This window comes from Rattus norvegicus, chromosome 14 (assembly GCF_036323735.1).
Source record: "Rattus norvegicus strain BN/NHsdMcwi chromosome 14, GRCr8, whole genome shotgun sequence".
NCBI lineage: Eukaryota > Metazoa > Chordata > Mammalia > Rodentia > Muridae > Rattus > Rattus norvegicus.
Window position 1 is genome coordinate 32567032 of NC_086032.1, and position 71765 is coordinate 32638796.

The following is a 71765-nucleotide window of genomic DNA, read 5'->3' on the forward strand; positions in this document are numbered from 1 at the left end:
GCCACCATGTGGTTGCTAGGAATTGAACTCAGGGCCTCTGGAAGAGCAGACAGTGCTCTTAACCACTGAGCCATCTCTCCAGTTCCAGAACATTTAAAAAAAAAAGACTGTTAGAAGTCTTTTTTTAAAAAAAGATTTGTTAGGAAGACTGGTAATTTGAAGATTACATAGAAAAGGAAGATCTTTCTTTCTTGATTAGCATCTCAGAGATGCCCCTCCCCCCATTAACTTCCTTTTGGCCCACAATCTTTCTAGGAAAATGGATCATTTACTGGGGATGTAGTGATGTGGACAAGAATGTTCCCCGTAGGCTCAGATATTTGAATACTTCGTCCTCAGCTGGTGGAGCTTCTGTGCGGGGGGGTTGGAAGTACAGCCTTGCTGGAGGAAGCAAGTTAGAGGCTTTGACGTCATAAACCCTCATCTACTACCCCGTTCTCTCTCTGCATTGTGCTGTGTCTGACACTGTGAGCGCTCAGATTCCTGCGGCCGCCATGCCTGTCCACCAGGATAGATTCTTAACCCTCTGGAGAGGTAAGCTCAAATGAACTCTTTTCTGTAGGTTTCCTTGCTTGTGGTGTTTTACAGCAAAGAAAAGCTTGCAGGGAGGTAAGAGGCAGCCTGAGGCATTGACTCAATGCCCCTGGCCTTATCCTTGGATGAGATCATGAGATGGGTCACCTGTTAGAAACTATGAGCCTAAAGGTCTTGGATACTTAACATCTGTTCTTAAAAAACTATTATTCAGCAACTTAGAACTGTGAAATATTGCAAAGCTACTACACCTTCTAAACTCCTTCCTCCATTCTATGAGAATAATGCATTTTCTATTCAGTTATTTTGAGCAGTAAACAGATAAAGCAAGAAAAATACCCAGCACACAAAGAGTTCTCCTAAATAAACTTGTTTTGTTATTAATTTAAAATGCAGCCTCTTGACTTTCATTGACACGTCTAGTAAAAAAACAAAATATGCTGAATGGAGCTGGAGGGATGGCTCAGCTGTGAAGAATACGTCTTCCTGCACAGGCCCTGGAGCCAGTTCCCAGCACCTACTTGGTGGCTAATAACCATCTGTAACCCCATCGAGGAGATCTGACTCTGAAAACACCAGGCAAACATTGAATGCAAACTACTCACACACATTAAATAAATAAATCTTAAGAAAATGATTCAGGGAAAAAAAGAAAATTGCACTTGATCTAGAAAACTGATGTAACTATTTTTTTTTCCTTTTGCACAGATCTAAGAAGGGAGGGAGAAGACTCTCTTAACATCAAGAATAATTTTTTCCTTTGCCCCCAAGACTGCTAATAGTGCTTGCTACCTTCCTGTTTGTCTCAAGGGATGAAAGATGAGGTTCAGCTTTCAGAGCGTGTCTGCTCAAAGGTTGGGTACTCACATTTTTTGGCCTCCTTCTCTGGTGAAATACAGACTTTCGATTAAATTCCCTGTATCTTTTATATATTCGATTAAAGTAAAAAATATTTTATTTTACGTATTTGTGTGTATGTGAGTGCCAGTGAGCATGTGTGTGTGTTTCCATAGAAACCAAGGCAACAGATTCTCTGGAGTTGTAGGAACAGGCCGTGAGTTACCCAGTGTGGATGCCGGGAACCAAACTGGGGTCCTGTAGAAACGCAGCAAGAACCCTTACTGCGGAAGCATCTCTCGAACTCTATGTTAAAATTTCGATTTATCTTTTTTTTTAAGTTCCACATTAACTATAGGAGAGGGCCTGGTGATGAGTACACTGCCCTAGTACCAAGATTCTTCCTCTACAGGTAGCGAGGGATGAGAACCACTTCATCTGTTTCACGTGAAGGATGGGAAGTCATTCAAACATTCATCACACTGTAAAGTATTATGAGTAGACTCGAACTCTAATGGAACACGCAAAGCCAGTCTGACTTCCAGGTAACTGAGCCTTCTTTTTCTCAAACATTAAAAAAAGAAATGTTGTAAGTTAAAGCAGTAAACCGTACACAGAGTAAAATAATCTTGGGAACAGAAAGAAATTCGATAGTGAAAAGGAAATGGCCCTCGAGCGCTTGCAAAGTACGATAGTTATGAGTGTGCTCAGTTTATAAACAGCCCACCTTGCCAGGGAGGTAGTCACGTGCCCTGCTAAACAGAAACTTGGGGAAACACTTAAACGAAGCAAGCATGAGGAAGTGCCATGCAAACTTGTGATTAATGGTGACAGTGACCAAAACCACAGCAGCCACTAGAAAAGGGTAGCATGCCACATTTTAGTTGTGAGAGTGAAGTTGTTGTTGTTGTTTTTTAAAAAAAAAAAAACACGTAAGATGCAAAGATTCCTTCTTTCCCATCTACCTTTGCAGCCAGCACTTCCTGGAATTTATAAAAGCGTGATCTTTCTGGGAACTGCTCATGACACTTCCTACTGCTCATCTATGACTGTGCCAAACAGAGAATGCTACTGAACGAGTGTGTGTGTGTGTGTGTGTGTATGAGTGTGTGTGTGAGTGTGTGTGAGTGTATGTGAGTGTGTGTGAGTGTGTGTGTCTGTGTGTGTGAGTGTGTCTGTGAGTTTGTGTGTGAGTGTGTGTGTGTCTGTGTGTGTGAGTGTCTGTGAGTGTGTGTGTGAGTGTGTGTGTGTGTGTGTGTGTGTGTGTGTGTGTGTGTGTACACGAGCGCGCGCCCACTCATGCTCGGTGGAGGTCCATTTTCGATGGAGGTAGATCATCTGCCAGAGGTATAGTTGAGTATCATTTCTCAAGAGCTTCAGCTGGGAGACAGTGCCTCTCACTGGCCTGAGGGTCACCAGCTGATTGATCTCGTCTTGGACTGGTGGACCTCAGGGATCCTCATATCTCTCCTTCCCCAGCATCAGGATAACATGGCTGGCACCACATCTGGCTTTTTAAATGCGAGTTTGGAAGCTCGAACTCAGCTCTCTATGCTTGCACAGCAACTTCACAAGCTGAACCATCCCTGTCTCCTTCCCTCTGCTTCCCCTCCCCCTTTCCTTTCCTTCTTCCTTTTCAAAGCAAATCTCGTCTTTAAAAATAAACCCAACAAAATGCAGAGTATTTCTCAGTGTGTGTGGGAGGGAGTATAGGAGACAGATTTCACGGAGATCCTGTTGAATTTGGGGACCATAGCCATCAAAGATGCACCATTTCCTCTAGGAGTTCTAAATGGGGCTATTACCATGGGCCTGCAGGTTCTGGTTTGTATTAGAGGAGACACTGTCTTCTTAAGTCAAACGTGGAAGGGGAAGTTTTCAGCATTGTAAATAAGGCTTCAAGAGAAGCCTTGTTTGGCCACTGGGATGGAGAAAACTCTACCTTCTCCAAGACAGAATCCATCTTCCCTCCCTTTACCCAAATCTGACAGCCCTCCCTGGTTCTTTTTCTGAGGTTTGTTTTAGTTTGTTTTACTCTACCCAAGAGAAGTTTCCTTAAGTGGTCTACCCTGTTCACAAATAAATACCTCTTAGATAAGAGTACACCTACACAGTGGAACGCGGATAAGAAGAACCAGGCAGAACCTTCAGAATGTTGTCCATGTACACCGTAAAGGGAAAGAAGACGCCAAACAACTTTTAAATGGAGTTTTCATTCCTGAGAAGAGGAGCCCAGTATACACACCGAAACGTGCATAGACTGTGCATGTCCCCACTAAAAGGAAAATGCCCACACAAAACATTCCCATATTTTTTCAAGCTTAATTTCACCTTATAGGTGTATATGTGTAAATGTGTTGAAACATTTTTATAGTGAACCTGGATTTTGAAAAGCCTCCTGGGCTCGACAGCTGCGTCTGGCACCACACTTCAGGCTCAGGCAGGTTCGTGATGAAGGAGAATCACTGTTTATCTCCCTTCTTTAAAAAAGAAAAGCATCGTGTTTCATTAATGGCGCACATCGGTGTAGTTTCGGTTGGATGTAAAGACAATAATCTTATCCCTTTGTCCGGCTGAAAGACTGTCCTTTAAACTATCATTATAAATGCCAGGAGTAAAAGTTGTTACAAGGTATTTATTGTCATTTCCTAGGCGTGGAAGGAATGGAAAGAAAGCCACACAGTTGAAAAAAACTGTTCACGCAGGGACCGCTTTCGCTTCTGCTCCCACAGTTGACACCCCTGAAAATGCTCCCTTCTCTCCCCCCAAGCCTATCTTGGCTGAAAGGTCAGCTTTGGAAAGGAACCTGGCCAAAGTTTCTGTAGGGAACCATGGCCATGGAGCTGGGTAGACGAAAGCACTCTAGCAGCCACTGGAGGAGGATAGGCGCTCTTCTCTGTGCAGCTGCCCTGGAGCCCTGATCACCCTCAGCAACCTGGATCTCCTGCTGCAGTTATCTGGACAAAGCCAGGCAGGAGTTCACAACCGAAATGTCTTCTAGGGCTAGGCAGGTAACTTCAAAAGATCTAAAGTTGCCAGATGGACGAGAAAACAGTAGGGGCATTGGCAACCTGGATAAGAGCCTATCTTTTAATTAAAGCGTTCAAAGGGGGCGGGGGGCAGGGGCGGGGGGCGGGGGAGTTAAAACTATGGCTGCACTGGCCAGAGCACCATTAAACAAAACTTCCAAGTACTGACCAACTCACTGAAAGTTGGTGCCCCAGATACATCTAGGTCCAGGGTTCCTATCTTCATGCTCCAACCTGCAAGCGGAGGTTTGGTCCCTTGGGGCTCTCAGCTGCAGCAGGGAAGAGAGTTCTGCACTTGGAGGCACCTAATGAGGGCGCAGCCGGTCTTGCGTTTCTGGTGATGCTTCCCGGGTTGCTGGGGGGCAGCAAGTGTCTCAGAGCCCCTTATTGGCTACATTTTACTTCCACCAGAATCCGAGCTGCGTCCAGATTTGCTCTCGGATGGGACTTGCAGCCCGGCACAGTTCCGGGGTAGTGGGGGAGTGGGCGTGGGAAACCGGGAAACCCAAACCTGGTATCCAGCGAGGGGCGTGGCCGGACGCAGGGAGTCCCCACCCCTCCCGGTAATGACCCCGCCCCCATTCTCTAGTGTTTAGCCAGCGCTGGCTCTCTGCACTGAGTCCTCAGGACCCCAAGAGAGTAGGCTGTGTCTCCTTAGATCGCCCGGAACGCTACTCCGCACGACTGAAAGCCCAGATTGTGTCCTGCAGCCGGGATAACCTGGCTGACCCGTGTCCGCCGACACTGCTGCAGCTGCGGCTGGAGCCAGGGCGCCGGTGCCCTGCGCTTTCCCAGGTTTTGCACTGCAGGAGCGCGTACCGCTTCTGTGACTTCTTTGCCGGCCAGGGACCGAGAAAGCATCTGTGCCCAGCGCGAGGTGCAGGATGGAGAGCAGGGCGCTGCTAGCTGTCGCTCTGTGGTTCTGCGTGGAGACCCGAGCCGCCTCTGTGGGTAAGGAGCCCACTCTTTAGAAGTAAGGTGGAGCAGGGTGCGGGCGGAGAGTGGGGATAACAGAGAAGAGGACCTAACTCGGAGAGCTCTAGAGACCCGTCCTTTGGTGTTCTTTCACTTACCAACCGGGAAACTGAGGTTCAAAGACTCTTCCGAAATGACTCAGCCAGGATTCTAATCTCCCCCGGGCTCTGGCTGGAGCGTGTCCTGCGGAGCCCACAACCCCTGGCGCTGGGTAGGCGGGAGTGGGAAGGCGCCCTGCGCCGGGGCAGGAGATGCTCCCACTGGCAGGAACAGGCAGTCAAATGCCGGGAAGCCAGTGCAAGCCGGGCGGCCTGACTGGCATCGAGCACGCAGGCTGTTGCTTGCTGCCCTGAGTGGAGCAGGGAACCAGCCTCCCGCTCCGCTCTGCTTTAGCTCCAGCGGGTAAGCTCACTATGTGCGCTCTTCACAGAGCAACACTTTCCTACCCAACTTTCTTTGGTGCAGAATGCCACTTTGCTGGCAGGAGGAAGCGGCTTCTTCTATGGTAGCTTTTCCAGGTATCTTAAAGTAACTCTCCACTTACTACTCCAAAGTGTTTGGTCCTGGGGTAAACTCTGAGTTTCTGAAAGTTTCAGAAACTCTTTAGTTTGGCACCTAGATATAGGCCATTTTTACTGTTTAAAGATGCCCTGTGTTTCAAGGTTAGGCTCTCACTCGCTCTTGGGCTTTTGTGCAACCCCTTCCCTTCTCTTCCCTCCTTTCCTTCCCCTCTTCTCCTCCTCATCCTCTTCCTCCTCTATTTCTCTCTCATTTTCTTTTTGTAGCCACAGTTTGCAGATTTCCCAGACTCCATCCATTGGAGAATGGAGAGTCAGAAAAAAAAAAAAGTCAATTCTGCAGAAACATTCCTTATATCCGAAGAAAATCGCATGCCTTAAAAGCACTGGCGCTGACGTACAGCGCCAGGATCATCTGTCTACAGTTATTGAATCTTCCTCATAATGACTTGGTTCACCAGGCTAACTCCATCATGGGTGCCCATTTGTTCCTGACAAGGCCTCACTCTCCCGCTTTCTGGGACGAGAAAGGCAGCCTAGAACACGTGCTTGCCCTGGGTCCCATAGCGAAGTGAGTTGCTGTGAAGCCTGGAGTGTTCCTAGTGTAGCAGTTTAACAGTAGCCCGTTGGTTGGTTCCCTGAATTAAACGGAGGTTGCCCTTTTGGAGTGTGTGACTTTCTTAATTGGATTGGACCATAATTGGTGCCATCGGAGTCTAGAGACAGAGCCGCTGTTGTTTTTCCTTCTGGTCTTTGAGTGGGAAGGATAACAGTGCACAAATTAATTAATGTTGGTTATCGGATTTGAACATAAAAGGGCTTTTATTGAGTAGCAGCATATGTACCTCTTACAGTAAGAAGGAGCTTTCTAAAGAACAGAACCCAAACTTGCCATTGAAAATGAATGAGGTTTAATAAGGGGGAGAGGGATCATTAGCCATTGATGTAAATCTCCAGTTATCGATAACCTCGTTGACTAGATTTGATTGCAGACACATCCCTTGGATACTATGGTGCTGTATTTGGTGTCTCGGGAATGGGGCATCTTTTACAGATGAGCAGAGCTAATGCGCCTGCCCTCTAAGAGCATCTATGGCTGTGTGTTATGACAGAGACAGTAGCGCGGCTCTGAGTGGCTGTAGCGTGTTGATCAGCGGTAGAGCGCTCAGGCTCTGCATTCGCTTCCCCACTGAAGAATAAAGGTCACTTACTGTGGTGGTAGAGTGGGCGCAGCTTACTACCACATTTTCCTCACCCATCTGCCTGAATAATGGGTTCACCCCATGAGTGTAGCCAGTGATTGTCTTCAGGTTAATGCTGCTCAGTCATGTTTAAAATCTACTTATCAAACAAATTGTTTTTATCTCCCACTTCTCAAACAAAGTAAGATTCCATCATTCAAAGGCTTGTCTATGAACATTTTAATTGCATGCCTATGTTAGGGACAGTAACTTCTTTGATATGGACAAATATTATGCCGGTTAATTGAATATAATTGCTCAGTTCTGTAGCCGTCTCGGGGTGGGGGGGACCAAGAGCACCTGTGATACAGTCACTTTCGATGCCATTTAAAAACCCCTATTTGTTGGTCTAGGAATAAACACACCATGAGGTTCAGACTCACAGTCCACACACGAGTTATTAACAATGCCAACTAACTTCTGAGATTCATTAAATGCCATTTAATTTCCAGCGTTTGAAAAATGTTAATTAATGAATAAATCCACGGTTATATCAGCAGCATATGTACATCCGGTTAGGTTGGGTGTATTCAGGGTGGAATTGCTGTAGACCGTTATGCACATCTGTGCAGGTGTGCGAGAACCGCTACAGTCAGTGAACGGCCTGCTCTGCTTGTTCTCAGAGGGCCACAGTGTCACGGCACCGGGTGTTTGCCTTGGCTGTTTGCTCATACTGCATTAGTGGCCTCATATTTGTTCCCGCTCACTCATTTGCCCAACACTGTCAATGCCAGCTGAGGCCTGAGGAGTCATCTGTTCTTAGTCAGGGTGGCTTAGAAAGCCTGGAGCCCTGCCTGGTATTAATTAGTTATTCTTTTTCTTTTGAGACAGAGTCTCACTGTGTGGCCCAGGCTAGCCTCGAACTTGCCGTCCTCTTGTCTCATTCATCAGAATGCTGGGCTTCCAGGTGTGTGCCAGCACGGTAGGCAGCTCACGTCTTGAGTGGAGAGTGGAAGATCTTGATGCCCTTTAACGTGGTGGGCAACTTCTGTTTTTCTCATGCTTTTTAGGCAGCCGGTAGCACTTGGCAGGTTAGTTGACTGAAAACTAGTTGTCTCGCTATTTAATGGCCTGCAGTGGTGCATATCTCTCACGATGCCTTTATGCATTTCAGTCGGCCAGGTAACAAGTGTCATATGCCTCCAGCTTTGTATTGATATGACCACAGAGCTTTGGTTAATGAGTTGGGACCCCAGCTATGGCTCATTCAGTTTTGCTCCGAGTTTATTAATATGCATGTAAGCGAGAACTTGGGAGATGTTTCTCTTCTTCCATTTAAATGAGCTGTCTTTGGGAGCCACTACCTTTGCCTTTATAGCTCAGTTCCCAAAGGAAGTCTGGTGCACAGCATGATAAAAGACAATGGGACAGGGTCACAGTGGCTCCTGTCCCTTTTGGGGGTATGGAGATGAGCTGTAGAGAGATCTCTCCGGGGTTTTCATTAATCAGCATTTTAGTCAGATCTGCACATCCTATGCTTTACAAGAAATGTCAGTGGGTCCTTTCCCAAGGGCCTGAGATCATCAGATGGGGGTTCACTGGGTTTCAGGATCCCATATCCTTTTGTAAGACCTTGAAGTTGGCAACACAGGAAAACAGGAACTCCACCCTGGTGCCGTGGATTGCAGAACTGTTGTGTTGGTCTGTGACCATCTGCCCATTCTTCCTGTTATGACAGAGCCTGTGAACTTTTACTGGGAATGGGCAAAGTCAATCCCACTTTTATACAATGAATTGCTGAAGAGGCCTTTTAAAACCTGGAGTGTGCATTGTTTGTGGGAGGGTTTCCTATTGGATCCAACTCTTATCTAATTTGTTTCTAGGTTTGCCTGGCGATTCCCTCCATCCACCCAAGCTCAGCACACAAAAAGACATACTTACAATTTTGGCAAATACAACCCTTCAGATTACTTGCAGGTAAGGATTCCTTTTTGATCCAGATTTCCTGTGTGAAAGGACTCAATGTTTACTGCGGTCACAACAATTTCCATTATTGCAGGAGTAGAATAGTATTGTTACAATTGTTTATAAGTCATGAGACTTCTAAGAACTCATTTAATAACGAAACAATGAGAAAAGTCTCTTCAGACTTTTGTACTGTTTTGCTACTTTCAACATGTACAACCATTTTACACAGATACAACATGCCCTGGCACACACATGCATGCACGTGCAGACAGGTCAGAAACTGACACGCAATAGGCATTCACAACTATTGATAAGTTAGTAAAGCAAAAGAGATATCCTTATGAATAGAGTTAAAATTCTAGCCATGTTCAAGTCACCCAGAATGGCTTCTGGACCCTTTTTAAAGCTGTTTTTTACAAATGAAATTTTGTCTTTATTAGCAATTAAATCTCGAGCCAGTAATATTCCTGACCATTTGTCCTGTTCAGACCAGGACCTTCATAATCTGGCTTGATGTCCCAGGGCCTCTTTCCCACTTGCCATCGAGAAGTCCCTTTGATTCTTACTTTTCCACCAAGAGGCAAGAAAGGAAACCTAGGGGAGGTGTAGCTGGGTGTGTGACTGTTTATGAAGGCCCTGTGTGCAGAATAGCGTGTTTTGTTGGGGATGGTGATGGGTCCAGGCAATGGTGCCATCTGAGAAGAGTGCTTGGTGGCAAGAGGAGCCCTGGCAGCTTGTCGCAGTTGCCTCATATTTGAAAAATACCAAGCAGTCCACAGAACAACTCAGGTCTAGTGTAGATCATTGCATGTGGAGAGAACCTGGCCCCTCGTCTAAGGTCTACAAAAGTCACCAATGCCTAGTCATGGGGCAGGGGGCAGGGGACAAAAACAGAAAGCCATAGCAGGAATCGTTTATCTTTATTAAGTCGTGGCATTTCCAGAGACTTTCATCTACCTGTTCTCAGACACAAAGGTGACTTAAGGCCTGCAAAGGCTTCACCCCGCCTCTGGAGACTGCAGAGACATTCCTCAAGCACTGAACAAAGGACTGTGATATCGTGCAAGTTCTAAGCTCTATGGCTCAGTTGGTCGTGTTGCTTCACTCATTGACTACCTAACTTTTGCTTTGTGGAGAATGGAAACTATAAAAGTAATGTCTATTTGATGTGGCCCTCACAAGGCCCTGTGAGCCTCTTCTCTCTGTGTGCTAACTTCTTACTCCCCCTTGCTTATACCCACATGAGGACTCTGGCTTCCTTGCCGTTCTCCCAATGCTCCAGATGTGCCCCGGTCCCTGTCTGTCTTTCATATTTACTGTTGGAATGCATAGGGCCAGCTTGGTCGCATTCTGCCCTTGTCTTTGCCTCTTTTATATTTTCCTTCACAGTGTGAAATCACCGCCATTTACGCAGCAATCTGTACCTTTTAATTGTATTATCTCCCTCGTCTAGAGTTAAGTTCCAGAAGGGCACTGAATTTTTTCTTTTTCGTGTACACTGGCCAACTACTCTGCCGCTGGGCTTGATATCCTGGATCCCTTAAAAAGGATCCATTTTTTTGTCCTTAATAATGCTTAGCAATCATATATTGCCTAAAATATTCATTGAAAGAATGAATGAGTGAACTAATAGAAAACACACGACCACGTGGGTGATTTCTGTAACAGAGTGTGTGTTCTTTGGTGGCATGTCCTTGCAGAACGTCTGTCATCAGTGTCTATCAACTCGAAGGTGTCTGTTGAGTAGTTTACATGTGTGTGAAAAACCAAATCTTCTGTTCTCTTAATCATAGCCTCGTGGCAAGGGAGTGTTGCATTAATATCTTCCTGGAATACTTTTTCAGGGGACAGAGGGACCTGGATTGGCTTTGGCCCAACACTCCGCGTGACTCTGAGGAAAGGGTGTTGGTGACTGAGTGTGGCGACAGTATCTTCTGCAAGACACTCACAGTTCCCAGAGTGGTTGGAAATGATACTGGAGCCTACAAGTGCTTCTATCGGGACACCGATGTCTCCTCCATCGTTTATGTCTATGTTCAAGGTAAGTGGTGGGCTAGAATGTGCTTCCCACCTCTGCTTCTGATGTCATAAATGTAATTGAGTCAAGAAGAGTTGAGTCCAACAAGAGGCTTGATAGGAAAGCTGTTTTCCCAAAAGGAATAGAAAAGCCTCTCTCCCAGGCTTCCTTGGAGAAGGACTCACCAGCAGTCTGGGTTGGAGCTGCACTTCTCTTCTCTGCCTAGGTCAGCCCTAGTTCCTTTGCTACGGAGCTCTGTGATTCCCTCCTGTGACCCGCCAAGAGCTATAGAGACTCATAAAATGTCTTCTGCTCTTTGAGACTCTGGGATCTTTGAAGATGAGGTTTTCAAAGATTGGAGGTGAATTATAGAGAGGTTTATGTGGTAAGATAGGTTATCTGTAGCAGGGAGGAGGTTTTTGTAGGAATGCATAGGGAAATAGCCAAGGACTCTAGAGTCTGTCTTTTTTTTTCTCCCTCCCCCATAAGATCTTTCCTTTCCAAATTACCACTTTATTTTTAAAAAATTCACATACCCATGTGCAAAGCACAACACTGCACTCAAAAGAACCCCTCTGGACTGCATGTCTTGTCTTTGCTTGTGTGAGCTGAGAGGGCTTGGGATCAACTCCATGGAGATGAAACTTGCAGACATGAACAGTCTTTGTGGACAGAGAAGTATTTTATTTTGAGGTGATAATTTGCTATTTGAGCTTCCTTTGTATACTTCCCCTTTAAAGGCTAAAGATGTAGAATTGGCTCACAGGACACCCTTAGTTTCAAGTCGAAGGAATTTAACTTTTGTCTTACATCAAGAGGTTAGTTTTGTGATATAATCGAGATTTTGTAACTTAGCATCCTATAGTAAAATTAAAATGCAACATGTATTCTGGATTTACGGGACTCATCATCCCCTTTATGTTCTAAAAATTGCACACCACCTTTTCTTGGGAAACACCTCTCTTCACTGCCGAGATGCTTGTAATAGCATGTGCTTCTCAGGAATATATAGGCTGCATTATACATAGAGATTTCTTTGTTATTCTTTTTTTGTGCGTGAGAGTTTGCATGTATAGATGGGTAATGTATGCATGCATGCTATCCATGAAGGTCAGAGGTGGGCACTGCATCCCCTGGACCTGGAGTTACAGATGACCATGAGTCACCATGTGGATGCTGGGCACTGAACCCAGGTCCTCTGCAGGAGAAACCAGTGCTCCTGTCTGCTGGGCCATCTCTCCAGCCCTGAGTTACATTATATTTGACACTGGCATACCATGTTATATTTCTTTCAGAGAAGGATGGATCTATATATGTATTTATTCATCTGTATGTAGCCTTACATCTCAGGGGATCCGAGGCAGGTGAAAATGACTTTGAGTTTTTTCCCCGAAAGCCACTCTTACCAGACAGGAAGGTGCTTCACCAGGGCACCATACTTGCATATCTACACTTCCATTTCAGTAGGGTCAGTGTATAGGAGAACAGAGGCCATATTCAAATATCCCATGATGCTCTTGAGCTTCCCCGTGATTAGGTATTCTTTTTGCTCGGGGTAAGCAGAGTATGAGAGAGAGTTCTGTGCCTCCCCTCCTTACCCTGCAGAGCTGAGAGAGACAAGGCTCAGACCTTGGAGAATGCCTGGCTCCTTTTGATCCGGCAGTCTTGGGAGACGTGGCTCTCTCAGAAGATTGCAAGGATTTCCTGCTCCCAGCCTGTCTGGAAATGCTTCAAGATGAGCTTCTCCTACAATATCTTGTTACTTCCTTCTCCCCGAGTCAGGAAACCTGGAGACATGAGAAAAGTCATTTCGTGGGTTACAATAAATGTTTTATTTTTGGGAGGATGCGTGGTTGTTTGGTATTCTTTTGTTTACTTCCCCTTCAGTGCTACTGAAATAGCTTACAGCATAGCTTTAGTCTTAAGTCAAGTGGTTAATTTAGCTTCCCAAGGCTTGCTTTGAATGAAGCAAGTCAGGTCATATCCATTAACATGTCCGTGGAGGGTGGGCAGGGCAGCAAGCACATGTCACTAGCACGTTTGCTGGTATACTTGGTGACGTTGGATAAATGATAAAATTCTGCTCCTGCCTCAGCTTAGCTTTCTGAGTTTGTGTCATGAAATTTAACAACAGGAAAGAAAGCATTGAATGTAGTATTCCCCATGGATAGGTCTCTAATGTCCCCTCTAACTTCCTCAGTCCTCTGACCCATCTAGCAGTGGAGGGAGCCAGGAAGCTGGCCTTGGCCATGCAAGATAATGATGATGGCATGTGGGGAACGAAGCTAGCTGGATTTCTATGCTTTCCAGCTGGGGAGGAAATCAGGTTTTTGCTGTTGAAAGGAATTAGTTACTCTTCTTCCCTTTGGTTTCATTAACTCTTTCTTCACCTCTGCAAAGGCTTGACCAGATGTGTGGGGGGTAGGAGGTGAGATGTTATCTCTGCCATTTCAAGTCGTGGCTCCAGACCATGTGTTCTGTCTCTAGGGGATGAAGTAAATCCCCAGCCACGTATTAGTACTGTGTGAATGGCGTCTGAAAGATAACAAAATCTCTCTGGCTTTCATCTCAATTGTTGGAATTGCATTTTTCCTAATACTCATTGTTGTGGATATTCATATGGGCTAAATCTTGAACTAAATGTAGTGGCTATGAAACATGACTTTATAAAGACTCTTATCTACAGACCCCACAGACTTACGATAATATAAACATCATTCTTTTGAATGGTTGAATCATCTGATTGTTATTTTCTCTTGGTTTAAAAATCCTAATTTCTTGTTAGTCATTTACATTATTTCCCTAATGAAAAACATGAACTTTTAGCATCATAAAACTCAGAGTTTAAGTATATGGATTTAAATGAAGTTTTTTTATTTTATATAAAAAAAGTCTTGTAAAGCATGGGCTATTAAAATAGATTCTACTTGTTAATACTCCATGTGGAAGAAGTTAAACATTAATTTACCTTGTTGGAGTTTTCATTTACTCTTTTCTGTCTCTGTCTGTGTCTCTCTTTCTCTTTGTCTTTCTGTCCCTCCATCTCTGACTCTCTGTCTCTCTGTCTCTGTCTCTCACCCCCTCTTCTCTGTGTTTCTCTGCCCTTCCTTGGCCACATCTTTAGAGCTGGATATCTATGTGCAGACTAGCCTGTGGCTGTCTTCGTCCATGCAAGTTGTCAACGACAGTCATTCCATTATTCAGTTAGAGTTCACGGACCCAAGGCTACTAATTCTCTTGCTAATAATTCACTGGGAGAATTCCCTTTTCTTCTAGATCACAGGTCACCATTCATCGCCTCTGTCAGTGACGAGCATGGCATCGTGTACATCACTGAGAACAAGAACAAAACTGTGGTGATCCCATGCCGAGGGTCGATTTCAAACCTCAACGTGTCACTTTGTGCTGTGAGTTGCCTCTTTTTCAGTCACCGCATGTGTCCATTGCTGTAACCCTTTTTTGGAGACGAGCTTCCCACTTTCAAAACCATTCCAACAGTGAGTTACAAAGTCCCTTAGGGAGGGCAAACAGCACATTCTTACATTCTTAGAAGTAAGATGGGTCCTTCATTGGTCATCAAATTTGGACAGTGCTGGGTTAAATATTTGTTGTCTCTCTTTTTGCTAATCAGAGGTATCCAGAAAAGAGATTTGTTCCGGATGGAAACAGAATTTCCTGGGACAGCGAGAAAGGCTTTACTATCCCCAGTTACATGATCAGCTATGCCGGCATGGTCTTCTGTGAGGCAAAGATTAATGATGAAACGTATCAGTCTATCATGTACATAGTTCTGGTTGTAGGTAAGTGAATATTTCCTTTCCACCGTACACTAAAGAGTAGCTTTCTACATGAGTATCCTGGAGAGCAAGGTGCAAGGGATACGGGGAAAGGTATTAGCTCAGAGGATGGTTAACTCTTTCCAAATACTCTTCTTTACCAGACAAACTATTGCAACTGGGGTTTCTCCTTTCTTGCCAAGACCAAGAATGAAAAAAGGAGTTCATTTTATAAAAACTGCAATAGTCAGAGTACTGCTTGGCACCAGTTCTTTTAATTGTATCTAGATTTTATTATTCATTGGGTTATTACAACATCTTTGAAATGCTGAAGACAGTGATTTGTAAATCATTATAAACCGCTTTCCTAAAGCCATCAAGAAGCAGTGAGGTCCCCGAGGAAAATGATGTCACACGCTCTGCGCCACTTAAAAGGTGCGTGCCAAGTCCTAGATTTCTTTTCCATCTTACTTTCTGTTTTTATCATTTATGTGCTTCAGGATATAGGATTTATGATGTGGTCCTGAGCCCCCCTCATGAAATTGAGCTATCTGCCGGAGAAAAGCTTGTCTTAAATTGTACAGCAAGAACAGAGCTCAACGTGGGGCTTGATTTCAGCTGGCAATTCCCGTCCTCAAAGGTAACCCTGACAACACAAAGCCAGACCTCTGAATACTTGGATAATAAACCCTAATGAAGTTTTCTTAAGAGATATAGGGTCCTCTCTGGACAGATAAATTATAAAGACTTTAAAACACACAGACACACACATACACACACAACTCACACACACTCACATATACAAACACAAACATACATACTCACACTCATACATACAAACACGCACACTCATACATACAAACATACACATATACTCCTATATACAAAAATACACAGTCACACACACATATAAAAACATACACTCATACCTACAAACACACACACTCCACACACATACACACACACTCATACCTACAAGCACACACACTCACTCACACAAACACACACACACACACTCATACATACAAACATACACACTCATACCTACAAACACACACACATACATACAAACACACACACACTAGTCCACCCACACTTTTATATAGGACTGTGACCGACTGCATAGCATCCATGAAAAGATTGTTATGCTGGGAGACCCAACCCACTCTGCTTCAGTTGGCCTGTGCATGTTGGTCCCCACCAGGGTCTTAACCCTTTGGCATTCCTTCTCCGTTCTCTAAAGCACTTGATCTATTTTTCTCTCCGTGACCTGAGTTAGTTAACATTTCTCTTTAACCAGGTGTATTTGGCTCCACACTCCACACACACACACACACACACACACACACACACACACACACACACACACCTCATTCTCATTAGGTAAAGAAGACTTCAACATCCTCCCTCAGCTCCACATTGTTCAACTTCTACTCATTTCTCCCAAATCCCAATATGCATGTGGTCGATGTGCTGTTTGTCGTCTCTATTTAATAACAGTTGTGTTCACCGGGCGGCAGGGCTTGACTCGCCAGTCCAATCAAGCTATCGGACATTTCCTCGCTATTGGAGCATGTGCTGCCGGGCTGTGCACATTTACTAAACTCGGTTCTTGCTTCTCAGCATCAGCATAAGAAGATTGTAAACCGGGATGTGAAATCCCTTCCTGGGACTGTGGCAAAGATGTTTTTGAGCACCTTGACCATAGACAGTGTGACCAAGAGTGACCAAGGAGAATACACCTGCACAGCGTACAGTGGACTGATGACCAAGAAAAATAAAACATTTGTCCGAGTTCATAGTAAGGAACCATCTTCTTGATAATACACTGGGTCTGGGAGAGGGAGATGCATTTCATCAATTTAGGTTACCTTGTACAAGGTATTTTTGAGTTTCTGTTAATGAGGATACAAGACCTAGAGACCAACAGCATACCTTTAGAGTCAAGAACTTGGGTTCAAAATCTCAACTTTAAAATGGTCCATTGTAAGTGCTCACTAGGTACTATTTGTTGTAGCCATTTCTGAGATTATAGTTATTACTGTAAGTGGAGTGCTAGCAAGTGCCAGGGCATGTTTTTAAAGATTTCAGTTTACCATAAGGAAGATTAAGAAGCTTACTTAAATAAGCATGGGCTTCTCAAATTGGGGAAATCCCAATTCAGTGCTTTCTGCTTTCAATAAATCACCCAGTTTTTCAGGTATACCCTACCATCCATGTATATGTCTCAGTTTAAATAATTTATGTACACTAGAGTTACGCTTTTATAGGATTACCTTGCAGCTAGGCAAGTGATCTATCACCAAGCTATTGTAAGGAAGTGAAGGGAGAGGAGGGGAGAATGATTAGGTTGATAGTTCGAATCCGGGGGAGAGATGGTGGAAGGCTTGGACTAGGGTTGGGGGTGGTTGTCAGAAGAGACAAAGTCTTGGCTATATTCTGAGGTGTAATCAGCAAGACTTACTGGCTGACTCATTGACAGTGAAAAAAAGTAGACATTGAGCTTTTAATACAAGCAATTGAACAGTGGCATCCCTAAATGAAGGGGACTGGATGGGGTTACAGAGAACAATGTAGAATGTGTTTCTTGGGTGATGCCCATTAAACATCCAGGTGGAAATATTTGATATATGTAAACCTGGAACCCAGAGAAGTCAGACAGGGGTTGAAAGTTTGTGTTCAGAACTGATGCTTTAGATATGAGACTAGATGGAAGAGGAGATTTGGAGGGAGTGAGTGTCAGGGCAATCAATACACAGAGTTGGGTAGAGCATGTCACAGGAGCAGAGAATAAGGTATAGCTTCTGGTCCCTGGGCATGGTAGAGAAGGCTGTGTGGAAGATAGAATGCTCAAGACTCATGAGAGAGCTCTAGTGAGGAGACAATGCTGACAACAGCTAGAAGTGAGCTGGAATTTGGCTGCTATAGATGGCATGGGGATTCTCAGAACAGCGGTACATACATGTATCCCAAACTCTACCTTTTCACTTGATTAAAAGTCCAAACCAAAAAGTCATTTACTGTAACTTGGCATTTATGAGAACCATTGCTTTCGTTTTCTTCTAGCAAAACCTTTTATTGCTTTTGGTAGCGGGATGAAATCTTTGGTGGAAGCCACTGTGGGCAGCCAAGTCCGAATCCCTGTGAAGTATCTCAGTTACCCAGCTCCTGATATCAAATGGTAACTACTGGAAATAAAAGCAAAGCATTGATTTGCATGAGATAAAATCCTTCTATCGCACTACCTCCCGGGATTGTCTCCCTTAGGTACAGAAATGGACGACCCATTGAGTCCAATTACACAATGATCGTTGGTGATGAACTCACCATCATGGAAGTGAGTGAAAGAGATGCGGGAAACTACACGGTCATCCTCACCAATCCCATTTCAATGGAGAAACAGAGCCACATGGTCTCTCTGGTTGTGAATGGTGAGTCCATTCGCTGTCTCTTCTGCCCAAAGTTTACTAGGGAAGAGAGAGAGATAGTGCATCTTCACATATCTCCCATCATTTTGTTGTCTTCTGTTATACCATCTGCATCATTAACTGGGCCAATGCATGAGAGAGAGAGAGAGAGAGAGAGAGAGAGAGAGAGAGAGAGAGAGAGAGAGAGAAAGAGAGAGAAGAGATGGAGAGAGGGAGAAGGGAGGGAAGGAGGGAAGGAAGGGAGGGAGAGAGAGAGAAGAGATGGAGAGAGGGAGGGAGGGAGGGAAGGAAGGAGAGAGGGAGGGAGGGAGGGAGAGAGATGACCCAGGGAGGTGGATTTGAAATAAGATGTGGTCTGGCATCCTCTGGATGTGCTGCTTCTTTGATTACTCGTGTGAAGGTTCTGTTGGTGGTCACCTACAAGGTGAGAGGAAATAATACCCCTTAGCCAAATGCCTCTGGGGTCACTCAAAGCTTTGCGAGCTCCTGTTGCTTTTGTCCTCAAAGCTACACATCGAATGAAGATTTGGGAGACCCTCCTTGTGTTTTGTGTGACATTTTAGTCTGAAGATTTAGCTGTTTTGCTGCAGATGCATGGCAGAACTCCACAAAGGAGATTTGTGGAAGCCGGCACCATTGGATAACTTGCTGTCTACAGTCAGAGGACACATTTAGAATCTGTCCAGGAAAGAGCATAAGCTTTTGATTTAAGAGTGATTTAAATTACTTCCCAAACCGAATGTACTAAGTATTTGAGTTTGGGATAGAAAGGTGCCATGGTCAGGTGAGTGGAGCAGGTATCAGGTTGACTTAAAATGTCTTTCTTATAGGACCTCCTTAGAATCCTTATAGGATAATGACTATTGCCTTCTCTGGTAGGAGTGACAAGAGTATCAAGGATTTAACTAGATGATTTGACTAGAGCACTTTTCCTTTCCCAGTAAATAGATTAATGTTTTGCTCCAAACACAGTCGGAGGAATGCTTCTGGTGTAATTCTTCGTGCTTCTTACTAGCACCACACATTAAAATGTCAAGAGATTGTCTCAGAGCAGGAGCATGCTGCCCACACATCTCCATCCTCTGTGTGTCTTCTGAGCATGGCTTCATTTCTTTTTTTCCTTAGGGAGTATTTTTTAAAGATAACAGGTTCTGGGAAGGTTGCTTCGAAGCTGCATGGACAAAGGGGATTCAAGAGGGGGGAGGAAGGCAGAAGCTGATTAAGTATGATGAAAAGAAAAAAACCAGGCAGCAAAGACAGAAAGGCAGACAGGGAGCAACCCCATTGCTCACTTCTCCAGGTCACCACCTTCAGAGTACCCTAGCACATACTGTGCGCAATACATACAAAAGTCAAGTTGAGCTTCTATTCTAAAGCCTTGGTCCAGGATCAGTATTAACTGATGCCTTTGGGCAAATTTTTTAATATTTGCCCCATTTCTTTTCATGTGTAAAGTGAGAGCCATATCCATGATTATGAGGGCTGAAAGTCAATGTGAAGCACCTCAACAAGGCTTGGTGCACAATAAATGTCTTTGCTGAGTTATTCCAACTGCTTTCTCTCTGTAGCCTCTCACCCCATTCTTGCTAGACTAGAGGATGTGGAGAACAATATCTTTCATGTAAGAGTAAGAGAGTGTGGCATGGGAGTGCATAGCTGAAGTCACTCAGCTTATCAGGTTTTAGTGTTATGAGAGAATAAGAATTCAGGTCTTCTGTCTCCAAGTCTAGATGTCCTTTGGGAAAACAAGCAGAGGTCAAATCATATGAGTACACAAGGCAGATCTGGTTGCTGAAATCCCCTCTTTGTTCTCAAAGCAATTGGGAAGTTCACAGGTCGCCTTTTCTATCTCCAGTTCCACCCCAGATCGGTGAGAAAGCCTTGATCTCTCCTATGGATTCCTACCAGTATGGCACCATGCAGACGCTGACATGCACAGTCTATGCCAACCCTCCCCTGCACCACATCCAATGGTACTGGCAGCTAGAAGAAGCATGCTCCTACAGGCCCAGGTGAGTGGGACCATGTGCTCTGTTCACTTGCTATCATGCATCCCTTCCTGCCAAGCTATGCCACGGTTCCACCTAAATCTGCAAGGCTATGTCCAAGGAAGTTACTTTCAATGGTACTTAGACTCACCTCCCACATCCCACTATGTGAGTCAGCTCTTTCTCCTTAGTTATCCCTGATGGATACCTCTCCAAACGGATACCATTTGCTGCGTTTGCTAGTTGCCAATCTTTGGATCTTCTTCTGTCTGTGGACTGGAGAGGACCACCCTGCTCCTCCTTATCTCTGGGAAGGTTCAACTCTCAGAGGAAGTGCTGGTGGATGGGAGGCAATGATAAACGTAGCCCAGGCCTCAAGAGTCTCGGGCCCAGCTTATCAAGGTCTACCACAAGTGCAGACATCCTTAGGGAAAACAACAGCCACCACCTTCAACCTACCACCCCAAGCATTCCACTTCCTGTTGTTGTTTTTGAAATAGCAAACCCTAGTTTCTTCCTCAGCTGCTGACCATTTCCTAAACAAAAGTCACCAGTCATTCCCAGAGAGATGACTTTAAGAAGCCCCAATGGCTTCCAAGTTTCCTTACCTTCCTTTGAACTAAGTGAGCTTGAATTGTCTTGTCGATGCAATTTATGAATGGAGACTTGTTCCCAGAATAGCTGCTTCCCTTCTGTATTCTCGGGCAGCTACCTTGGACCTTTGCACTGTTGTTGGCATCTATTTTTAATTGGCGCCAAGTTCTGCGAAGTGTTAGCCTGTGTTGAGAGTTATCACTAAGAACGTGATAACCATAGGCTGACCTTTTCTGGTGCTACTGAACAAAAGAGAAGTCAAATCATGACATGCTGTGCTTTCTCCCTCTTACAGCCAAACAAACCCATATACTTGTAAAGAATGGAGACACGTGAAGGATTTCCAGGGGGGAAATAAGATCGAAGTCACCAAAAACCAATATGCCCTAATTGAAGGAAAAAACAAAGTGAGCTTGAACTTTGATTTTGAATCTCTCTTTTTCTAATTCTTGAATCTGAGTAGAAGGTGGTACAATAACATGCAAAGGTATATTGGAGGTTAATAATCAAATAGTCTGTATTATGTCATCCATAACAGCCTAGGTATAGAGTCAACCTAGGTAGATAAAGAAAGCATGAGTTTTACACACATACGCACACACACACACACACACACACACTCCTTCAATCTTAAATAGCAACAAATTTATGCCATTTGCAGAAAGTTGAGATCATCACATTAAGCGAAATAAGTTAGACTTAGAAATACAAATATGATTTTCTTTTATATGAGTCAGGATAAAAAAAGATATGAAGGTAGAGAAGACAGACTGATTGGGAGTGAATATAATCTAAGTATATTATATACATGTATAAAATGTCATAATAAATCTTGCTGTTTTGTACAATTAATATCTACTAATTTAAAAGGAGAAGGGAAAAACCCGTAGTACCCATAGCTTACTAGCAGTTTATGGAAGAGAAACAAAGCACATAATGCCACTCAGTGTAAGCACCTGTTGAAAAGTAATTCTGATTCTATACACATAAAAAATGAAAAGTGTGAATTATGTCCATGAGAGTGCATCCTTGAGGATTTCTGAGGCACTTTTGTATCCCGTGTATTACTGCCTGGTTAGAGCTGCTTACCTTTGAGGGTGGGCAGTGTGTACCATGAATGGCAAGGGCAGTCCTTAGCAGCTGTGGAGGGCTGATGGATAGACTGTCTCAGTGTGTATGTGTGTGTATATGTTCAGCCTGTATTGTTCATGACTTTGGTCTTGTATGTTCACAGACTGTAAGTACTCTGGTCATCCAGGCTGCCAACGTGTCCGCATTATACAAATGTGAAGCCATCAACAAAGCAGGACGAGGAGAGAGGGTCATCTCCTTCCATGTGATCAGTGAGTAGACCTCTTTGGAGAGTGGGGTGGGGGGAACCCTCAGGAAGTGGGTGCTAATAAGCTGTGAGGTTGTCTGTTGTCTTTGGGATTTGTGTGAGAGGTGGGCTGTGTAGATAGGACTCAAGGTAACAAGCTAGAGCTGCTCACATAGCCCCTGGGCTTGTGAGAGAGTTAATGTGCCATCCCTGGCCAGAGATGGTTTCCACTTGTGCTTTAAGCCTCAAGATCCATGTTGTGTGTAACTTGTCTTGCTCACCAGTTAGTGGGATTCTTGACTTCCTAGGGTTTATGAAGTTATCTGTGGGTCTGTGATAGAACAGCACCGGGTCTGGGGCTTCTGGGAGTATGGGAATGATGTGAAATCACTGGCCCTCTGCCTTCCAACACTCTGGAGTTTGTTCCTGCAGCCTAGTTTTACGGGTAAACTTGAGGTGATTGTACTGGTTCAGACATTTTGGCCTGAGCTAATTACTTGTAATAAATGTGGTTTTCATGTCATGTATTAATAAGAAGACATTGTTAAAGATTCCGTGTGATGATTAAATGCCCTACTTTGGACTTTTTGCTTTGCTTTGTTTCAACTTGGAAACCATATCCAGAACTCAAAGTAGAATGCAGTAAATACTTGGCGAAAATTAATTTCACATTTTCAAATAATACGGTTTGTGGAATGAATTGTCTAGTCTGGCTCTGTCTTTGCAGTAATGGCTGGGGACTGTAAGAGCAGTCTCAGTTCGTCACAGCAGGAAGAAGACAATGGTGTCATGTCCCAAACTAAATCACAATCTTCTAACTATGGCTTTAAATTCCAGGGGGTCCTGAAATTACTGTCCAGCCTGCTACCCAGCCAACCGAGCAGGAGAGTGTGTCTCTATTGTGCACTGCAGATAGAAACACGTTTGAGAACCTCACGTGGTACAAGCTTGGCTCACAGGCAACATCGGTCCACATGGGCGAATCACTCACACCAGTTTGCAAGAACTTGGACGCTCTTTGGAAACTGAATGGCACCGTGTTTTCTAACAGCACAAACGACATCTTGATTGTGGCATTCCAGAATGCCTCCCTGCAGGACCAAGGCAACTATGTCTGCTCTGCTCAAGACAAGAAGACCAAGAAAAGACATTGCCTAGTCAAGCAGCTCGTCATCCTAGGTATGGAGGGACCCCTGGTTGATGGGGTTGCAATGCCTTAAATGCAGTGTGTTTGAGTGCTGTGTGAATAGTACAGGCCTCTGGGAGCTTTTGTAGTAGGCAGGTGTACTCCTGGAGGCAGAAACAAGCTAACCCTGGTGAGGTGATGATATCACTACCAGTATCTGCAAGGGATTAGCCTGAACCAAAGAACTTCCTGTGGCATCTTTGAGCATCCAATGATTAAAGTTAACACATTTGTCTAACACTATTAGCAAAGAGAGGGCCAGAAGCTCAAAGTGATGACCTAGAAGGAGAGGATGAGACCATAGGAAAATACTGGGTGGTTATACCATTGTGGGGCCTCCAATTCTGGAGGACAGAAAATTCTGTCTCTGCTGTAATTTTAGTCCTAGAACACTCTAGCACACACTAGGTTAAACGGTGTGATGAGGGTCTGAGTTTAAGATCTAGAAGATTCCATGAAGGGTGCCATACTCATTGCCTGTGCTTCTATGGTATCCGATGGGGTCCTTGGTAGGTGAAGTTCAGTGAGATAAGCTTGTGATTAAAAAAATAAAAAACTCTTGCATTCCCATGGGGATGCTCTCCATATCTTGTCTACCTTGTACTTTGGACCAAAGGTAGGCATTCTTCTCCTCTGTCTCTAAGGCGATCTGGTGAGATTAGGGAATGTCTCTTTGTGCTTTTTCCTTTTGTTTCCTCCTTTGTTGTATTCTCTGAGGATCTTGTGATATGCATCTTCTCTGTTTTATAGTGTAAGGAAGGGAAACTTATCTAAACCAACATTTTATATGAATATCATTTTTTAAGAGGTTCAGCTTATCTGAAGGAGTGTCTCAAGATAGACACTAATACAAGATTGTATTAAAAACTTGGGCACAGAAGGAACAATGTTTCTGAGTCAAGTCATTCCCAAGACCCTAGAAGTCACACCACATACAGGACCAGTTTTATTCGGTGAGCATCAGTAGCTGGTCCAGATGAGGGGAGAGTTTAGAGAGAAGATTGAAGGAGGCTCCTGGCTTAGCCCTGACCAGGAAGTTTACCATCACCATCAGTGGATATGCTTCTATAAGGAAGCCTATGTTGTTTTTGAAAATCTGTTCTTGGAAAATGACCAGAGCCAAGTATGTTTGTTTAAACTCTGACAAAGTGCACAGTAGAAATGACCATGCACTGCTAAGCATTAAAGGGGGTTCTTTCAATGTGATTCTTTTGGACACCCATCAATGTTTCCACTGCAGTCGATTTTCAGGACAGTAAAGCTCAGGTTTGCTGTACATGCAAACACATGCCCTTGATTTTTCATAGGCTGTTATTGTTTGGATTGTTTGTGTTTTAGTGGAAACTATACTGTATGTTTAGGCCCATCAGATTCTATTATGTCAACCATTTACTTAGTTATAGGGATGTGGGTAAAATGCTTAAACCCCTGAACTGCAATCACATCCCATAATAATAAGGCTAATGGCTTGGCTCTCATTATATGTGACTGGGAGTAAATATTAGAAATGATATAAAGGTATCCAACATTATGTAAGTCACTCCTTACAAAATTGCGCTGAGGTTTTGCCTTTCCTAAGGGAAAACATGAATTTTCCTCTTAGTGGCTACAACTTTAAGAGAAGGCTTAGGGAAAGCCTTGTGAGATTGGAGGGGAAGGAAACCCTCAAACTTGAAAAAACAATCCCCAAAGAGTCCCAAGTATTGTGTGATTTGCAAGTGGGGTGGCTAATGTGAATATTTAAAGGCTTCAGTGTCTGTCTGAAATGTCCTTTCTTATTTTGTTTGACCAACAGGATTGCTGTTGTCATGTTCTGTATAGCTTTGGCTCACTTTATTAATGGGCTACTTCTTATGAAGTTTACTGTGTTTAATAGTCCCAGGACATGAAAACTGTTCTAACAGTTGAGACCATGGGCTCTACAGTTTTCTCTCTCCATTTTTTTTGTGTGTGTGTGCACAGAGCGCATGGCACCCATGATCACTGGAAATCTGGAGAATCAGACAACAACCATTGGTGAGACCATCGAAGTTGTTTGTCCAACATCTGGAAACCCTACCCCCCTCATTACATGGTTCAAAGACAATGAGACCCTTGTAGAAGATTCAGGTGAGTGAGAACTTGTCTATTTCTTTGGTTGTAGGATTATTTTTTTTCAAGGATGCTACGTAGGACTGCTATGGCTTCTTGGTTTGTTTCAAAGTAGACAGACAGCTGTATTTAGGGGACTGGGAAAACAGCTCAGTGAAATGCTTGCTACACAAGCCCTAGGATGGCATTCTCATCTCTGGAACCCATGTAGAAAGCTAGACTCAGCATCCTTCTGTAATCTCAGTACTAAGGGGCAGGGTAGGGGAGTGGGAAGACAAATGTGTCCTTGGAGCTCATTTGTCAGTCTAGCCAGATCCTCAAGCCCAGATTCAGAGAGAGACCCTTTCTCAAAAGAATAATGAGGAAAGCGATAGTGAAGATACCTCACAGCAGCTAATTTGAGTCCTGTTGAGTTTGCATGGAGATCCCATGGGAGAGCAGTCGGTAGTCAACCCTGGGCACCTCTTTAGAGTTAAGAGAATGGTCTGAGATGAAGAGCCCCAACTATTTTTTTAAATGCCCTGGACAAAGCACAAATCACCCCATCAGAAGTAAAGCAGAGTTTCCTTCTTCCTTTAGGCATTGTACTAAAAGACGGGAACCGGAACCTAACTATCCGAAGGGTGAGGAAGGAAGACGGGGGCCTCTACACCTGCCAGGCCTGCAATGTCCTTGGCTGTGCAAGAGCAGAGACACTCTTCATAATAGAAGGTCGGTGTGATGTCATAGGCTCCTCAGGTGGTTTTGGCAATTAGGTCGTATTGTACATAGCCTCAGCTACTAGGATGCCATATGGGTGACTCATGGGGACGCTCATAGTGGTTATAAGTGTCTCATATCTAAAATTTTAATTTAAGCGTCACGCAAGAATACAAAGGCTGAAGGTAATTTTACATAATATTTTCAGGGCATCTACCTTATTTGACTGGAATCTGTCACATGAAATAAGGGGTGGGTGCTCAGAAAGTTTCAGATCTTATTAGTCGATGAGTTCTGAGCTAGGGTTTCCTCCACTTGTTCTTCATAACCTGTCTTCAATGGGCATGCGTCCTTTTAACCGGAGAGCAAAATCAGCGTGCGCTTCAGGCTGTACCATATTTCCTGTCCACGTAGTTCTTGCTGTGAGAAAGCTGTTATCCACGAGTGATAAATATCCCTCCTGTTCCCGGTCCTCACTTTGTTTGAATGGTTAACTTACTGAACTGACACTTCAATATCTACTTGGGGGAAAATAGATTTGGTGTTGGACATTGCTATTTCATTAGTGGCAAGGGTCAAGTGTTCAGGATTTTCCCCAGAGCAATGACAAGATTCACTCATAAACAACAGTTGATTAATAGGTGATTGCTTTTATGATGTGGGAAACTGGGGGTTATAATTGAAATGTGAAAGGAAACTTCTTTCCCTCTACTGTGTGTGTGTGCGTGTGTGTGTGTGTGTGTGTGTGTGTGTAGGATTGACGTGAAGTCCAGCATTTGCTTTTCAGTCAGTATTCTGTGACAGAACATTTCATCTTAAGAAGAGTGTTCTTGGGTCTTGTTTTGTAACCCAGGAAGGGAACAATGTAACTCTGTTGTGTGAGTGAAGGAGTGGTGTGCGAGGGGATGACTGAGGGTAGTTGGAGAGGTAGGTTTGGCAGAATTCTAACAGCTCAAAGTCTAGATCTTGCTCCATACAATCTGTCAAACTCATGTTGTTGGACACTGCATCAAGGCTTCAAGAGCCACTAGCATGCTCTCAAATCTGTAGGATGGTTAGGACTCCATAAACTACAACTGCAAATGAGGTCGCCAAAGGGCATGGTAGTTCTGTCACTACCAAAGTGTTCATGGCTTAGCGCCAATCCCGGGGAGGATACACCCGCCAGTTCTCTCTGGTACTCTGCCTCTACCCACTAGCCATCTGCATTAGGTTACCATGTCTAAGAGGGCACAGTAATATAGATATTATGGAGACTTACCTGGAGACAGGAGGCAGGGAGAGGGGGGTAGACATGGACTGCTTCTCCCGAAGTCCAGCTCTCAGTTGTTAATATGAGAATATTTATTTTTTGTTTTTTTTTTTTCCCGGAGCTGGGGACCTAACCCAGGGCCTTGCGCTTGCTAGGCAAGTGCTCTACCACTGAGCTAAATCCCCAGACAGTTGAATCTTTGACCTTTCTTCTGTCGCTTGCATGAGTAGGCTTTTAAACCTTTACGTACAGATAGAACCATAACTTCTCGAGAACATCAGCAAAACCAAATCAGATGTGCTCAGAGCTCATCTCCCAACTGGTAACTCTTACTTGGTCAACTAATTAATTGCTTGTCTTCTGACTTCTGGGCCATCCCCCCCCCCCAGCTTGAAGCTCATTTTGACTCACGCTGCACAGTGTGAGTGGAGAGACCGAGACCCCAAGTGATAATTATTGTATCTTAGTCACATGGTGCTAATCATTTGGTGCTGAGCGCTTTCTGCCTGAATCTCTCCACTTGGAATGTGTTCTGGAGAGGAGCCCACAGTCTTAATTGCCTAGCCTTTCCCTTGCTCCTTCCATACATAGTGCCTCTCTCTCGGCTCTCTCTCTCTCTCTCTCTCTCTCTCTCTCTCTCTCTCTCTCTTTCCCTCCCTCCCTCTCTCCCTCCCTCCCCCTCCCCCGTATTCTTCCCTTCCCCATCTTCCTTTCTCCCTCTCTTTCTCCTCTTTCAGGCTTCTGCCACACAGGGATAGGATGGAGTTTTGGGCAGCTCAATTTGGACAGATCCAGTATAACCCTTGAATAGCCCACCAACTTCCTGTGTGTCACAGACAAGTAGCTTAATCTTTCAAATCTTATTTTTTTTTTCATCTGAAAACTGAAGGTTACTGAAAAAGTAAAGAAGGGCAATGTATTTAAAGTGACAGTGCAAAGTAGGTGTGTGGTCCCAAGTAGCTGTCTGGACAGAGAACTGTACTTATCTCCTGTGTAGCTTTCTAAACAATCAATTTTCCCATGCCTCACAAGAGAAGACATTGACCAATAGCACAAAACCAGACTGTAGTACCCACACAAAGAAGTACAGTTTTTTTCCCAAAGAGTTCTCTTACCAAACACATCCTATATGTATCTGTTAAGACACGCATCTGTAGTTCATTGAGAATTTTATCGTTGGTGTTATCATGAGCAGTATGCTTCTGCTGTACTTTAAAAGTGCGGTGAACTCTATCCAGCTTAAGGAGCTTGTAGCTATGGGTCTCTAGGAATCTCGAAAGTGGGTGACCTGAGGCCTGTCTCTCCTCCCTTCATGTCATCCTTCGTCACCTTCTACCACAGGCTATGGGTTTCCAGCTGTTGATCACGCAAACGTGTCTTCCAGGTGCCCAGGAAAAGACCAACTTGGAAGTCATTATTCTCGTCGGCACTGCAGTGATCGCCATGTTCTTCTGGCTACTTCTTGTCATTGTTCTACGGACCGTTAAGCGGGTAACAACATAATTTCCCCTCCTGTCCCTTGTATGTTGGTTTTTGTGATTAATGGAACCTGACTGGGCTTCTTTCAGTGGCTTCTTCCCATTGTTATTGGCTCAATGGGCACATTTTTACCTCAATACAATAACATTCTTGTCCATTTTCTTTGGGCGGACTGTGGGCATTAATTGATGGGAGCCACCAGAGGGGTAAAAGGTTCCGACTGTCCACTGTAATTAAGATTTAGAAACCTTATTCTGAACTCATTTTGGCAACTGATGTGGCACTAAAAGCAGGATTATAATAGGAACGCTCTCAAACTCCATGAGTTTCATTGGAAAATGAGATTATCATGAATGAGGCCCTTATTAACAACAATATGTATACAAAACAACAACCAAACAAGAGGCTGTGTGTGTGACTGGAAGAATTTATGCTTTCCAGGCCAATGAAGGGGAACTGAAGACAGGCTACTTGTCCATTGTCATGGATCCAGATGAACTGCCCTTGGATGAGCGCTGTGAACGCTTGCCTTATGATGCCAGCAAGTGGGAGTTCCCCAGGGACCGGCTGAAACTAGGTGAGTTGTCAACTGGTATTAACTTGATAATTGGTTTTACCGGCCCATCTAACTCTGTGTTAAGACAATGACGGGTCTAGTCTATTTAGATGATGCATTCGGATTCAGAAATATTAATTTTTTCTCTTGACTTTGGGTAATCATCCATTTAGCTTTCTAGTAGTAAGGAGCCTGTGCAACCATCCAAAGCAGGGCATTTTTGGAAAGCAAAAGGAAGAGGCCAGAACAAAGGAGTAAAGTGGCCCGTGGGTCTAAATGGGATACACCATCGTCTTCACCAATTGGAATCTTCATATGCCTTCTGACACTGTGACAATCAAAGTATTTTGTAATTCCACTGTCATTGGTTCTAGGAAAACCTCTTGGCCGTGGTGCCTTTGGCCAAGTGATTGAGGCAGATGCCTTTGGAATCGACAAGACAGCGACTTGCAAAACAGTGGCTGTCAAGATGTTGAAAGGTAAAAAAGAAAATGACATCGTTATGTGTCTCTCTCTGTTTTGCCCTTCGTTAAACATAAGTGGGCTGTCTGCATAGGTAGGCTTTGAGCCGCTGGCTAATATAGCCTTTGCACAAATTGAAAACAGTTTTCTCCTTTGGAGACTTGTGACCTCAAAACAAGGGCTAACTTGCACAACTCTATTTAGTGATCCCAGTTACAGAGGGGGGCGGGCACTATCTGGTTCTAATAACTTATTCCTCGGTGTATTATTATGTGAGCTGATAATAAATGCTTCAGAAATTAGGAGGAGTTTGCTATCAATAAAAGTAGCAGAATGCAAAACCAGCGCGTTCTCTAGAATTAGAATATGCCAACAGACTTCATTTATGAAGATCCTTGGCAAGGTCAGAGTGGCTATGCAAAGAGAAAGGGATGTGGGTGTTCTTTTAGAAATCAGCATTTTTTCATAGTAATGAAGCCATAGTCTTGACATTCTGACAAGGAAAGGCAATGTAAATCTCCTCCACTATGCCTGCTTCTGTAGAGAGAGAATCTGCTGCTCTCACTCTTGGCCAGTAAGTCTTGTGCCTTTCAAAAGCTCTGCAGGAGAGAGAGAGAGGGGGAGAGAGAGAGAGAGAGAGAGAGAGAGAGAGAGAGAGAGAGAGAGAGAGAGAGAGAGAGAATATATTCATGCCACAGTGTGTATGCAGAATTTAGAGGATAGCCTGCAGGAGTCTGTTCTCTCCTTCCACCATGTGGGTCCCAGGGTTTGAACCCAGCTGTTAGGCTTGATGGCACCTTTACCCACCCGGCCAACTCAGTGGTCCCTAGATCTGAGAATATTTAATGTCTGGGATTGCTTTCCTATGAGGAAGCATTGAAATAATCAGGCCTTATACAGCCTACTAAACTGGAAACAGAGTCTTGTAGAGAAAGACTCTGGGTGTGAACCCTTTGCAGATGCTCATAACTTTACAATAGCTTCTCCTTGGAGTCCTTTAAACACCAGTCATTCAGGGTTTGCTTCCAGTAAAGTTTCGATCTCCAATTAGAAATCAGTTTTCCCTTTGACTTTTCAAGACACATGGTTGCCCTCCTACTATTACTGATATAGGGAAACTGGGTCACACACTTAAATGCAGCCATTATTCCTTGGCAATGGGCACACTAAGAGTTCTCATCTGTATTCTGGATTTGTAGAGGGAGCAACACACAGCGAGCACCGAGCCCTCATGTCCGAACTCAAGATCCTCATCCACATTGGCCACCATCTCAATGTGGTGAACCTGCTGGGTGCCTGCACGAAGCCCGGAGGTGAGTAACTGCTCAGGCTCTGCTTGCCTCAGGCTCTGCTATCGTCTGAAGGAAGCAGTGATTTGTAGACTCCGGAAGGTACTGTATCTCATGGAAATCTGGTGAGCACTGTAATCAAATGAGTCTACAGCGCCCTTTGAGTTAAAGAATGGTCTCATCATGGAGATGTGGTTTGCTACTTGTATAGTAAGCGTTAGATTAGAAAAATGAGCATCCCCAAACCTTAAAAGGAGAGACTCTCAAGCCCCACAGCCATCTTGTCTGATTGCTGCTGTTTTGATTACACGTACAGAATTGTCCTTTTTGAAAAGGTTCAATAGGAGGGGGTTGGTGTTGTATGATTTCTACAGCCCTGTTCTAATGAAAGGTTATAGGTAGCCTTCTTCTAGGGCCATTTTGGGCTTGTCAGTAGGCAGAGCACGTAGTGAGGACTTCGTGATTTTCCTTTCTCAACACGCTCCGTCATTTGCAGGGCCTCTCATGGTGATTGTAGAATTCTGCAAGTTTGGAAACCTATCAACTTACTTACGGGGCAAGAGAAATGAATTCGTGCCCTATAAGGTAGGCTGTCTTCTGCCTGTGCTTTGGTCCTGTTGTAAATTAGAGAAAAACTCAGAGTGGTTATGAGTGTGTCTTTCGTTAAAATTCTTTGCATATTTCATAGGTTGTCTTAACTTCCTCTGTTATCTTCTAGGGGCTGTATGCTTCTAATAGTTTATTTATTGGGACTTCTACTATTTTATTTTTAGGACTTTAATCTCTTGACCTGTATGATAGTGCTAGATTTAATTAAGGAAGGGATGGAGCACTGGCTTTGGATTACAGTGTCTCCTCAGCCCCGCAGCCATATTTGGCTCTCTGGAGGGTACATCCCTCTGTAAAGAGGACACAAATGGCTGTGTGTCTGAATATTCCTGGACAAGAAGTAGCCACACTGGATGCTGAAGAAGGTGCTCGGCATTATAGAAGGAACGGTGTTAAAACTTCCTTCCCTGCCCCCACCCAATTCAACTCAGAGACTGTAGACTCCTGGAGTTGCCTTGTTGGTTTTCAATAACTTTAATTGTTTGTAACCTTGCAAAGCACTAGAGACCAATTTTGTATTCGAGGAATTTGCATATTTCCATCTTTTCCAGAGCAAAGGGGCACGCTTCCGCTCTGGGAAAGACTATGTTGGGGAGCTCTCCGTAGACCTGAAGCGGCGCTTGGACAGCATCACCAGCAGTCAGAGCTCTGCCAGCTCAGGTTTTGTGGAGGAGAAATCCCTCAGTGACGTAGAGGAAGAAGAAGGTACCTGCTTCCCTGCTGCCCATGCCTAACACACGATCTTGTAGGAAGCGGTGATGCTGAGCTATTCAGAAATGGGGGAAAGCGTCCTGTGTGAAAGAAATCCACATTCCTATGTAGTTAGTGTCCAGGCAAGCTTAACTAAAGAATGAAGTCCCTAAATAGACAGTGAACTCCATTGGGAGGCAAAGCTGGGTTATCCTGAGGAGCCTAGGTAACTTGAGGGTCTAACCTGTTTCTAGTAAACAAACCAATACTCCGGTCCAATACTGGATCAGAATGTAATGGCAGCAGAGAGAGGTTCAATGTTCTGGAAGGGGAAGAGGGTTTTCCAGTGCTTGGTTAGCCTTGGTTGCCATAAGTGGTTCAGTTCTCTCTACCAGACCTTCTCCAAGATGGGTAAAGACGTACCCCTTGTTTTCTCTACACTCTAGCTGGCTTCTCACAGTGTCCCTTCCAACCCTGCTTCAGACTTGTCCCCCCGGTTGTTGCGTTCCCAGTGATGTTTTAGTGCTACTGATGGGTGGAGCTGGACCTCCGCCCGCATCACCTCCAGTCAGCTCTAGGACACACCCACTGTATGTCTGCTTTATTCAGAAGGAGCAGGCCCAACTGTATTGACAAAGAGATGCCTGGTGCCTGGTGCTCTTGGGAGTGTGACGAAGCACCCCCATTTCTGTTTCCTCTGTCACAAGCCTACTGATAGAACTTAATCTAACATTTTTTAGAAGCTACGTAGGCAGCTGGTGGCTAGGGCTGGGGCTAGAGGGGCATGGGGAAGTTGTTTAGCCCTTATGTCATGGAGTCTATAACCGAGTGGGTCGTATACCCTCTTACTCACAAATGGTAACCCAAGTGAGCTGGAAACCTAAGGAAATGAAAGGGGCTGAGGTATAAATGGCTTGGAATTACAGGCCTGGGCCTTGCCTCCATTTCTTTTTCTGGAAAATAAAAAGGCTTTCACTGTTCCTCAGGAGCCCTCTAACCTTCAGGGAAGGAAGAAGTCTCAGCCTTATTAATACTAATAAGGCTGTTATGACAATTAAGTTTGTGTTTACTCTGGTCTTGTGTCCAGGAAGGAGACAGTAAGCCTTATCTCATCTGGCCTAAGTTAAGAGATAATTTCAAAATATCCAGGAGTGCCTTGGTGTTTATTTGTATCAGTTGACTGTAATAAATACTACCTACCAACTTATGTAAATTCATCTTTCATGTCTGCTGTCACTTGCTCCTCTCCTTGGAGGAAAGCCTCTTGGACAGGCCAAATTTCTCGGGTTACCACAGGTCTAAGTTTGAAAGCAAGAGAAAGAAGTTTCTTTCTGGTCTTTTTAGTTTTCTGTTGTAAACTGTACTTTGAACTTTGGTCTTTGTTCCAGGACAAAGCCTGGAGAGAAAAGATTTGATGACCCTGAATGGTGTTGTTTTATTTTTAGAGCTCTTAATATGAGCTATTGTTTCCCTTCTGGGTTCATGGGAAAGTAGCAAGAGCAGCTTGAGATGGCAGACCTTAAAATGTCCTTTTCCTCTCCCTGCTGTCTGCACTGACTTCACCGCCACTCTACCTTCTGGGTTTAGTTGGCTCCATTTGACTAAAATGGAGATGGCATTATTTTCCTCAAGGAGTCTGATGGAGGCTAATAATTTTGGGTTTAGTGAATGGGCAGGCACTCTGCTTCCTCAAATTGACCCTCAGGTCTCAAATAGATCATTGTAGCTGACTTAGAAGCAGAGCTTCTGAAGGGTGGGAGCACTCACTCATCTCTGACCTCCCGCCTCTTCTCACAGCTTCTGAAGAACTCTACAAGGACTTCCTGACCTTGGAGCATCTCATCTGTTACAGCTTCCAAGTGGCTAAGGGCATGGAGTTCTTGGCATCAAGGAAGGTATGATAGGTCAGGGGGAAGGAAGCCTTTTCTTCAGATCACAAGCTTAGAAGTCAGGGATCCCTTTGTTTGGTTTAGAAAGTCATGTACCACTTTTAGGAGTCTTTAAAGGGTTCCACTGGGGGAGATTCTGTTTCTGATAATAAAAGATGGCTAGGGGTTTCATGAAATTAATTCATATAATGAATACTCATTGACCAACCACTAAGCACTGGGTAGACTTCTAAGAGCCTCATGGTGAACCAAGCAAGACAGCTCTGCTTCTTCATGGTGTTTACAGCTCTGGTGGCCAATGAAACATCCAATACCCAAGTAACAGCTGTGGAAGGTTAAATGGGTAGATGTTGTGGGATAAAGGAAAGCAGGAATGGCTTGCAGAATATATGAAAATGGCGTGTTTGTGTGTGCCCTTGCTAACATGTGTGTACTTCAATGTTAAACAAGGTAGATGAGAAGACTTTACTAAAGATGTGACATTTGAGCAAGAACCGAGGAGAGGGACGGGAGGGGTCTCGTAGATGTCTTGGTGTGAGGGATCTTGGTGTGGTAGATCTTAGTGTAAGGGATCTTGGTGTGGTGGATCTTGGTGTGGTGGATCTATTTTTAATTTGTTTTACATTCATCTCCATCCATCAAAAAGTTACTTGTTATTTGTGTAATTAGAAGGCAGGAAGGCCCTGCTTCAGATGAGGACGATTAAAACAGCTAAAATTAGAAAGTAGGCCAAACAAAGGCTGAGGTGGGACGTGACAAGTGACAAACATTGTTGTAAACACCACCGCAGTGGGAGTAGGTGGGTGGAAGTCCTTGGTGACCTTGGGAAGGTGGGGGCTATGCAGTAGGAAAGGTTCACATATATTTAGGAGAAGCTCTCTGTTGATGAAATGTCTTTGCTGCCGGTTCCTGAGGGAACAGAAGACTTTAATAGTTCTTTTGTTTTCTTTATCATTGTAAAGTCCCTTGCCCCTCTCCTCTCTGAAGTTTAGAGTTTCTCACAAGCTTCCAGAACCTTGGGCTCTTAGGCTCTTGGGTTCTGCTGACTATTTCTTGTATGTTTATTTCCCAAGGAAAAGGGAGACCCAAGACCTACAGGATCTTCCCAAAGAGAAGGGCCTTGAGTCTCTTTCAAAGATTGTTATTTTTGTAAATGCCAAAGCGCATTCCTGAGCCAAGTAGTTCCTTTTGGCGACAGAAAGGGGGAATTGATATTGTGATTGGAGAGGATGGAGTCAGAGTCCTTTCTTTCTCTCATACCCACCATGTGATCTTTTTGAATACTACCTGGTTGTCTGTCTGGATAAGAACGATCCTTGGTAGAAAGCAAGTGCCATCTGGTTTGTGGCCTTTCCAGTTTTACTGACTCACACAAGACAATGCCATCCTGAATATTCTAGTGTGAGGGAGAATGCTGCCCGGACCTGGGGTGCCAGATAGGGCAGAGGCAATGATTACCAGCTTCTGTGGTCACTCCCGTGCTGACCAGGAACTTTTCATGTAGCCTTTTATTTGTGTCTAAAGCACAGTTGGGGATCACATTCCCTCTCAGGTGGCTCTTGGGCACTTGGCTGAGGGCTGTGACCATAGAGACATAGATGCTTAGTGGTTGAACATCAGATCAAGTTAGAGGACAGAAAGGAGAGACCACCAGAGGAACTGAGAATCCAGAGGTTTAGAACTAAGCTCTAGCATGAATCTATTCCACCTGTGTTGGCTACCTTTGCCTGGGTTCGTCTTCACCGTAATATCAAACACTTTGGAAGCAGGATGAGTACCACTGGGTATTGCCTCCAGATCCAGTCCGGCTTCCATACCAAATGGGAGAGAAGGCTAACAAAGCACGCTACACCAATGAGAACCCTTGCTTCTGATTTCTACACACCCACTGAAGACCCGCCTATTCTAGGATCTCCTAAGTATAACCCAGTTTTAGTCACAGAGGGTACAAGCCAAAGGACGTGTGGATGTGATCGGAGACACATTTTTTTAATTGTGTCCATCGTCAGACTTTTAACTCCAGAGCCCGGGACTGTTTATGGAATAAGCAGATGTGTGTATCAATGAAACACACAGGCCCTTTTCCTGACGCGTTGGTATAAAACACAACCCTAGTCATTGCTAATCATTTGGTTCTCCGATGTGGGATTTTTTTTTTAAGCGTGAGGTCACAGCAGATGTGAAAGAGATTAGCTGTGTAGAGACTTAACACACGTACCGTTCTTTTCACAGTGTATCCACAGGGACCTGGCAGCACGAAACATTCTCCTATCGGAGAAGAACGTGGTTAAGATCTGTGACTTTGGCTTGGCCCGGGACATTTATAAAGACCCAGATTACGTCAGAAAAGGAGATGTAGGTATCTAAAGGGAAACTTTGTGTCTATTCAGGTGTGCAATTCCAACTTTGTGGATTTGTGTTCAGAAGCGAGGGGAGTGTTTTTTCTTTAGAAACCTGCTGATTTGTGATGCTTTGCTGTCTCCCATTCAGGCCCGACTCCCTTTGAAGTGGATGGCTCCGGAAACAATTTTTGACAGAGTATACACAATTCAGAGTGACGTGTGGTCTTTTGGTGTTTTGCTCTGGGAAATATTTTCCTTAGGTAAGTCACTTCTCTTTGACCCTCTCCTGGGTGGGGGTTCGGGAGCAAGTACGATGATAGTAACTGATGAGCCTTGGGTATCATTTCCTCTCTGCCTTTTACCTCCTGTCAAGTAGAATTTCTTAGAAGATTTAGGTGGTAAAATCAAGAAAGCTATGTAGGCGATACAGATGTACAGGGATCGAACTTTAAGGCATTTTGTGGGGGATTCTAATCACCCAATGCTCCTTTCCTGTCTCATGCTAGGTGCTTCCCCATATCCTGGGGTCAAGATTGATGAAGAATTTTGTAGGAGATTGAAAGAAGGAACGAGAATGCGGGCTCCTGACTACACCACCCCAGAAATGTAAGACTCCGGAAAACATCTTTCTTTTCTCACAAACTCTTCCCATTAAGGAGCAAAGAGGCCTTCCTTTGTGTGCATCTACGCCATGGCCTACTTTGTTCAGTTTGTCTTCGAAACCTTCTTTAGGTAGCTTAAGCACCATCATGGCATTACATGGAAGCTACCCCAGGGAGGTTTTTATTAAAGGTTGCTGCAGGCACCTGTGTCTCCTGTAGCTTTACATCCCTTCTTAGCATCTTCACTCTTAGCAAATGCTTCTCACTCAAGTGCTTATCTTGACCATTAGCTCTTGGAAGGATGGCAGAGTTATTGAAGCCAGTGTCTTACTTGTCCAGGTACCAAACCATGCTGGATTGCTGGCATGAGGACCCCAACCAGAGACCCGCGTTTTCAGAGTTGGTGGAGCACTTGGGAAATCTCCTGCAAGCAAATGCTCAGCAGGTTTGTAACCCTCTACTCAAGAAGCTTCTACGAAGAGGACTCGGATCTGGGGTCTCTGCTCTAACACTCGACTGCCCAGGTGTTCACACTGCACCATGTTATTCTCTTGGCCACTGAAAACAGAGCCTCTCTCTTCCAGTTCTGAGCGATAAGGCTTCCTAAAAGTCTTGGTTGGTCTTTAGACTGATGCGATCCTAATTCATAGCTTAAGGACAGACGACTCTAGTCCATTCATAAGTTGCAGGAGTCTGTTCTGTCCTCCTACCATGCCGGTCCAGAGGAAAGCACGAAAGTCATCAGGCTTGGCTGAAGATGCTTTTACCCACTGGGTCATCATCTTGCTGTCCCCACCCCCTTATTTTTTTTTATGGTATCTCTTCAGATGTTCTTCTAAAGTTAAAAAAAAATCTTCTGAGCGTGATGGTGCATGTCTGTAATCCCAGCATTCTGGGTTTTTATAATAATCTCAAACATACATACATAATCCCAAACAACCACGAGTTTGAGGCCAACTTGGGCAGCAGGACAAGAATACCTCAAATAAAAACAAAGAAAACAAAACAAAATACCAAACTGAGTTAACTTACAGATTTTCAGAAATGGAAGGAATTTCAAGTAAGTTTCAGTAAATTCTGCAGGAAAAGTCAAAACAAAACAAACATGAAGATTATGCAAAACCATGACATTGGCCCCTCTTAGTGAAATGCCACACTCTCCCGACAGCGCTGTAGCAGAGCTCTGCCCTCTAAAAAGTTAGTCACACTCTGCTAGGTGTACCTTGATGTAGTGAGAGCCAATGGATTCCTCTGTCCTTCTGAACACTTGAGGATCACATCCACTCTCATTAACAAACCTTCCAAACGTTTGCCTGTGTCAGATGGGCTCGTTTTCCTTCTTTCTCTTGAGAAATAGCCTGGGCCTGTATTACCCTTTCCCAGAATTCCTATAATCCTGCTGTGTCTTTGCTCTTCACTGCCTCCTGATCTTCCATTGCCTCGGAATGTAGAGGCGCCACTGGAGGCACCGTGCTTTGAAGGCCTGGCTCCCGTGGAGGTCTTTGTGGGGAACTGATTTCTGGGCTTTGTGTTCTCACATGGCATCCACAGCCATTGCCTGCTTTGTTTTCATGGCAACCATGGCCTCTTGTCCCTTTACTAATCCTGTTTTTTCCCTTAGTCCCTTTATTAACCTTCTTCCACACATCCCTTTCAAGTACTCCTTTGTTCTTGTCAACCCTTTTCCAAGACAGTCTTGAAGTCTTGAGCTCAGATATGAAAGCAGCACACAGAGCCCAGGACACCCCCCTGCCCTTTGTTTTGCATGAAAAGGCCCTTGAAGGACAGCAGCCACAACAATGGTGTGCTGTGTTTATTGTTTCAGGATGGCAAAGACTATATTGTTCTTCCAATGTCAGAGACACTGAGCATGGAAGAGGATTCTGGACTCTCCCTGCCTACCTCACCTGTTTCCTGTATGGAGGAAGAGGAAGTGTGCGACCCCAAATTCCATTATGACAACACAGCAGGAATCAGGTACTGGATGTGGACAGCATCCCCTCCAGGGCAGGGGGTGGGGGGCTTCCAGGCCAGCTCGGGAGGTCGGGGAGGAAGACGTTTGATTAGGCTTCTCCATACTGGAGTTCTGAGGGCAGTCACAGGGCAGTGCTCCCCAAAGGTCTGGAGAGTTGAGCCACTGCGCATCTGTGGCCCATGTTGCTGGCACAGCTCTGCCTTTAAGAATTCTAAGCCTTGTGGGAGCAAATAACTAAAATGCCACAGTTCGTTAATCTCTGAGAAGAAAGAGAGAGAGAGAAAGCTATGTTTCTGAGACATCTGTATTAAAATGGTCCCCATGTACACTTTTATTAAGGTGAATTAAATGGCTTAGGAAAGACTCAGGAAGAAAGAATTCTGTGCAAATATGAAACATGCTGAGGGCTCTCTGGTGTAGATACAGCATGCCACAGGCTGTGTCCTCAAAGGGGCTGGCAACTTCAGCTCAGAAACCTCTGCCCAGCCTGCGTTTCGGCATTGTTTTTACCTAATGGGATGCTTGAGTTTATTTAAGGCAAATGCTGTGCAGTCCAGCCCTGGTCTGTGGGCCAGGCAGCTCTCTATGTTCTCAGTTAATACCTGCACATGAAGAGCACGCCCACATGTGGGGGTTTCCCACAATGCAATCCTTTCCTAAGCCCAAGACAACTTCACTTAGCTTTCGGCCTTGTCCTTCTGCAGCTAGACCTCCTGATAGCACGGGAGCTACTTGTCTCCCTGAGTGTCCCTGAGCTGCAGGAGGAATGGGCAGCTGTCCCGGGGGAGGCGTTGGCCCAGGTACTGCGCTGCCAGGAGGTTAGAGAGGCCTAGGGATGGTTTGCCCTGGGGAATCCTGCATGACAGGATTCATGCACTGCAGAGAGAGAGAGAGAGAGAGAGAGAGAGAGAGAGAGAGAGAGAGAGAGAGAGAGAGAGATACAGACAGACTTAGATGTTAACCAGCAAGCTGCCATCCCTTTATAACAAGAGCAGTCAGTGTTCTTTGAAGAATTTTTCTGTATATTATCAGGGATTTTTGTTTGTTTGTTTTTCATTTTTGCTGTTGTTTTGTCTATATGAGAACTTAGGCAAGATAGAAACTGTATTCTAGGTTGGATACTGAACATAAGTCTTAGCTCAAGCAAAGTAGGGTGACTAAAAGTGTAGACATGAGAATTTGGTAAAACCAGATATGCTGCCTGGATCTTCCTTTTGGCAGTTTAACAAGTCCCAAATTGTCAATTACCCCCAACCCCCACCCCACTCTTGCTACACACACACACACACACACACACACACACACACACACACAATTTCTTTGTGAAGCAAGGCAACCCCACTGGTGTTGTTTGAGAATGGCTGCTTGGAGGATGTACATACTATAACGTATTTCTAAGTGCCTGGCACTTGAAGGCACGTCATGAAGGACAGCTCTCAAGAGAGCTGCTTCCCATCCTGCCCTGAGACGAGTCCACGTCCTTTAATCTCTGATTCAGCTGGTTTTCCCTTCTTCCAAGGCGAGAGGAAGAGTCTGAAGTCGTGAAGTAAAACTCCCAATTTCCTAGTTGAGGTTCACCTGCCTTCGGGCTCGATCGTTGCTCCCACGTGCTGTATTGCCTTTCCTTAGTCAGAGAGCTTCTTGGTGACACACTGTCCTCCTCGTGTCCTGTGACCCAGCAGAGTTCAGAGCATTTGGCTTGCTGGCTTTGCCTATGGCACTCAGCAGGTGATGAAGTCAAGTTTGGGTAATAGAAATGCCAATGTGCAGCTGGCTCTAAAAAGAGACCGCTAACATTTATCCCCAGACATGTGGACAGACATGACACCTTTCTTTAAGCCCAGCCAAGCTTGGCTCAGATTTTCTGCCTGTGAGTTTGGAAGGAGCTCTCCCAGACTAGGTTCTCTCTTAGCTATCCACAAACTGAAAAATAAAACAGACATGGTGGGCTTTTGTTTGCATCTTCCCTAGAGTCCCCTATTTTTCTTACAGAAACGAAGCCCTCCATCACCTTATGGTGGTCTGAATTCAGGGTGGTGCGGGGTGGAGGTGTGAGTACCCTGCACACAGCAGGGTGGGGCTCTCGTGTGGTTCAGCCTCTCTGGGTGGAAATCCACGGAGGCTGTGACACCTCTCAGGGCACACTCTGTCAGTTTTCACGCTTCCAGCCAAGTAGAAAAGCTGGGTATTTCTCGCTTCAATCCCCCCCCCATACTTTTTCAACTCTGCGGAATTATAAATAGAGTTGGACAGGGACATCCCCGTGGGAGACAGCCTCTTGATTTGTTGCCCCTTTAGACTATTTTAAAATATTTGCTCGACGGTTCTGGAGAGGAGAGGCTGAGGAGCGGAGGCAGGGAGGGCCACTCATGTCTAGACTTAGCTCTGTCTTCGTCTTCCCCTGTGGTGGATCATCTCTGGCCCCAAGTGTGCTTCCCTCAAAAAAACCTGTGTTTTACTGGGCTCCTCTCTCTTACAGGGCAGTGTGTGGACCATCTGTGGTTGCTCTGTCATTTCCTCTGGGAGCTTCACCTCCCATTCCAAGTAGTTTATAAGAGATTTCTTTGCAGTTCCCTCCCAGAGCCAGGCTTTGGGACACAATATTTCCCTCATTTTGATTAATTGCGAGTGGTAATTAAATGACCGTGGTGGACTGATGCCTGGGAGAGCCTGCTGGCTATCTGGCTCTCTCTTGATTTGGCCATCATGCTAGACTACTTGAAAGGGGAGTAATCTGTCTTCCCCTTTCATCTACTTCATACTCTGTACTGACTTCACCCACCCCCTCACCCCAGGGTCAGTGCACTAGCAGTGGGAACTTAGTAGGTGCTTAATGAAGATTTGAGCGATATGTCCTTGACTCTGTTCTTTCTTTTCCATCCTGCGACTCCAAGAGAGTCGATGTGGAATGGGATGAGGAAAAACAACCCTGTCGGGGCTTTAGAGCCTTAAGTGTGAATTCTGGTTCTCCCCAGAACTCTCTCAGTGAGCATGGGCTTCTTCATCTCTCCGTGAGAAATGAGAGATCTATCTGGGAGACTGTGGGGAGCACAGGCCAGCAGAGGGGCAAGAAAATACTTGGTCGTTCATGAAGGACCAATTCCAGTTTTAAATCACTGGGCACAGAATTTAAGGATCTGAATCTTCTATGGTAGCTGTGGGAGACCCAGGCCTCCCAACTCCGCCTGACTGTCCCTTCAGATATCTATGGAATCCAGGCTCTGCTCCAAACCTTATGCGAATCCCCGTTCTTTCGTCAGATAGATTCTCTGCTTTCCTGCTAGATAAGTGTGAAGTCTCCCATCAGGCTTCACTGCCTCTGGTCTTCTCCTTCTCTTCACAGCCAACTTTCTAGAAAGCATATCTGATCATGCCAAGTCCCATGCCTCAGACTTCTCAGTGGCCCTCACAAATACAGCCTAAGATTCTCGTTGTATGATCTTGGACAAGTAGGTTGTGGGGAGGTTACTGTGAGAGGCTGGCTGTGTGGCAATGTCTGAAGAGCATTGAGCTCAGTGTCTGGGCTGTGATAGGTTCCTGAAGTTCTTTCCGAATAGGCATGGTACCAACCAGCTTAGACAGCCACTGCTTTTAAGAACCAGACTTATCAGGAAACAGGCTTTGCTTGCTCCCTGTATTGCCTGACCTGTCTTCTTTCCTGTGGGGTCTCCCAAGTCAGGGTATCACCAAGAACCTCATTTTCTCCTCTGTGTGGGGGAGGAAACGACCTCTTAGGGAAGGGAAGAGAGGTTCAGTTTCCATTTTTCAACTCTGACCCAGCATTTATGCACTGTGCCAGCAGACTACTTGTCACAGGACAAGAGTGAAGAATATGTTTATTGTCTTCATGGATGTTTCCTGTAAAGGGGGCTTCTCTTATCTCCCTTTGAGCTGCAGGAGGCTTTGATAGGATCTCTGGACTCTCCCAATGTCAAGTAGCAGGGAAGAACCACCCGAAGGAGGCGGAGATGTGCTGTCTGACAAGTCTCATTCTTTGAAGGTCTTCTGGAATTCAAAAGCAGGGAAGCAAATGCTGGTTGATCAAGTTTTGCACTTCCTAAGAACCGCAAACTTGACGTTTGTCATGCTGTTCACCTTGCCAACGTCCTTGCATGCTGCAGAAGCATTACTATTGCCAATATGCGTTTGAAATGGAGTGGTGGCAGAGGCATGACTCTCATTTGTGTAGTCAGATCTGTGTCCATCTGTGTCCTAGATCTGGAGTTCATGTAGAAGGAAGACGCAGACTTGAGATCACTGTCCAGCACAGTGTCCCTTAGGGATACTGAAGGTCTTTCCCTTGCCCAGGCTGCCGTGTGAGTATTGTGTAGAAAGAACACCTCTCTTTGGAGATGGCTATAAAAAGGCAAACCACGATGCAGTACATCAAGAGATCACTGGAGGAATCCCATCCAGTCAGGGCCCATCAGAAGGCTGTTGAGTCAGCTGCCCTTGTCCTTGGTTCAGCACTGAGCCTCAGAAGCAGGATTCCAAGGCACAGGGTCCCCTTTACCCTTCTCAGTTTTATTATACTTTTAAATGGACTTTCACAGGAAATTAAGCCTTCCATGCATGCTAGCAAAAAAAAAAAAATTCATTTTGAATTCTGTTTTTCTTTCACCAGAGATGTTTTGAAGGTTGCTATTAGACTTGCGGTTGAAAGATAATGAACTTAGATATCACTCGAGGCATCCGCAGCCAAATGTACCACCACCCAAATACAAATAAATATTTGTTCTCTTGCAGTCATTATCTGCAGAACAGCAAGCGAAAAAGCCGGCCAGTGAGTGTAAAAACATTTGAAGATATCCCTTTGGAGGAACCAGAAGTAAAAGTGATTCCAGATGTAAGTACATCTTTTATAAATAGTCGTAGAAATAATAACTTGGGGTGAAATACTAGCTAGATAAATATTAACCTAAGCATCTGAGTCTTGGAGCCTCACTAAGGCAGTCCTTGAGCCTGTGTGCCATGGTGGGTGACGGATCTTTAGTTTTGCCATATGAAAGGCACCTGGACCAAGGTTCAAGATAGCCCAACTTCAATAAATGTAAATGCCTCTGTGCAGAGACAAGGAGACCCCCGCTCCCCAGCCTTTCCTTTCTCCTTAGCCCAAGTCTACTTCCTAGAAGCATTTGCTTCCCTTGTGGCTTGCACTGTTTCTGGCTGCCACACCCTCTCCCTCCTCGGTAGGACATTGAATCCTATTGTCAGCTAGGGACAAGCTATTGGGAAAAGGGTTTAAAGTAGCTGGTCACGTGCACACTCACCGTGTCATCTCACTGTCTCCTAAAAAGGACAGCCAGACAGACAGTGGGATGGTCCTTGCCTCAGAAGAGCTGAAAACTCTGGAAGACAGGAACAAATTATCTCCATCTTTTGGGTAAGACTCAGCCAATGAAGAAAGACTATTTCAATGGGTATTTTTGGGAGGACCTAATAAAGCAGTTTTCCCTTTCGGTGCCTTTGAAGGCTGATGACATTAATATCTCAAGTGAGCAATTTGATAAAGAAGTGAAGTAAACCAAACAATAAAATTGGTGAGTCTGAAAAAAAAAATACTGAAGCAAGTTTAAGAGTATTTGGCCAATTTCTAATAACTAAATTGGCGAAGGCTTTGGGACTTCTGAGCAGACTGATCCGGGCCAGCAGAGTGACTGGTGGTTTCTACGGTCCTGGCCAAACAGCAAAGATCTCACCAGGTACCAGGATCCTGAAAGTGAAGACTGCAGACTCTGAAGGACCGTCAAGCCTGCACTTAAATGGCTTTATCTGTAGTTAACAAAGACCATATGTAAATAGATACACATTCATTTATTTACATATATTTAAATATGATTCTTTGAGTCACTGCCCTTTCAGTTGTGGGAAAACTATTAAATTTTCTCCTGAGTCATTCTGCCTTATGGCTTAACAGGATATATGTAGTGGCTTTGAATACATGTACCTGACTTACATATTAAAAATCATTATAAAAATCTATATTTATAAGAATAATGGGATAACAGTAATTATTTATTTGCCAGCAGGTTCACTGTAGGTAGGAAAACGAAAGATTTGATGTACACATTACCAAGCTACTGTATGACATGGGGATCCCCTGGGACTTTTGAGTGATGCGTGTACAACAATAACAACAGCAACAGTAAAGTCTGCTGTTCTCTTTAAGGCCCAGGGAGAAGGCAAGGGTACCAACCACATGCTTCCTTCATTGACTCCAACAACACCTAGTCAGAGGTACTAGGTGGCCAGCATCATGCCATTGTTTAAGACACAAACCAGTTTTAGTGTGGGAATTGAAGAGTGGGATTGGGAGGGGGAAATATATTTCTGGTTCTTACTTTAAACCATATCTGAACACAGAGTAGATTAAACTCTCTCTGTGGCTTTTACTATGAATAATGAGAATTAGACCCCATCGAGGGCAAAGCCAGACGGACCTTTCGGTCCACACAGCCCATGTTGTTTGTTAGTTTTGACTTGATGACTCTGTCATTGGAAACATTCCCCAGTTGCTGCTGAGTGACTGGACCCCCAATTTGTCCAGAGAATATGGTTTTGATGATGAAAAAGCAGTTTTTGACATGTCTGGCCAGACTGCACACTCTACTAGCTTTTATTTTTCCCTTGATGAATTTATTAACATTTCTCATAACCATGTAGCCCCCTAAATGACCGGACAGGAAAAACTCAATTGATCTTTTGGACCATCCTGATATCCTGTAATATCATGAAAGAGACCCTGTGGCCCTTATCACTGTATACAAATTCGCCAATCATCCAGGCTGTAAACCTATTCCATTGGTTGGGGTTCTGCATACTTCAGGAGAATGGCTTTTATCTCACCTCAGGCTTGAAAGACTTGGACCCAAATTAGAGGACTTATCTGCAGCTACAAGCTCATGCTAGTACCTGAGAGTAGACCTTGTCTGAAGAAACCTGCTAGGCTGGTTAGGGAATGAGAGATAGGGGCTAGTGTCTCTGGAGGGGATTCCACCTCCTTGAGCTGAGGACTTGGTGGGTGTGAAAAGGCAATGCACTGGCTTCCCTTTTCCACTCACTTGCTTACCATTTCTTCCACAGTGGGATGATGCCCAGTAAAAGCAGGGAGTCTGTGGCCTCGGAAGGCTCCAACCAGACCAGCGGCTACCAGTCTGGGTATCACTCAGACGACACAGATACCACCGTGTACTCCAGCGACGAGGCAGGACTTTTAAAGCTGGTGGATGTTGCAGGGCACGTTGACTCTGGGACCACACTGCGCTCATCTCCTGTTTAAAAGGAAGTGGCCCTGTCCCGTCCCCGCCCCCAACTCCTGGAAATAACTCGAGAGGTGCTGCTTAGATTTTCAAGTGTTGTTCTTTCCACCACTCGGAAGTAGCCGCATTTGATTTTCATTTCAGAAGAGGGACCTCAGACGGCAAGAAGCTTGTCCTCAGGGCATTTCCAGAAAAATGCCCATGACCCAAGAATGTGTTGACTATACTCTCTTTTCCATTGGTTTAAAAATCCTATATATTGTGCCCTGCTGCGGGTCTCACTACCAGTTAAAACAAAAGACGTTCAAACAGCGGCTCTATCCTCCAAGAAGTAGCCATACCCAGGCAATGGAGCCCTCTGTGAAACTGGATAAAATGGGCGATGTTAGTGCTTTGTGTGTTGGGATGGGTGAGATGTCCCAGGGCTGAGTCTACCTAAAAGGCTTTGTGGAGGATGTGGGCTATGAGCCAAGTGTTAAGTGTGAGATGTGGACTGGTAGGAAGGAAGGAGCAAGCTCGCTCAGAGAGCGGTTGGAGCCTGCAGATGCATTGTGCTGGCTGTGGTGGAGGTGAGCATGTGGCCTGTCAGGAAACGCCAAGGCGGCTGTCGGGGTTTGGTTTTGGAAGGTTGCGTGCTCTTCACGGTTGGGCTACAGGCGAGTTCCCTGTGCTGTTTCCTACTCCTAATGAGAGTTCCTTCCGGACTCTTACGTGTCTCCTGGCCTAGCCCCAGGAAGGAAATGACGCAGCTTGCTCCTCATCTCCCAGGCTGTGCCTTAACTCAGAATACTAAAAGAGAGGGACTTTGGCCGAGGCTCCGCTCCTTGTCATGCTGAAGAACTGTGAGAACACAACAGAAACTCAGGGTTTCTGCTGGGTGGATACCCACTTGTCTGCCCTGGTGGCAGTGTCTGAGGGTTTTGTCAAGTGGCGACGGTAAAGGCTCAGACAGGATGTATCCCTTTGTTCTTCCTCTAACTCCACTTCTGTCTTGCCACACACCCCCCCCTCCCCAGTGCTCAGTATTTTAGCTTTGTGGCCACGTGATGGCAGAAGGTCTTAATTGGTTGGTTTTGCTCTCCAGATAAAATCACTAGTCAGATTTCGAAATTACTTTATAGCCAAGGTCTGATAACATCTACTGTATCGTTTAGAATTTAACATATAAAGCTGTGTCTACTGGTTTTTTTTTTTTTGCCCTTGGGCATATGTTTTTCAAAAGAGAAACTACTTTTCATTTGGTACCATAGCGTGACGAGCAGGGGCCAATGACTGTAAAACATGCTGTGGCACATATATTTATAGTCTGTTATGTGGAACAAATGTAATATATTGAAACTTTATATTATATATAAGGAACTTTGTACTATCCGCATTTCGTATCAGTATTATGTAGCACGACAGAGACTGTGAGGTCTGAGCAGCTGGTGGCTCAGGACGTTGAGAAACTCGAAGGAATCCTTTCGTGAGGATGCGCAGCTATCCCTACCCATCTCTCTCACCTCAAACGGAGGAGAAAGGGGAATCAGAGATAATGTGAGTGTGTCCTTGTTCTCTGTTCTTAGGAGGAATGTTCTTACCAACTGTTCATACGCTTTATAAACCAATAAATGTATTCCGAGTAAAGAGACGCGGTGCTGTCATATTATCATGGCCTCGTCCCGCCTCGCCTTCATTACAACCCTAATTCATACAGAAACATATCCTTGTCACGTCCCGAGCCCATGCGTGTGTACAGTGGCCTCCCAGAGAACCTCAGAACTCAGGTGCGAGATCCCGGGGCAAGTGGCCAAAGCTGGAGGCCATGAGCAGAGGCAGGAGTATAGCTAAGGTCGGAGTGTAAGATCCATTATTGACATTTTGAGGGACTGCTCCTGCCTGAATTCAGAGAGCAAAGCAAATCCCCGGTGCTGGTATGGATCTCCACCTCCAGCAATGCTGAACATTGTTTGCTTGCGTTTGGGGGAAAAGACAGGGTCTTTAGCCCAGGCTGGCCCCATCTGCCTGTGTAGCCAAGGATAGCACAGAGCTCTGATTCGATTTCCTCCATCTCCATAGTGCTGACTCCAGGCATGCTCCGCCATGTCCGGATTTCACTGATATGTTTTCTAAAATATAAGAGTTCAAAATGTATATCTAATCAAATACGACTGTCTTCTTTAAAGCGACTTTGGGGTTTTATTGGCTTTTTTTTTTTGTTCTTTTTTTTCCGGAGCTGGGGACCGAACCCAGGGCCTTGCGCTTCCTAGGCAAGCGCTCTACAACTGAGCTAAATCCCCAGCCCCTTTATTGGCTTTTTAACTTACGTATTTCTCCTCGAATCTAGAGTAACATCGAAATTTATTTAATTTTCTTATTAGATTTTTCATCCACCAGAGATTTCTTTTCATACACAGAGTAAAACAAGATCTATATTTTGGGGGTTTTTTGCAAGCAGGTTGTCCAATCTGGTAGTTCTACTTATAATGTGTGACTCTTCTCCCTGTAGCTAGAAAAATGTCCAGGTTTCATTCCTTTTCAACCCCTATCATCTTGCTGAGACATTGTCCTCAACGTTATGATGAAGGGAGTAGCTATGTGTGCATTTGTTCCTAACAGCCAAGGGACATTGCTGGGATCAATGAACTAGACCCTGCAGGGAGCTCCTCTCCCTTCCTTTTATCCAACCCTTCCAGTAAACGAATGGAAAGAGAGCCTCCTTTAATCAGGGTGGGAAGACCACAGAGGAAAACAGAGTTTTCTTCACTGTAGCAGGAAAAAAAAAAGGTTCAGTTTCTCGCAAGTGGCTCCTGGCATCATTTCTGATGTTAGGAATTTGGATTCCAGTAAAACTCCACACTTTCTCAGGAAGGCTTTTCTCACCTTATGCAGAATAATTACAGGTAGGGTTTGGCCTCTGAGCCCTCTCTGTCTTGCACATGTTTCTTGGCTGTGTTTCCCTCCCCTCTCCTGCCCCTGCGTTGAAGACACAGCAGTGCCCTTTTACAGCGCTTCTTGCTTGGCCTTAGTTCAGCTGTTTTAATAGGAGGCTTTGGTAGGCTGATGCACGGCGTTGCCTGTACCCCAGAGGCTTCTGCTCTCCCTCCTCCATGCCCCTCACTCCTTCCTCCTCCCTGTGCCCTCTGTCTGCCACCTTTCGTTCCTCTGCCTCCTTATTACCTGTACCCCACTGGCAGCTCACTTTCTACACCACAACATCACAGGAGAGCAGAGAGCTGCTGGGAGATCTGAGCTTCTGGTCCCTCGTCAGGCCTCCTCACCAGTGAACACCCTTCGGTCCTCTGCAATGAAAAGAGAGGAGAAAATAAAAGCCATAGCATACTGTTTCAAAGTAGGTAACTTAACCCAGCTCTCCCGTCTCCCTTAGCACCTTCCTCTCTACCTCTGAGTCAGAGATGCATCCTTGGGTGATAAAATGTTGGCCAACGTAGAAAACGAGACACTTTTCTGACACAACTGTCCATATTTAGAAGTAGTGAGCACGTCTGTGTTCCTCACTGGGCTCAAAAGGGCTTAGACTCCATGTTTATAAAATCATGCTAGAAGGATAAGCTAGCTCGGTGGCCAAGAGTGCTTGTTGCTCTTTCAAAGGACCCATGTCTGATGTCCCAGCACCCATGTCTGATGTCCCAGCACCCATGTCTGATGACCCAGGACCCATGTCTGATGACCCAGCATCCATGTCTGATGACTCAAGACCCATGTTTGATGACCCAGCACCCATGTTTGATGTCCCAGGACCCATGTCTGATGACCCAGGACCCATGTCTGATGACCCAGCTCCCATGTCTGATGACCCAGCACCCATATCTGATGACCCAGGACCCATGTCTGATGACCCAGCACCCATATCTGATGACCCAGGACCCATGTCTGATGACCCAGCACCCATGTCTGATGACCCAGGACCCATGTCTGATGACCCAGCACCCATGTCTGATGACCCAGCACCCATGTCTGATGACCCAGCACCCATGTCTGATGACCCAGGACCCATGTCTGATGTCCCAGCACCCATGTCTGATGACCCAGGACCCATGTCTGCTGTCCCAGCACCCATGTCTGATGACCCAGCACCCATATCTGATGACCCAGGACCCATGTCTGATGACCCAGCACCCATGTCTGATGACCCAGCACCCATGTCTGATGACATCAGCTCCAAGAAACCTGATGGCTTCTGGCCCCTGAGGAAACCGGAACATGCATGGCACACACCTAGACCTACACAGACAAACACATATTCACAGACACCAGACACAGACACCAGACACACACCCCAGTAATACTGATGCTAAAATTAAAATTGCACTTTTAAATGAAGCTTTTCCACATGAGAGTAACTTGAACCCCAGTCCCGGGGAACACTGCAGAATCTTCCTACATGTTAAAGAAATTAACAAGGCAAAATAAAATTGTTTACTGTGTTTTTGACTGGGATGGAGAGTGTGCTGGAATCTGGGAGGGGAGGCAAGAGCTCGGTCCCTGCCAGCTTGGCCTGCAGTCCTGCAGCTGATGTGATAGACACCATTTCCAGCCCAGAAGTCTGACTCAGAGATAAGGGCAGGGAATTAGGAGAAAGTGTTTGAGCTAGAACTACTGATAACACCAAGGTTGCAATAAACTGTCAGCAGCATCAAGTAAACGTCCTTAGAAGACACTGAGTTATGCCTAAGACTCTCCGCTGTAATGTGGAACTTTTAGCTTCTTGATACCTCGAAAACATCAGCCTCAGCGGTTTCACTGTTTGTTTGTTTTTAATATATAATGAAATGAAGAGACAATATGTATCTTAATGTTTTATGCCAACTTATTGTTATGAGAAGAACTTCACAACATAGGACGGATGAATTTGATGACGACAGTGTCTTCTTACACAGCATTTGTGTGGTTTTCAAATTTTAGACACCTTGCCAAGAAAAGGGGAAGAGAATAAGAAAGCTGGCCTCTTCCCTTTTCTTTTTTCTCCAGTTTTATTCTGTCCTTCCCCCTTTTTGTAGTAGATGATATTTTAGGGGACTTCTTATCCAGTTTTTGTTAATACAGCTGAATACCATAGACATCATAGTTTACAAAGAGACGTTAGCTTAAATTTATGATGCTGGGGCTTGGAAGTCTACTATCAAAATGCTGGCTTCTGCTGAAGGCCCTTTCGATGCATGATGCGGACATGGAGGGGCGTCACAGGCAAGGCAGAGCAAGTCTGCTAGTCGACATCTCCTTTCGTCTATCTCCTCTTAACACACTGATGCCATCTGGGAGCCCACATCTCATGATTTCATCTAATCCAATTGCCCCCAAAAGTCTCACCTCTAATTATCATCACCCTGTGACTTTGGGGAGTAGAGTGTTACTCACTGCTTGTAACACATGCACTTTAAGAGCACATACTCACCTCAGTAGGGGATCGAATCCAGGAAGATGGGCTGGGTTGGTTGTTTGAAGATTCATATACAACGTTGAGTCTGGAGTTGTGTGCAGCTCATAGAACATGAAACACAGACTCACAGCTCAGGAGCCAGCATAAGTGTAACCGGATCCTGGTGCTGTGAGTTAGGGGGTGCGAAGTCTCTAAGCTAAAATATCTTATCCTGATAAAGGGGATTGGAGGGAGACATTCCACATTCCACAGATAAAATACAACTGAGAAGCAACCCCCAAACGCAAGGCTAGATGGAAGAGAAGTAGTACTCATTGTCATTTCCCAGGTAACGGGACACTGGTCGACGGTAGTATATTGTAGTACATATTGACATGGCAGCAATAGCAACAGCCCTGTTATATATTGATGGAAGGCAAGGCTTCTGGTGAAAAAGCTGAGAAGGGCTCCAAACTCAGCCCTTAACATTAAACTTTAAATGAGTAAATTTTGGTTGGTTTGCTTACATTTCACTCTAACTTACAGTGTACCAGTCGTTAGTCATTGCAAAAATCTTACTAACTCTTTAAAATAACAGCTCCTCAGACCAATTATTTTTATAAGTATTTGCTGTGGCAAAATACTTGGGAAGAAGTAAATTGAGGCAGGAAGTATGTTTTGGTTCAAGAGTCAATGATATATCCACCATGAAGGAGAAGACATAGAGCAGGAGGAAAAGAGAGAGGAAGAGAGAGCGAGGGGGGGGGGTATTCAGCGTGCTTTCTGTTTTTTATTCAGTCTAGGACCTCATGGATGGTGCTACTCACATTCAAGGTGGGTCTCTCTTTAGTTAGACTTTTCCAAGAGGTTGGTCTCCTGAGTAATTCTAAAGCCCATCAGGCTAAGATTAATCATCACAGTATCCTAAAGCAAGTCATAAACATCACAGCATTGATCAGGAGGCAAGGCTTGGGCAGGATACACAGAAGGACCCTCGTGAAGATTTTCCACAGTGTTTACCAAGGACCAACTTTGCAAACAGATGTTCTACAGGTAAGGATCAAGATTGTTTCCTTACTTGTAAGAGTTAAAGGTTAGGAACAGATGCTTAGAGAGGACCGCAGCTTTATTCTAGAGCTCCATGTGTGTCTTTCTGTCTTCTTCTAATGGACTAAACATAGTCTGCTCACTGGATCAGTCACTCTCCATTCACTTATTTCAGATTGAGTTCAGGGTTTTCTATGACACTGCAATAATTCACAGTCACTGTCGGCACTCCAACTGATTTTAGAGTCAGAAAATACTAGGTAAGACCCTTCTCACTGAAGGCTGAGAAAACATGCTTTCCCTTTGCCTGGTTCACCTTCTGTTGCAAATTTGCATTATACCTGTAAGGCAAGGTGACACTGTACTGTATGCACCAGAGAAGAATCTCATGTTGGCAGAGGAGCAACACAGTAGGAATTGATGTTACAATAAGACAACACTGTGTTTAATATACAGTTTTATATCCATAATTCAGAATACGGAGAAAATAGGTTCTGTGTCTGTCATTAGTTTAGAAAACTCGACAGAAATGATTTCATATAAGAATTTCTCCTTGGTTGTTTCAAAGTATTGTCAGGGAGCACGCAACATTCCCTATATTCATCTGTTCTCAAAATGAAATACACTCTTGTATAAAGGACTTTGGAAGAAGTCCTTTAAACAGTAAGCACGTGAAGTCAATAGTGAACTTGAATTTTCCTTCAATTCAAATGTTATAGATCAGACCACATCTGTCTTGTCTCATGTGGCTGGGCAAAATGCCTTGAGACTCTGTTCTGAAGAGAGAGGAAAAAAAAAATAAAGGATTTTTTTTATTTTACCACCCAATTCATTAGCAAATTCATTAGCAATTCATTAACACTCTGCGCCTGTAGCCTTTTGTACCAGCAAAGAGCTTGGAGGATAAATACAAAGGTACTCCAATCCATTTCTAAGTGAGATTTTAGATAATTTGTTAATAATGCTCACATGAAAAGTTACAACAAAGAATCCAATAAGATTGCCCAACAAGTGAAGACACCTGCTGTCAGTCCTGATGACCTTGAATTCCGTCCCTGGAGCCACATGTTGGAAGGAGAGAACTGACTCCCACAAAACTGACCTCCACCCATATGCTGTGGTACACATATGCCCACACGCAGGCACACAAAATCAATGACTGGTATTCTACTCAAAGTACTTAAAGTAGAGAAAATGTCATGTTGTAACAGAATTTTGGGGTAGCTATAGATTATGGATTTACCCTCCCTTGTGCTTATTTCATAGACATGTAATCAGTAGGCCGTCGCTCAGATGTGAGCAGATTCAAAGGCAGAGCCATGTTGACCACTGACCATAAGACAGGAATTGAGCCTCAGGTCTGAGCTCATTAAATTTTGACAATGAACTCTTCCATTGGGTATGCGTATCATCAGGCTACAAGTGAAGACTGGCTGTTAAGGTTCAAACCTCAGTGAGCAGAGCCATGCCAGGAATCCAATCCTAGATGACCTTAGGGATGCACAAAGAACCAGGATGGAGTCTTTGCTCTTGATGGAAAACAGTGAGCAGACTTAGCCTACAGTGATGGATCAACTAACCACGTGAAAGGTATGTGAAAGATGTTAAGATGACCAGGCATCTTGCTAGTATGTGTTGGCTTCAGCATGGCCGTCTTTAAGTCAGTTTTACCTGTAAAATGAGTCCCCTGGGGTGTGACTAACTGTGGATGCTCAGCTCCGTGTTGTAACAAACGTCTAACATCTGAGGAAGACTGTGCTGCTCAGTAGATGTGTGGTCTCGAAGAAGTTACTTCTTCGAGCCTAAACTTCTTCTGGGTGGGGTTAGGTGAGATTCCTGTAAAGCCTCCAGTGCACCACCGATGGGTGGAAGGTATATGATAAGAATGATGAGGTCATTTGCAGGAAAAATGGGTGGAACTGGAGATCATCATGGTAAGAAGCATAATCTAGACTCAGAGAGGTAAGTCGCATGCTGTATTCTCATCTGCAGGACCTAGGTTTAAAAACACAACCTAAGGCATGAGCGTAGGAGGCATGCACCATTTGAGAGGGAAAGTCATAAGATGGGACTTGAGCAAAGAACACAGCATCATGGGCACACATGTGATAACAAACCCATTACTTTGTTTGCCAGTTAGGTAGAGGTTAGATATTCCCTTTTCTATGTTTTATTTCATGTTTTGACTTTACATGCAGGAGTGTTTTGTATGTATGTCTGTGTACCATGTGCTGCGGTAATGTATCCCTGGTGCTCTTGGGGGCTAGAAGAGGGCATCAGATCTGCTGTAACTGGAGTTGTAGAGGAGCCATGGGCTACCATGTGTGTGCTGAGAACTGAACCCAGGTCCTCTGCAAGAGCAGCAAGTGCTCTCAACCACTGAGCCATCTCACCAGCTCCTATCCTTTTGTTCTTTTGGTGATGTTGCTGATAATGCAATAGGTGCATTTGTATCTTATCGAATAATAGTTCTCAAAGATCGCTAGTTCACTTTCCATTGGCTACCTGGATGGAGTACCTCAATAGAATCTTCTTCTTTTCTTTCCTCCACCTCCTCCACCTCCTCCACCTCCTCCTCCTCCTCCTCCTCTTCCTCCTCCTCCTCCTCCTCTTCCTCCTCCTCCTCCTCTTCCTCCTCCTCCTCTTCCTCCTCCTCCTCCTCTTTTTCCTCCTCCTCCTTCTCCCTCCTCCTCACCCTCTTCCTTCTCTTCCTCTTCTTTTCCTCTTCCTCTCCCTTTCCTCTTCTTCTTCTGTTCCTCCTCCTCCTTTTTCTTTCTCCCTCTCTCCCTCTCTTTCCTTTTCTCCTCTCTGGAGAATTTGTTTTGAAGACTTGTACAGAGTCTCTGTAGCACAAAGAACAAAGGTGACATCCCTGGAAGGCTCTCTGTGATAGATCAGAATTCTGAAGCTCATTCTTCAGGATTTGAAGGCTGGGGAAAAAAGGTAACCTAATTTTTCTTCATAAAATTTGGATGAAAATGGTTTAGGAACAGTTTTAAACTGGTTAATAAATTTCAATTTTCTAGAGATTAGTCAGATATCAATTAAAAAAAATCACTTTGTCAAACAGCAAGTGTACCCCATGAGTAACTCACCAAATTAAATGTATCAATACACTCAAATTTTTAAGAGTTATTTATAAGTGTTATGATAAATTTATTGAAGATTTCTGTGACTTTTTTGCATTTTCATTGTTTATTGTTGAAATTAAAATATAGTTGCATCATTTCCTTCTTTCTTCTCCCTTCAACCTTCTCTTCCCTTTATCCCTGTATCTTTCTCTTAAATTCATGGCTTCTACTAATTCTGAAATTGTTACCTTTTCTCCTTACACACACACACACACACACACACACACACACACACACAGAGAGAGAGAGAGAGAGAGAGAGAGAGAGAGAGAGAGAGAGATGCACACACAAACACGCACTTGGTCTGTTTGATCTCAGGACTGACCACATGATATTGGATAATCAGTGAGTTCTTCCCTGGGGAAGTCTATTTCTCCACATCTCAGCATGTCCTTAGATTCTTGTAGTTCTTTGCCTAGGGTTGATGCACCATGAGATTTCCCCCTTCCATAATGTGCCTATTGGTGTCTCCCTTGTTCAGTCAGCATGGTGATGAGACTTCATGGTGGACTTCTCTGACATTTCTTGGAGATGCAATCTCAGCAAACTTTGGGCTCTTTCAGTTTTGCTGCTCTCTCTTCTATTGTGGTCCCCAAGCCTTAGGTGCATGGGTTGCATTATAATGTATCAGTTGGTCTTCATTTGTTAAAACAAGGTTTTTTGATACGAATTTTTTTGTTTTGTTTTTTTGTTTATTTGTTTGTTTGTTTGTGACCTATATTTACCTGTGGCTATGAGGATAAATGTTTGGAATGCAGTTAGGAATACTGATGGGCCAGTAGAGTGCTTGTGTGTTCTCCTTCAAGACCCCATGACCCCAGGTGGTTGGCTAGGTTTCCAGTACTAGGCATTATTTTTCTCTTGTGTGAGCCTTAAGTCCAATGAGAGAGCTGTTGCTGACCACTGAGGCATGTATGTCACTGTTGCACCCTTTGGGATCTCATGCCATGCTGGTCCTTGTTTTTACTTCTTGGGCATCATAATTGGGTATGACCATTGGTAGCTTTCCTCCCTTAAAAAATTACATGGCACCTTCTGGTGTAAGAAAAGCTAGTCTTCAGGGAGGTTTTGTGGAGTATAAAGGAGGACTGAATTTCCGTCCTTTTCCATAGAATAATTTTATGACAGTTTCTCAAAAGATGAAGGAAGGGACTTAACTCTCCCACAAATATCTTTAATCATTTTAATGAACCGCTCAAATATAACCTTTGCATAATATTACATGCATTTTTCACTCATTTAAAAATTCTATAAATCAATCAGATCAATATAAAAGGTTGATTTCCTTCCCTAGTTGCTAGAAATGCCAAATTCAGACTAAGTGGCACCAGACCCATCTTGAAAGAATGCTCCTGTGTCTAAATATTGAAGCATTTAAACTAGCAGCTGGAAGGACTGCAAAATACAACTGTCTGCAGCATTTCCTCCACTTCAGGATCAGGATGCTTTTGCCTAATTTGTTTGGGGGTTTCTTTATTGTCATCTTGCATACGCATAGCCACTCAACCAACATCTACAGGAATCAGTGATAGAGTCAGACTTTGGTGAATAGAATTGGAGCCACCTGGCCCACATTGAATTAATTTTTGTCATTTTGATCTGCTCTCCTTGGCACTAGCAAGTACAAGAAATCTTTTTTTTTTTTTTTCCGGAGCTGAGGACCAAACCCAGGGCCTTTCGCTTGCTAGGCAAGTACTCTACCACTGAGCTAAATCCCCAACCCCACAAGAAGTCTTTAGAAAGCCTTTTACTCATTGTCTTTAAGGTATGGCTGTAGTTCGGGCTTTTCTAAGGGAGTGAGGGAAATTCTAAGCTTTATATATTAGTTGTGTTTCCCATCACTTTTCCATGATGGTAAAATATTTGACAACTTAAGGGAGGAAGGACTTACTCCCCTGCATGGTTGAAGAGTACGGCACATGGTGGCAGGCAGGGAGTGATGATGGGACCAATCTATGTCGATTGCAGAAGGGGTATGGAGTTGTTTGTTCCCATCTTGACAGACCAGGAAGGGGAGGGAAGGACAGAAGCAAAACCAGGCTATATGTTGATAGGCCAATCGCCATGGTCTCATTTCCCCCCACTAAGCTCCACCTTCTAAAGGATCCACAGTCTTCCAGCCACCAGCTGGGACTGCATGTTCAAATACAAGAGCCAGGGGAGTCAATCTCAAACCACAGCATGGTGCAAACTGATGGCCATGTGGAGCAAGGCAGGAGTTGTCCTACTGTCTCCAAGCCGATTAGACCCACCCACTTGGACTGTGACAATTAATAACTGTGACCACATTGAAGGATTATTAGGAAGTGCAGTAGGCCCAGAGGCAGCAGGATAGCAGGGCCTTGCAATATAATGAATGACTAAGAAACTTGACATAGACTAGGGAAGACCGGAGGGATGTGCCAGGGCCCCCTTTCAGTATACGCAGAGGTTCTGTGGAACTCTTCCAGCTTCCTTTTGTCTTCTCAAAGGACAAAGCCAGTTCAACAGAAACCATGACAGAGGCGGTACCTGGGCCATCTACTTCACCATCCCATGCCCCTTCCTTTGTGCCTTTTGGATGCTCCACTCCCTGGAGAAGAGGTGAGTGTTCAGTAAAGTCGTTGGAGAGGCATTAAGAATAAGAGTTGGATTAGGAGTCCTCCAAGCTGCCTTTGAGCACAGCATCTCAGAGACCAAGAATCTGTCTTGAGGGAGACAGACTGTGTTTGCATCCTGGCTCCACGGTTTACTAGCTGTGTAATCACGTGCAAATTCTCTTAGCTTTGGTTTCCTCATTTATAAAGTGGAGGTAATAGAACACACCTCCTAAGGATGCTGTAAGGATCAAAGGAGGGATGCATTTAAAGTGTTTACTACGGTGCTTCGTACATAAGAACTCAATGAAAACACCAATGGGAAGGAATGTGCCAAATCTACCTGTCATTTCTCAAGACCCAGTAACCAAGAGCTCCATCTCAAGCCGTCAATGTGCACGCTTGGAAGAGAGCACGGAGTTCTTCTGAGGGCAGGGAAGTCAGGGTTTGTTTTCACAATAGCTGCTTCTCCACATGACGCCCAAGCACACACACAGCACTTCAGTCTTCACAGTGGACTCCAGACTTTGGCTTTGTTTAGGGGTCAGAGTGGAATGGAGACAGGAAGAGGAGCTGAGACATCCTGGCCAAGAGCTGGAATCCAGGCTGGGGAGAGCAGGGAAGTGAGACTTGTGAGTCACAGCCTGGAGGGCCCCAGTGATGTCGATGGGCCTCAGTTTCAGACTCCTTACACAGGGGGACATTTCCTGCTCTGTGCACCCTGCCCCCACCCCAAGAGTTTCTTAAAGCAAGTTGTGTGATTGAATTGTGATAATCCAAGGGAAGGCGTGCTTTCAGTGGCTGCCAAGGCTGGGAAACTCCCAAACCTTGAGAAAATATGTGTGAGGTGAACTAGTTTACCAGCCAGCGTGGCAAAAAGAAGCTGGTGGCAGCTACTCATTTCCTTTTGAGGAGAAAGGTGTAGCTGACTTGTGAGCCAAAAGGCCAAAGCCACTCTCTTCTACCCAGAGTCACTAGAGTCCTCCTGAACCCCAGGAAAGGCAAAGACTTCACTCTAATTTAGCTAAAGGTATCTCATACTCTCCCTGGATTTTCATGGTGAAGCTTCATGCTGTATGAAGGTTGGTCCAGGAAGAGCTGGCCACTCGGGGGAGGAGCTGATGTGTGGTCCTCTTGGTCCAGACCCTCTGCCTTTGACAGGTTTATGGAGGACAGAAGGCAGGGAAGTATCTCCCCCTCTTGGCTGTGACCTCTTTCTCTCATTTCAGGTTGGGACCTTGTTTTAAGCCCTCTGGCCTGGAGACTGATTAGGCCCCAGAAGGCTTTCCTGGGGTCATTGGGAACCTGGCCAGGCCTTGGAACATATGGCACTGATAAGAATCTCACTCCCCAAGATAAGAAGCCATTTCGGGGACTCTGAGGAAGCCCGAGTTTGTTTCCATAAAGCTGGACAATGTAAAGTGTAATCCCTACACAGATGTCATTAGCTGTTAAGCATATTAAGTCGTAAGGAAGGGGTGCTCCACTGCCTCATAAATTACTGTGAGTCTGCCCAGGGGCACCAAGTGGAGGGTAGGCATCTTTTCCTGCTAGATTGTTAGAATGGCACTGATGATGGATTAGGCAGCTGAGCTTGCAGAGTTCCAGCAAACTCTGAACTCTCAAGGAAGCAGGGACTGGGGGAAAGCCACAGCTGTGCAGGCCCAAGAGTGCTTGGGTCTTTTGTTTGCACAGCGAGAGAGGCTTTGGGAGGTTGTATTATGACTAAATATGCCAAGTAGCTCGGCGTCTCTTCTGTGGGCTTTGGGGTTTGGCATTATGATGTGGGTTTCCTGGGAGGGCCAGATGATCCTGGTAAAGGTTGCTTCCCCTCCAAAAACTGCCAAGCGGGTGATAAGCACACCAGCTAAAGGTTTCACAAGCCAGTTAAAGTCACCAGAAGGAAGAAAGTTTAACCACTGTCCCTCATCTTTCATGCTAATGGTGCTTAGAAATGACTTCCATTGATCTGATATAAATAGCAGCAACAAAAACGATCTGTCTTGTTAAGAGATTACTCTGTTCTAGGAGTAGCACTAAGTATCCAGAGTAGTGCTCAGTACTGAGTACTAAAATGTCATACACTGATCTTTGACATCATTCCATAAGCTTGGTTATTGCCAATGTCAAGATAGGGAAACTGGGATTTAGACAGGTCAATTATCTATCCAAAGTTAGGGTTTCTAAGTGTGTGTGTGTGTGTGTGTGTGTGTGTGTGTGTGTGTGTGTGTGTGTACACCGTGTAGCGTGATGTCCAAGGAGGCCAGAAGACCTCTGGTCCTCTGGAACCACAACCACAGATGGTTGTTAGCCATCATGTGGGTGCTGGGAACCAAGCTCAGGTCCTCTGCCAGAGCAACAAGTGTTCTTAACTGAGCATACTGTCTTTCTCTTAGTTGACATTTTCTTTCCCTTCTGGGATCCTTCTGGCATCCTCTAGTCAGAAGTCTGTAAACACTAGAAGTGATCACCCTGCAAATTCAGCTTGCGTGTGCTGCAGTTGAAAACAGAAACGCCATAGCCCTTTTGCAAAGACCAGTTGGAACTTCTAGCTACTGGCATGGGACGGAAAACCTCAAGAACCCGAATCCTTCTAAGGAGCAGCTTTGATGATGTCCCTTAGATGGCAAACAAGTCTCCCAACAGATACTTAATTAAAAGTTCATGCTAGGTTCCTGCTGGCCTCTGAAACCTGCTGAGGTTGTCAGTCCACGACAATTAGGTCTGGATCGTATGGCTTTGGGTCTGCACAAAGGTGCAACATGACCATCTTGATCTAACAGGTAGGATGCTGGTGCAGTCCATGGAAAACAAAAGACCCTGTAGCCAGCAGAGACCAGACAGGAGTGGGGCAGGCGGTGCCCGACTCAGCTGGGCTATGCTGGAGGAAGGCAGTGCACTTCATATCTTATCAATTGTCATTTTGTGTGACTTAAGACAGTCCAGCATTAAAATTTTAAAAAAACAGGAGTGTGAGAGTGGTGTGGGGCAGACATGGGCAGAAATCTAAATGCCACAGCACTTATTTCCAGAGCCCCTAAGAGATAGAGTCCCTGTAGGGCTGTGTGGGGCACTTAAGGGGAGCCGTCATCATAGCAATCCCAATGAGATCTTTACATTTTCTGATAAAGGCTCTCTCTTGCTTCCAGGTGGAAGCTGGTGAACATTACTGTGGGGCTAAGCACTCAAAGCAGCAGGAGGGGCTGAGATAAACCACGGCAGTTATTAACTTGCTGGTTGTTGAACTCATGAAAAGGGTCAGGAGCGCGGCTGGTCTGACCAGTTTCCCACAGTGACCCTGTGCTCTTCTGGTAAGGTGTCTAACATTTGACGTTCAGCCCACAGCCAGTGTCGGTCTTCACAGCTGTGTCTAGGAAGGGTTTGTGTCTGAGGTGCACCGTCCTCCCCTCGGGTTGCCATGCTCCTTAGCGTTGGCAAGAGACAGAGGCAAGCCAGTGTGAAATATGCCATTCGTATTTAGGGCTTTTTAATGCAAAGAGAGGATGTTATCCAACCATTCAGACAACCTGATCAATGGGCTGGCAAAACTGGGCAGCCGCTGGGCAGCCACTTGCCAAGGAGTAAACTTAGACTTGGTCTCTCACACTGCATACAGGTCAATTCAGAATGGATCAAGCACATTATCTTTAAACCAGCAACACCAAAAATTCTCAAAAGCATAGGGAGTATGCCTGAGGTGACAGGACAAGAGTCTCTTGACTAGGACCCCAACGGCACAAGACACAGTCCCAAGAATCAACAAATGGGGCAACTGAATTGGACAGGTCTTGTGTAATAAGGGAAACTATGTGCAAATGGCCTACAGAACGGGGATCTTGGCTAGTTGTCCCCCCAGTCAGGGGCATAATATCTGAAGCCTATAAAAAACTGCAAACATTAAACACCAAAGTCAGGAAACTACTGGCCAACAAATAGCTTAATGGAATGGACAGCCATGCTCTCAAAAGAAGACATACACTTGGCTAGTAACCATTTTTAAATGTTCAGCGTCTTCAGGCATCAGTGACGTGAAAATTAAAACCACTTTGAGAGACTATCCCATCCCAGTCGGAATAGCTACTGTACCCAGTCAACGAATCAGAACTACTGTTGGTGAGGCTGTAGGGAAGAAGGATCCCTTGCTCATAGCTGGTGGAACAACTAGAGAAGTCACTGTAGGCACCAGTATGGAGCTTCCTGAAAAATAAAAGTTAAACCACCATGTAACCCAGCTATACCACTCCTGGGCGTAACCAGAGGACTTTATATCCTACCACAAAGACACTTGCACATCCATATTTATTGTTGCTCTTCAGTACATGTATATGTAAAATTTCTTATACTCATGTCTGTATTAATTCTGTATTATATAAGTCAACTATAATTATAACATGATTATATACATAACACACACATGCATATATATTTACATATGCATATTCCCAGGGCAACCTAAGGCAAATACCCATTAATATCTTTTGAGATTGGGGCACTAAGATGGGAATGAGCTTTGCAGTTACTAATTTGGTTGTATGCATCGATCGATCTTCATGCTGCTGGAGTTATTAAATATCTCATAATAAAAAAACATACATAGGAATCTTCTGTCAATTTCACGCGTACGATGCAGCATGTGTGAGCTGGAGTGGAAGCCCAGTTTATAATGCGGAGTCTGTCTGGCATGAGGGTCTGCTTCTAACAGTTTGTCCTAATCAGGCCTATGCATCAGAAGGCAGGCTCTAGGGAGGGGTCTAATCGAATGGGAAGTATTTGATATGAGAAGGAGAGACCCTGAGGAGAGAAGGATGTCTGCATTGCAGACAGGTTTTAAGTCACCCCGATTTTTATGTAAAGCCTCCTCTCAGGACTGTGGTCCCTACCTCCTCATGTGGGCTGCTGTTTAGGGATGGTCATGATTAGGGCCGGGACATTTATGTCCAATGTTTAGAAACAATTTCCTTGGGGAGAGGAACTGTCTGAAGAGCCCACTGAGGAAGGGCATGGAGAAACAAACTCCTCATTGAAGAGGCATCTAAACAAAACCAAACCAAAAAACAAACAGCCGCAAAACTGGCGGAGTAGAATAATAATAATAATTCCGGGGCCTGTCCTTCCAGAAGAATAAAGAGCCTACGCGTTCGGATGGGCTTGTGTTGACTAGAGGGTAGGAAGGGAGAGGCCAAAGGCCGTAGAGGATGTGTTTCCTTCCTCCTGGTAAATTAGGCAGTTGCTGCACACGCTCATACACCGGGGTCTGGAGGAGGTGCTGCCAGGAGCAACCGCTCCGTATTTGCACATGGGGGAAAGGTCCCTAACCTGATAACAGCTTTCCTAGGCTTATTAGGTGCTACGGCCCACTGAGCGATATACCTTCTGCTCTGCTAGATGTTTGCAGCACACCGGTTTTAGAGTCAAGCAGGGACAGGAGAACATCCTTTGGTAAGACGTCTCCGCTGAGCGTCGGTTTTCCCATCTCAGCCTGACCTGTTTGGGAGCGTAGTAGGAACTGGTGACAGGGTGAGAGAGTCCTAGCATTGTCCCCTGATTTATAGCGCTTCCTCAGTAAATGGCGGTAGCAGTAGCAATTATTATTTTTGGTTTGTTACTAGGAAGAAACACTAACCATTTAGAGAAATAATGCACACTATTTAGTCAAGGCTTAGCTAGGAAGTGTTTCTATTGGTCCCGTAGAAAGAAAGGTGATGGATCATGGAACTGAGAATTACTGCTGATTTTTCAACAGAAGGATTTGTCATGCACTTCTTTATTTGCCCCAAAATACTTAAAAGGGCTTCGATTTGCACTAGGACATGGAACAACATGTTCAGATAAATGGGTGGCCAACCGAGATCCACGAGCAGCACTCTGCCTTCACAGAACGTACACTCTGGGATAGCTCTCTTGAACCCTAACCCTTTCTGGGGCTTTGCAGGCAACTCTGCTTGAATTCTTTTAGAGTGAAAACCTCCTTTCAAAAGTCCATTCGTGAATCTTAGCTCATCTTGGGTGTTTTGGGAAGCAAATGCTTACTGTCTTTGAGGGTCTCTGGTTTGATGTTAAGTAAGTCACCAGTCATGAACAGGCAAATTTAGACAAGGAAGCCTCCTGCACCTTCAGGAACCTGGACGTTTCCGATGTATTCTAGAAGGACTGGGAACCTCTTAATATAGGTATCCTGTAAACTCCATTCTCCTGGGATGTGTGTTTACTCAATTGTTATGAGAGCACATTTTATTCTGTCAATAAAGCAAGACTCAGAGGGGCCAGTCCCCCTCCCCCCAACTCCACCTGCCCCCACCCCCACCTCCTACATAATCTTTGGCTTAAAATGGTTTTAGGATGTAAATATGAGGTCCAAGTTGCAACATAGGTGAGGCTTTTTCAGCAAACACCCGTGTGCCACCCTCTAGCGTCATTGCCTTGCTGTCTCTCTAGCCATACGGCCCTCTCCCCACCCACTGACTCTCTCCCTCATCGTTTTATAAAATAGTTGGTGTTTATTTGACTCAAGTCACTTTTAAGATAACAGGGAAAAGTCCAGAAAGTTGTTTATGTCCCTCCCATCGATCTCTGCCAGTTCCCTAATTCGCCAAAAGCAACTATGCCATTCCTATTTTCCATCGTGAATCTTTGTTTTTGTTTTTGTTGTTTGTTTGTTTTTTGTTTTTTCCTGGTTCTAGAGTCCTGGGTAAGTAACACTGCAATCCGTTCTCTTCCTATGAACTTTTCAGATTTTCAGTATTATGTCTTTAAAGTTGCTCTACTGAGGGAATTAGGGGTGACTCAGCGGGTAAGAGCATTTGCTGCTCTTGCAGAGGACTCCTATTTGGTTACCAACACCCACACGCTGGCTCATACCCATCTGTAACTCTAGACCCAGGGGATTGGACACCCTTTTCTCACCTCGGAGGGTACCTGGCAAGCTCGTGATTGATGCATGTGAATAGACAGATGTAGGAAAAACACCCATCCACATAAATACATTTTAGAAAATTTAAAGAATTTGAACTCGCGCCATGTTATCAACTGTCCTGGTAGTTTGTTCTGGTTACAACTTACTCGATGTTGTGACTATGTCGTAATTTGCTTCTCCACTTTCCTCCTGATGGACATCCAGTCTGTGTCGGCCTGGGGAATGATATAAATAAAGCCACATGAGGCCCCTCAGTTCTGTCCCAGTAAATAAATGTTTTTCCCATTTTTGGGTGAATTCTCAGGACTGGAATTGTGTGAAGCATAGACACATGCTTAGCTTTGTAAAAGAGAGACAAACTGTGTGTCCCAGTTCACATCCCCATGATAAACGCAAGAGCTGCAGCCTGCCTGGACAGGGGTCTGGTAAAGGCTAGAGGATAGATACTTTGAACATTGCTGATCATATTATGTGCTTTAAATTTTCAAAGTTATTAATCTCTCTAGAGAACCGACTTTTGACTTTTAGATTTTTTTTACATCTATGTCCTACCTTACTACATTTCTGCACCGCTCTATTCCTTGATCCTATTTAGAGTTTAATTCTCTCTTCTTCAGCATTGTAAGTAGGCTACCTCTCTTATTTTGACTTCCAAACAACATTTTAATCTATAAAAGTTTTCCCATCTTGATCTGAAGGCAAACAGGTGAAGACTGGCTTCCAGGCAGCTAGCACAAAGGTCTTAAAGCCCACACTTACAGTGACACACTGCCTCTCAAAAGGCCACACCCACTCCAACAAGACCACACCTCCAAAGAGTGCCACTCCCTGTGCCAAGCATATTCAGACCACCACATATACCTTGTGTTATGTCGTGGTATGCTCCTGCTATCCCTAGTTTTTTGTTTGTGTGTTTGTTTGTTTTGTCATGAAAGGATGCTGAACTTTGTCATAGGTCTTTTCTGCGTCTACTGAGGTGACCGTTTGCTTCCTGTTCCTGCATCTGTCTGTGTGCTCTGTTTTATTTACTGATGCGCGTGTGTTGATGTCCTTACACCTGTGGAATGCAACCAATTTTATCATGCTAGATGATACTTTTAATGCATGGTTGAAATCAGTTCTCAATAATTTGTTGATACAATCAAGAAAATTGGTCTGTAGGTTTCATTGTTTTGCTTCTCGTAGTGGCCCAATTTGGTTTTGGAGGCCGAGTACTAGCATTTATAGACCATTTGGCAGTGTTCCTTACCATTCCATTTTACGAGACTGTTTGAGGAGCATTGGTGTTAGCTCTCTGGTGACCTGGAAGAATTCTTTCTGGATATGCATGGTCCCGGCCTTTAAGAGCAACAAGTATACCTTCTCTTTTTGACTTTTACTTGCTGGATATAGTGACTTCTGTCTTCCCATTCTCAGACTTTAAGTGCCTTTTCCAGTGAGACACATTTCTTATAGACAATAAACAGTCAAGTCTTAATTTTAATGTCATCAGTCTACATTTTAAAAAAAGATTATTTATTTACTTATTTATTTTATGTATATGAGTACACTGTTGCTATCTTCAGACACATCAAAAGATGGTATCGGATTCCATTACAGGTGGTTGTGAGCCACCATGTGGTTGCTGGGAATTGAACTCAGGACCTCTGGAAGAGCAGTCTGTGATCTTAACCGCTGTGCCCTCTTCTCCAGCCCTAGTCTGCATTTTTAAAGTAAAGAATTAAGATCATTACATTTGCTGTTATGATTGAGAGGGTCCATGATTTTCACAATGTTGTTGCGTGTTTTCCTGATTGGATCCGATAATTATTCTCTTCTTTCTCCCTTGTGCAAATGAGGAGGTTACCACTTTGCTGAGGTAGACATCGTTTCTTCTTTATTCATTTGTTCCTCTCATAAAATGTGTTCTTCCCTTGGCTCTCATGGTTGATTATGTACTTCTTCCTACTCTGTGGAAAAGAATATTTTCAGTATTTCTGCGATACTCACTTGGTGATGAGGGTTGAGTAATTAGTGAGTGTCTGTCTTAAAATGTCTTTATTTCTCAGGTCATTTTAAACTATACTTTGTGGATACCCATGACAGTTGCTAATTTCCAGTGTTTGGGGTTTATCATTTGATGCTTACTCGGCTTTCAGGATTGTTGATGAGTGCTCTGTTGTCTGTTGTTCGCAAAATGAGCTGGCATTTTTCTCTTGCAGGTTTTATTATTATTTCTTTAAAAATGTTTTTTTGATTTTGTGTAGTAGAGAAGTTCTCTGGTTGTGTCTGCTTGGGGTTCTAAAAGTCTTCTGTGTGTGAATGTCCATTTCTTTCCACAGATTTGGGAAATTTAAAGATATAATTTCATTATATAGAGTTTTGTTTTGTTTTGTTTTGCCATAGCTTTTGTCTTGGCTCTTCCTTTTACCACACGGTTTCTTACATCTGATCACATTCTGGAGTTCTTGAATTGTGAAGTCTCACTAGGTAATGTTTCCTTTATCAATACATAATCCTAACTCATTTTTTCTTTTAGCTTGGATTGTTTTCTTCTGCTAATTCTAGTCTATTGTGTATGCTTTCTTCCATGCTTTCTTTTTGATAGTTGAGTTTTCTATTTTCCACGTTTTTGGGTTTATCTTTGTCAAGCTCTCGGTTCTGCTGCTTACTTCCTCTTCGCCATTCCTTATTTTCTTACCTTTATAATCAATTGATGTCTTCATTTCAGTCATCCACTTGCTTGCTTCTCCTCTGATGTCACTGTACTCTAACAAGCAGAGTCCTGCTGGTGTGCTGGGTACAGCCGATGACCCATCTTTGAGTTGTCAGTTGAAGAGTGTTCTGATGTCTCAGAGGCATCCCTGGTGCCTCGTGTCTTGCATTTCTTTTGCTCTGTGTTGCAATTTGTGCGTGTGTTTGTTTGAATATTTCTTCCGGTTTTATATTGGGGATCCTATTCATAAGCAAACTTCTCTTGAGAGCCTAATCCATGGTAGTGCACAAGAGAGGCAAAACCATCTACACTGTCCACCTCAACATGATATAGCAGTTCACTTAAAATCAATTAAAACTGATTAGCATGCTACCAATGACAGTTAGGGAAAAGGAGGAAATAATATAGACCATGCTATAAAGTTAAGCATGATTTAGTGAGCATAGGAAATCAAGGCCTTTCATCCCAGAATTGGAGACTTCTATGTGCTCAAGGCCAGCCTGATCTACATTTCTAGCTAACAAACCATGGCTACATAGTGAGTCACCACCACCACCATCATCATCATCATCATCATCATCATCAAAATCATCAAAATCATCATCATTATTTTTAAAAGGAGGTATGAGAGCTGGAGATATGGCTCAGCAGTTAAGAGCATGCATTGCTTTTGTTCCAGAAAACCTGAGTTCAGATCCTAGCACCTATTTTGAGTGACACACAACTGCCTGTGGCTTCGGCTCCAGGGGATCTGATGCACCCTTTCAACCTCCATGGGCACCTGCACTTATGAGAACATACACTACCCCACAAACACACACCAACACATACACAGACACAGACACACACACAGACACACACACACACACACACACATCAATAAAAATACAAAATTTTAAAGAAACGTGAAGAAGGGAAAATAAAGTCGATTTAAGCTAAGTATATGAAAGAGGATAAAAAAACACTATGTTATGAAAAGGTCAAGAGACAAAAAAAGCAACTCCTCATTGATAAGAGAACGTACAAAAATAAAAGTAGATAAATTTAAGAAGAGGATTTAAAAAATTAAATCATGGAAGCCTTTAGATGATAAAGTCAATACTTCTATTATTCTATCAAAAGTTGAGTAAAATGAGACAAAAGAGGTAACAGAGGGGGCAGGTGTGTGTGTGTGTGTGTGTGTGTGTGTGTGTGTGTGTGTGCAAGCAGCTTCTGTGTGGCTTTCTAAGGCTGCAGTCTGCCAGGGGAGACTCACTTTCTCTAATGTGTGCCAGCTGATTTGTGCTTGTGGCCTGAGACTTCTCAGACCACACCCACCGAGGAAGCTTTTGCAGGGGATGTTGTCCCGGGTGCTCTGGATGTGGGAGAAGGAAGCAGACAGCTTTGAGGACTTCGAGAAGTGGACCCTGCTTTCTAAACCCAGCACCCAGCTCCCCAGTGGAAGCATGGGGCTGCTGAGGTCCTACGCTCCACCTGAGATTCAGAATTATCAGTCCACTTGCCAGAGGACCTCATCGTGCTCTCTGAGACTGGGGAAGTGCTCTCCTCAGGCTTGGAACTACCAGACTCTGTGGCTGTCCTCTGGGCCCTCAACTTCTAGTCAAGGAAAGCATATGACCCACCACACCCTGCTTTGCTGGAGGCTAGACTCCACTTTCCCTCTTTTTATTCAGCGTGTGTAGTTTTGTACACATGTGTGTAAGAATATGTGTGAAAGCTAAAGGTTGGGGTTGAATGTCTGACCTTCCTGCTGTCTTATTATCTGAGACACCAACTCTCAATGAGTCTGGGTCTAACAAACTTGGCAAAGCTGGTTTTCCAGGAAGACCCTGAGATTCTCCTGTTTCTATCCAGGGCTTCATTGGTCTGCACCACTATGCCTGCCTTTTATGTGGGTGCTGGGGATTGAACTCAGGTCCCCATGCTTGTGCAGCAAGCGTTTTCCTCGCTGATCTGTCTCCCCAACCTAGTATGACTAGTTTTTCTTGTTCGTTTTTACTTACTGATTTTCTTCTTCTGTGACTCCAATTCATTTTCTTAAGGCTGCTGAAAACTTAGACACAATATCTTTCATTAACTGGTTTTTAACATATTTTCATGTAATTAGCTAGCATATTTCTAAGTTATTTTATATTCCCAATTTGGTCATTCCAAAAGCTGGTGTCTAGGTTAAGGTTTCTACTGTTGTGAAGGGACACCAGGACCACCACAACTCTTATAAAGGAAAGTAGTACTTAACTGGGGCTGGCTCACAGTTCAGAGGTTTCAGCATGGTGGGAAGCATGGTGTAACACACACATACAATACTGGAGAAGGAACTGAGAGTTCTGCATCTGGATTGGCAGGCGACAGGAAAAAAGAGTGAGCCACTGAGCCTGCCTTGAGCTTCTGAGACCTCAAAGCCCACCCCCAGTGACACACTTCCTGCAAGAAGGCCGCACCTCCTCCAAGACCACACCTCCTAATCCATCTTAAGTAATGCCACTCACTCTCTATGAGCATATGGGAGCCTTTATGTTCTAATTACCACAGCAGATCTTCTTGGGTTTATTTCACTGCTTCTGCATCCTAAATTTTGAATTTTGAATTCTCTCACATTATTTTTAAACAATGCCAGTTTACCTAGGATCCAGTTATCTCACTGGTGAAATTGAAACAAAACAAAACATACAAAACTCCCTCTAACGTGATCTGCTATGTCACTGATGTCTCTTTTCTGATCCAAAGCTTTCCTAGGAGCTAGAAGGTAGAAGTCCCTCCAGAGTGGCCCAGGACGCTGGAGATTCGAGATGCCTGAACAATCGTGGCTTTTAAAGGTGGGCGATTCCCTGGGTCCCGTGCTAGTGGTGCCGCCGTCTTAGTCTACAGATTTTTACCTGACGATGCCATCCATTCCTATGGCTTCAATTACCGCCTACAAACTGTCAAGTTCCAAACATGCCCCATAGTCCTTTCTCGTGAGCCAGACAGATTGTTCTGTCTGTCCAGCTGCATATATCTCGACACGTGCTTACACACTGAGCTCCAGTTGAGCATGCAGGACACACACAGGAGTGTTTTCTTCTTTTTTATTATACTTCAGGATTATGGAATAAAACTTCAAAAATATTTGATTTACTACCTCATATAATTTTGTAAACATTAAAATGTTTTGGCGCCAATGTTAGCTTCCTAAGGTATTTTTTTAAAGTATGCTATTAAAAACAATTTATGTTCGTATCACTTTGCACTTCAATTTCTCAAAATATTCCAATTATTGCCCAGAAGAAAATGAGATGCAGAGGAAACATGAATGTATAAAAGGGAAGTGCATAATAATAATTAATGCAATATCGCATACAAAATCTGAAACAAGCAAACAAACAGATGGACCCAAAGGCTATCTTGCCGAACTTGGTGCCTCTGTGTAGATATTATGAATGAGTCTGTTGGGAAACTTCTGGAAAACTCTACAAAGCTAAGTTTGAGCATCAGAGTTGTCTCTATCATCACAACTTAGAA

At 44.4% G+C, this 71765-nt stretch overlaps 1 protein-coding gene across 2 annotated transcripts; it reads left to right on the plus strand.

Moving 5' to 3' along the window:
* Positions 1–4999: 4999 nt before the first annotated feature.
* On the plus strand, positions 5000–48173 carry Kdr (kinase insert domain receptor). 2 transcript variants are annotated; one of them, XM_063272878.1, is made up of 30 exons: positions 5000–5351; positions 8958–9051; positions 10887–11083; positions 14336–14466; positions 14691–14859; positions 15336–15475; positions 16459–16636; positions 17902–18016; positions 18103–18266; positions 20119–20275; positions 21141–21252; positions 22080–22188; positions 23001–23342; positions 25312–25458; positions 26020–26151; positions 28776–28882; positions 29312–29447; positions 29801–29905; positions 31088–31201; positions 31674–31762; positions 32338–32491; positions 34274–34371; positions 36598–36720; positions 36856–36967; positions 37214–37313; positions 37649–37754; positions 39135–39286; positions 44031–44130; positions 44587–44667; positions 46368–46461. In XM_063272878.1, the coding sequence occupies exons 1-30, from the start codon at positions 5285–5287 to the stop codon at positions 46383–46385; spliced, it is 3849 nt and encodes a 1282-aa protein (XP_063128948.1). In that variant the 5' UTR covers positions 5000–5284; the 3' UTR covers positions 46386–46461. The 2 variants fall into 2 exon arrangements, with proteins under 2 accessions (XP_063128948.1, NP_037194.2); NM_013062.2 differs by having other exon boundaries at positions 5032–5351; positions 44582–44667; positions 46368–48173.
* Positions 48174–71765: the final 23592 nt, after the last annotated feature.

Bases quoted from the DNA above. Each gene is read 5' to 3' on its own strand.
- Kdr (NM_013062.2), top strand. From the start codon at position 5,285: ATGGAGAGCAGGGCGCTGCTAGCTGTCGCTCTGTGGTTCTGCGTGGAG. The intron at 39,287-44,030 runs GTACTGGATGTG...GTTCTCTTGCAG, and splicing joins GACAACACAGCAGGAATCAG to TCATTATCTGCAGAACAGCA. The intron at 44,131-44,581 runs GTAAGTACATCT...TCTCCTAAAAAG, and splicing joins AAGTAAAAGTGATTCCAGAT to GACAGCCAGACAGACAGTGG.